The sequence below is a fragment of the Hemiscyllium ocellatum genome, chromosome 30 (assembly GCF_020745735.1).
Source record: "Hemiscyllium ocellatum isolate sHemOce1 chromosome 30, sHemOce1.pat.X.cur, whole genome shotgun sequence".
NCBI lineage: Eukaryota > Metazoa > Chordata > Chondrichthyes > Orectolobiformes > Hemiscylliidae > Hemiscyllium > Hemiscyllium ocellatum.
Window position 1 is genome coordinate 35969575 of NC_083430.1, and position 72089 is coordinate 36041663.

Here is a 72089-nt window from a genome sequence, read left to right on the forward strand (position 1 = left end):
GAACGTTTTCTGTCTCACCATGAATTCCAGTTATTAGCACTTTTTCTGGCAATAGTCCCTCAGAGTAGATATCTCATCTTTCAACATCAGATTAGAGGATCCTGTATCTCTTAATATTGTAACCTCTTTAACTGCTGCTCCTGGCCTATGCGAGTAAACTTTTTTTTCGCAAGTATGTGGTTTAAGGAGGTCTGGTACTTCTTCCATAAGCACCCTCTGCTCAGGTTGTACATTCTGGTGCAGCTTTTTAGCCTCCACTGGGCTTTCTGTTACCATTCCAACAAAGTTTACTGGCTTATCCTTTTTTCCTATATTTGACTTCCCAGTGCATTTTCTAACCTACCAACACTAATTCACATGACCTACGTTATTGCAGTGAAAACACTGGAGCTTTTGAAACTTCTCTTTCCTCTGCAAGGACTTCCTTTTTACCCTGTGGTAAATTATCCTTATGAACTTCACTGAGATCTACCTTTCCCTTAACACAACGAGGATTTCTCTTTTCCCTAAATTCTACTCCTCATGGATTGAAATTGATGTTGGAAGCCAAATTTTGATTTATGTACCAACTCAATCATCAACCATTTCAGCTGCTAATCAGCCCCCGCAGGGGCCCCAGCTATGCCTGCCTCTTCGTAGGATATGTGGAACAGTCCATCTTCCGCAACTACACTGGCACCACCCCCCACCTTTTCCTCCGCTACATCGATGACTGTATCGGCGCTGCCTCGTGCTCCCACGAGGAGGTTGAACACTTCATCAACTTTACTAACACCTTCCGTCCCGACCTGAAATTCACCTGGACTGTCTCAGACTCCTCCCTCCCCTTCCTAGAGACCTTTCCATCTCTATCTCGGGCGACCGACTCAACACAGACATCCACTATAAACCGACTGACTCCCACAGCTACCTGGACTACACCTCCTCCCACCCTGCCCCCTGCAAAAACTCCATCCCATATTCCCAATTCCTTCGTCTCCACCGCATCTGCTCCCAGGAGGACCAGTTCCAACACCGCACAACCCAGATGGCCTCCTTCTTCAAGGACCGCAGATTCCCCCCAGACGTGATCGACGATGCCCTCCACTGCATCTCCTCCACTTCCCGCTCCTCCGCCCTTGAGCCCTGCTCCTCCAACCGCCACCAAGACAGAACCCCACTGGTTCTCACCTACCACCCCACCAACCTCCGCATACAACGTATCATCCGCCGTCATTTCTGCCACCTCCAAACGGACCCCACCACCAAGGATATATTTCCCTCCCCTCCCCTATCAGCGTTCCGCAAGGACCACTCCCTTCGTGACTCCCTTGTCAGATCCACACCCCCCACCAACCCAACCTCCACCCCCGGCACCTTCCCCTGCAACCGCAGGAAATGTAAAACTTGCGCCCACACCTCCACACTCACTTCCCTCCAAGGCCCCAAGGGATCCGTCCATATCCGCCACAAGTTCACCTGTACCTCCACACACATCATCTATTGCATCCGCTGCACCCGATGTGGCCTCCTCTATATTGGGGAGACAGGCCGCTTACTTGCGGAACGCTTCAGAGAACACCTCTGGGCCGCCCGGACCAACCAACCCAACCACCCCGTGGCTCAACACTTTAACTCTCCCTCCCACTCCACCGAGGACATGCAGGTCCTTGGACTCCTCCACCGGCAGAACATAACAACACGACGGCTGGAGGAGGAGCGCCTCATCTTCCGCCTGGGAACCCTCCAACCACAAGGTATGAATTCAGATTTCTCCAGTTTCCTCATTTCCCCTCCCCCCACCTTGTCTCAGTCGGTTCCCTCAACTCAGCGCCGCCCTCCTAACCTGCAATCTCCTTACTGACCTCTCCGCCCCCACCCCACTCCGGCCTATCACCCTCACCTTGACCTCCTTCCACCTATCCCACCTCCATCGCCCCTCCCCCAAGTCCCTCCTCCCTACCTTTCATCTTAGCCTGCTTGGCTACTCTCTCTCATTCCTGATGAAGGGCTTATACTCGAAACGTCGAATTCCCTATTCCTGAGATGCTGCCTGACCTGCTGTGCTTTAACCAGCAACACATTTTCAGCTGCTAATCTTGCCATTTTAATTGTTTGCTCTTCCACCAATTCTCACTACCTCAGGAAGTGAATTTTTAAACTCCTCCAAAATAATCATCTAAGAGTGTCAGAAGTTTGCTCTATTTTTAAACCCCTTATCTACCTATCAAAATTACTTTGTTTGATCCTTCCAAATTCAATATAGGAGGGACCAGGGACCCTCCTTGATTGTCTGTAGGCTTCAGGCACAAGCTCAAATACACTTAAAATGGCTTTCTTCACCTCCTCTGATATTGATGCAAATACCTCACTAGCTCTACCTACAATTTTTGTTTGAATCAACAAAATCCAATTGGTCACTGGCCACTGCACTTGTTTAGCCACCTTTTCAAATGAGATGAAAAGGCTTCTATATCCTCATCAAATTCAGGCAATGCTTGAATATACTTAAACAGATCTCCACCATGCCTTTAGCTACCATGGGTTTGCTCATCCTCACTAAAAACTTACCTTCAAGCCTTCATCCTTTTTGTTTTGAGCTGACTTTCCCGCTTAAGTGCCAATTTCTGAAGTTCAAACTCCCTCTTTTCCTTCCTTTCTTCTCTCCCTCCTTGTTCTGTTTAAGCGATTCAGTTCTTTTCTTTTTGTTCTGTTACAGCCTTCATTCTTTTTCTCCTTCCTTTACTTTTACTCAAAATTCAAACAGTTTCTTTTTTTACTTCTAACTCAAGCTGCTTCATTTTCAATTGAATTTTAGCCATCACAAAAGATTCCGATGGTGTTTCCAGCAAATTTAAAAGCTGAGCTAATTTTGTAATTATCTCTCCTCTTCTTACAAATAAAGGTAACTCCAACTCCAGCTTGACTGCCAATTCCAGCAACTTTGCTTTGTTCACTTTTTGTAAAACCCCCAAAGCCACTTCTTCCACCCCAGAAAACTCAGTGACTAAAAGAGTCATTACCACACCAAGCACTGTTTAAACCAAGCAAATTCAACACCCTGAATAAAAGACGCTCACACCTATCACTCGCTGCCTTTTAGTCCAGCAACCCTGTTCCCAATGTGGAACTGTATAACAAATCCCAAACGAACCCCCAATCTCTTATAGATCAAGCCAGACCCCCTCAAAACATTTCAAGAAGATAGCCCAGATCCTAACTTTTCTAGTGGTTTTAAGCAGGTGTATGGTGGATATTCCAGGAGTGATGCAGCTGGCCCAACCACTCAGTTTTAAATAAAACAGAATTTAATGACAGAATTTAGAATAACAACTTACCTGAAAATCCAATTGACTCTATTGCAATTTAATAATGCATTCCAAATACCTGCAACATTCCCATAAACATCCCCTTGGCAAAAAAAAGGTAAGATTAAATATAGGTTCTTACAGGAAAGATGTCAGAGAGAGGATCATAACACAGTCCCCTTAGTCTTCACACACCATCCCATCAACCTCCGAATCTAATTCATTGTCCTCCGACATTTTCGCCATCTACAATCAGACCCCACCGCCAAAAAGATATTTCCTTCCCCACTTGCCTGCTTTCTGCAGGTACCACTCGCTCCACGACACCCTCAACTCTACACTCCCTATCAACTTCTCCTTTCCTTGCAACCACAACAGTTGCAACACTTAACCCCACACCTTCCCTCTTACCTCCATCCAAGGCCCTAAACAATCCTTCCAGACCCAATAGAGAATCACCTGCACATTATCTAACCTCATTTATTACATCAGTTGTTCCTGATGTGGTCACCTCTATCAGGGAAACCAAATGCAGGCTTGGGAACTGGTTCATGGAGCATCTGCGCTCTGCATACACTAACCAACCTGATCTTCCAGTTGCCATCCACTTTAATGTCCCCTTCCATTCCTTCAGTGACATGTCCACCCTTGGCCTCCTCCACTAACAGAAACTGAAGGAACATCTTGTATTTCAACTGGGAAGCTTGACAGCCCAATGGTCCCAACATCAACTTCATCAGTTTCAAAGTCCCTCTTCTACCAGCCTTATCCCAGACCTAACCATCCCCCCCCCCCCGACCTGTTCTAACCACCCTTCCCACTGACCAATCATAGCCACCCTCTACATGCATCCAACTATCACCATCCCTCCTATCCTTCCCCCAGCCCCACAACCATGCCCAGTCCTGAAGAAGGGTTTTGGCACAAAACATTGACTTTCCTGCTCCTCGGATGCAGTCTGATCTGCTGTGCTTTTCCAGCTTCACATCTATTGACTCTGAAATATGAATTTGCCTTTTCACTCTGTAAATGTTACCTGTACTACAGCGTGTTTCCTGGTTGTCCTGATTTTGTTACAAACAGGATCAGAAGGTAGAGCACAGGAGGAATTAACTTGGTTCATTGAAAATATTATCTGCTCTTTTAAACAGCAGTACAGTTAGTCCCATTCTCCCACATTTTATACATCATGACAGTATTTTCTTGTTCAAATTTCCTCCCAAAAAGCTACTCCTTGAAATCTTTTCCACCATCCCATCAGCAAATTTCAGCGATTTGTTGTGTAAAACCCCTTTCCTCATGTTGCCAATATTGACAGATTTATAAACTCTTACCATGCATTTCAAAATAACCAGACAATGACAAGGAGATTCTGGCTCTTTTGTCAATCACTTCAAATCTGCATCCTCTGACCATTAACCAGTAGGCCAATCAAGGGTTCCATGATTTATTCTAACCACTTCATAATTTTATTATTTTAGTTCTCCATTTAACATTTTTATCTCCAAGAAGAATCCAGCCTCAGTAATCTATCCTCAAAACTGGAATTCCACATTACAAAAGTTATTAATAAAATCATTTCAGCAGTGTCTCTAAAGTCTTCAACCTAATACCTTAAGCATGGTATTAAAAGTGGACACAAAACCTCAGAATTCAAATCAGCATTTTATACAGATGTACTTCTTTGCTTTTGTATTCTATGGTTCTACTCAAAGTCCAGCTTCATTCACTTTTTTAAAAAAAAACTTATCCTGACACCTTCAAAGAATTCAACTCAAGCACATCCAAGATTCTTTCTTGCATCTGCTTTAAAAAAGAGAAAGAAAATACATATTATATTGAGACGTCTTTTCTCCTATCAAAGCCCATCACTTCTCACTCAGTCATAGAGATGTACAGCATGGAAACAGACCCTTCGGTCCAACTCATCCATGTTGACCAGATATCCCAACCCAATCTAGTCCCACCTGCCAGCACCGGGCCCATATCCCTCCAAACCCTGCCTATTCATATACCCATACAAATGCCTCAAATTAAAATAAGTTTATCTGACATGCATCCACCCAATCCACCATTCTAAGCCCCCTTGACATCTATTACTATTTTTATCACTGTTAGTACATTTACAAATTTCATGTCATCGACAAAATTTCAAAATTATGTCTAGCCCAAGGTCAGTGTGTAATCAAAAATGGCGGTCATCCCAGGACTGAACCCTTAAAGAACAAAATATAGTTCCCTCCAGTCCAAAGAAAACTCAATGACAATTTAGTATCTATAATGCTCATGTGCCTTTTATCCACGTACTTCAGTTTTGCTAACAACTATTGCATGTTTTTTTTTATTTAAACACTTGTGAAAGTTCGCAAGGTTTGTAGCTCAGGTTGAGGTTTAGGGTGTAGGTTTGATATCCAGACGTTTCATTACCTGGCTAGGTAACATCATCAGTGGCGACCTCCAAGTGAAGTGAAGTGAAGTTGTTGTCTCCTGCTTTCTATTTATATCTTTCTCCTGGATGGGTTCCTGGAGTTTGTGGTGACGTCATTTCCTGTTCATTTTCTGAGGGGTTGACAGATGGCATCTAGATCTACGTGTTTGTTTATGGCACTGTGGTTGGAGTGCCAGGCCTCTAGGAATTCTCTGGCATGTCTTTGCTTGGCCTGTCCAAGGATAGATGTGTTGTTCCAGTCAAAATGGTGGTTTTTTCATCCGTGTGTCGTGTCTTTTTGTGGCTAGCTGGTGTTCATGTATCCTGGTAGCTAACTTTCTTGCTGTTTGTCCTACGTAGTGTTTGTGACAGTCCTTGCATGGAATTTTATAGAAGACGTTGGTTCAGTCCATGGGTTGGACTGGGTCTTTTAAGTTTGTTAGTTTTTGAGAGTGTTGGTGCGTTTGTGGGTGTCAGTCGTCTGGTTGTCATTTCTGAAACTTTGATATATTGTAAGGTGGTTAGGGTTTCTGGCTGTGTTTTGTCTGCATGTCATGGTTTTGTTCTGGATGAATCTGCGCACTGTGTTTTTTGAGTATCCGTTCTTCTTAAATACGTTGTATAGGTGGTTCTCTGTTTTTCGAAGTTCGTCTGTGCTACAGTGTGTGGTGGCTCGTTGGAATAGCGTTCTGATACAGCTTCGATTGCGTGTGTTGGGATGATTGCTGGTGTAGTTGAGTATTTGGTCAGTGTTTGTCGGTTTTCTGTATACGCAGGTTTGTAATTCTCCTTGTCCTTCCTTTCGACTGGGACAACACATATATCCTGGGACAAGCTAAGCAAAGACATGCCAGAGAATTCCTAGAGGCCTAGCACTCCAACCATCACGCCATAAACAAGACATAGATCTAGATGCCATCTGTCAACCCCTCAGAAAACAAATAGGAAATGACATCACCACAAACCCCAGGAACCGCATCCAGGAGAAAGATATAAATAGAAAGCAGAAGACAACAGCTTCGCTTCACTTCACTTGGAGGTCACCACTGATGATGTTACCTAGCCAGGCAATGAAAGATCTGGATATTAAACCTACACCCTAAACTTATGAAAGTTCCTATATAGATTTCACTATTGCCAGTTTTGGTTTTATCTTTTAATCAGTATTTTATTAATTTCTTGCTCAAAATGTAAACATGGGGACGGAGCACATTAAATGTTTTAGTTTATGCTCATCTAAAGTTAATAAAAACATTCAGCCAGAGGAGGAAATGGATTGTGGGGAAAATGAACTTTTTTTTTAAAAAATGATTTCACAAACTGAGGAGAAGCATCTCCACACACTTCAAGTAACAAGCCACAAGGTTTGTTCTAGAAAATATATCAAATTGTTATCTGTCATTCTGGTAGATGGAGAGATATGTGATAGAGAAGCTCTTAATATTTAAAAGGACATACCTGATTATTGGGGCAAGAGAACAATTAAAGATTGTATTCTGTTTTGAATACAAATGCATTTCAACATTTCACAAATGTGTGTTTAAGCAGCATTTTCGAAAAGCAAATAAGTAGTAATCCAGTAGAATGGTTATTTTGGCTTCATAGAGTCATAGAGATGCATAGCATGGAAACAGACCCTTCGGTCCGACCCATCCGTGCCGACCAGATTCCCAACCCAATCTAGTCCCATCAGCCAGCATCCGGCCCATATTCCTCCAAACCCTTCCTATTCATATACCCACCCATGTATTTTTGGAAAGCAAAATGCTACTTTAAAGAGAAGTTTAAAAAAGGTAAAGTTACACAACTGTTTTCAGATAAAGCAGCACTTTTTGATATTGCATATTAAAACGCTAGCAGATTTATAATAGTTAACTTTCAAATTAAAGCAATTTTCCAACAAATAAATTTCACCAGTATAACTAATTATCTTCAGCACACTTCCTTTCCAAGGGAAATTACTTCAACACAAGCTTATTTACATTTGATTCACGCTTACCAACGAAGAATTATGACCAATATTCAAATGATGACAATGAAAACTGACTAACTTCTAAAAAGAAAACAGGTATTAATTTTACCCCAGACAATACTAATGTTACTTTTAAATTACAAAGAGGTTTGACAAATAGAAAAACCTGTTCAGGAAAGCTTTGGATTCGGCCTGACAAATTATTTACCAACATCCCTGGAAGCCCTGGCAGGTACTAGCCATCCTCACTGCTATTCAACTGGAGGAAGCATCACAACTATGCCTAATCCAAACCAAGCTCTTTATCCAAAAGAAATGGAACTGGGTTGACCGAATGAAGGTGAAAGTGAGGACTGCAGATTAGGAGCATCCTACTCCTCGGATTATGCCTGATCTGCTGTGCTTTTCCATCGCCACACTCTGGGTTAACTGAACGGCAACCAACGCAGGTCACCGAAGTGGATTCACCGAAATGAAGTCTGTGGGAGAGTGAAGGCAGACCTTGGGACAATCACATACACAAAACACCAACAAATTTGCCGACACCAGTTTTTGTTTACCCTTTAAAATACCAAGCCGGTTACTAGTCAAAAGACAGCGGGCATCACATGGGTGGGGAAATCACAAGTCAGTAAGATCATTACATCCACCCGTCCGAACATCAAGCATGAATAAACCTCGCTGCGGGCTAACTGCGATCAGATATAGCCCTGCCAACATGTTCCCCTCACCTCAGCTCAACAGCTACTGCTTCCCCTCCCGGGATCGCGCGCCACGCCACGGGCTCCGCCTCTTTTACATTCAAACCAACCTCGTGGTCAACGGGTAACGGTCAACATCTAACGGCTTAACGGCAAAACCTAAAAAAAAATCATTGTTTCAAAGACGTATTTTTTTTAAAAAATATCAATATATTTGCTCGGCATCTGGTTTAATTCCCACACCTGGTACTTTTGGGTTATTCTCATCGTGTCACGTGCATTTCAGGGAACTGGATCTTAATATAAATTTCGTTATGCTTCTTTATAAAAGTACATTAAAACAAAACGCGAACAAGAGTGAAAATACCCCCTCCAACTATAAAATTAGGTCGAAAGGCAGAAAACGTCGAATCGCTGAACAGGTGTTGGAAGGCATCGCCAGAATCACGCGGGACGCCGTTCGAGTAGGGGTAATAACGCGGTTTTACATTTATGGGTTGCGCGAAGTACTGATTATTACAGTATTTACTATGCTGCAGAACAACACTTGCATTTGGCTGACACGAATTAGCGCAAATAGATACATTAAAGAGCCAGCTAGAGATCAATTACGCAATTGATAGATGATGCTCATAACCTGGTTAACCTGTAGTACTATATTGACATGGCACAAGTAACATGAGATGCCTGGAAATTATGGATCGGGGCAAGGAGAAGGCGTACAAAGAATGTCAAAGCTAATAATTAGCAGTTGATTGCTATGATGAATCAGAATTCAGATGGTCAACATACTGACCAGCAAAACCCATTTCACTGACAAATACCAGAGGTCATAAATCCCTGCAAAAGAAAATCAAAAGAATTTCATAGCAGAATGTACTGAACAAGCTGCTTAGGCAGTTAGTATCAATTTACACATATTAGACTTGCTTCCAAAAAGTAATGACACTTTGAGTATAAAGGTAATGTGACTTGGAATCTACCATTCCAAAAGTTCACCAGAGACCTTTCCTGTGTCTAGAATGATTTGTCAATTTAATATTGCATGCAGCTACACAGAATTATCTGACAAACTTATGGGATTTCCACTGTTCATTCTACAATCTATAAATCCTCTACAGGACCTTTTGCAGGTTAGCTGCTTATAAATGGAGGAAAAACCAAAACTTTAAAAAGATAATCTTGGTATTTGACTCAGGATGTACTCTTACATTGAAGTATTATCTAGAAAGGGTGATGTTACAAAAAAAAATCCACCAGAAATAGACCACATTCAATACTTTGCAATGTTAGTAAGTGTTAAATTGGTATTGTAGAATTTTGAATGGATAGAAATGTGGACGCATTTCTATAGCATTTTTACCTTAGATCACCCCCCTCCCCCATTACTTTTAATTGTCCATGAACATTTGGAAATCTGTCCATCATCAAGGCAAACACTGTACACATCAAGACCTCAAATCCAGAACAAACAGATAATGTGCATCATCTAAAGTACAAATAAACATGCCCACTTTTCAAAAATCTCCACAGGATCTTATACACAATTGCAGATCCTTACTATGTACACAACTCTTGATAGTTCAGATGTAGAGTTGACAATTACACTAATGAGACAAAACCAATATTTGAATGATTGTCATACCACATTTAAATTCACTGAAGCCATATAACTTCACTGAACAACCTTAAACAGGTCTGCTTTGCTCACCAAATTACCTAGATAGGCACATCCTCCAGGTTTCATGCACCTCACCCCACATTGATTCAGGGGGCTTAAAATTGTAGCTGTCAGTTAAATAAAAAGTGGGCTTCCTGTTGGGAAAAAAAAGTTTCCATAGTCCACTCAAGACCGACAGTGTAAAACAATGCCACCTATACCTTTGAAATACAGGCTTGCAGGTCAGGGTTTGCTCTAGGTGTAGTTAATATGCATCACTTCCCAGAGAGGAGAAAGTGAGGTCTGCAGATGCTGGAGATCAGAGCTGAAAATGTGTGGCTGGAAAAGCACAGGTCAGGCAGCATCCAAGGAACAGGAGATTCAACGTTTTGGGCATAAGCCCTTCTTCAGGCATTGTTTTATGCTGTCAGTCTTGAGTGGACTATGGAAACTTTTTCCAACAGGAAGCCCACTTTTTTATTTAACTGAAGAAGGGCTTATGCCCAAAACGCCAAATCTCCTGTTCCTTGCATGCTGCCTGACCTGCTGCGCTTTTCCAGCCACACATTTTCAGCTCACTTCCCGGAGAGCCAAATAGATCCGATACCATTTGGTATCATTCATACCTATTTCTTCCTCAGATACACCTGTGAAAACAATGGTAGAGGGGTTTCCAAAGTTGAGATGCAGGAATGCACTATCCAACAACTGCTTGACCATCTTGCCGATGAGGCCCAGCAATCTCCATCCACATGTAATGTCTCTTACAGAAATATTTTACCAGTTTAACTGCCAACAGTACCCAGAGCTTAAGTTTGCATGAAGTCAGTAGAAATAGCATCAGAGCCCAGTTCCCACTGAGGCAATTTGGGATCAGAATGTTGTGTATTGTTTGATCTAGTGGGACTCTCTTCCAGACTCAAAAGCATTTTATCTAGTATTGTGAACATTCCATGCAGAAGGTGTTCTGGTAGTAAGATGTGGCTTATATGTTAATAGGAATGAAATTACTACACATTTTGTACAAGGCTGCTGTGGTTTGATACAAAGAATTTGCTCTGTTCCCCCATGGAATAAAAAAAGGCATATTAACATCAATGGTGCAGTTTTATTGAAACCAAGGCAGATGTAAAGGTTAGGCAGGTTTACACAGTTACACACAGACTAGACGTGTAACACATCAGTAAAGCATGCTTAAGTTACACATTTCACAAAAGGAAAAACTTGAACCAGCAATTCCATTCAATTCACTACTTGTAGAAAAAAAAACACAGGAGCTCCATTTATCTACATGGGGTTTGGCTGGGGGGTAGAAAGGGGAAAACAAGGGAAGAATAATCCACAAGATTGCTTACAAAAAAAGTGAAAAGCATACAAAATACAAGCTTCCACACTGGTCAGCTTTTGGCTCGCAGTTGCACACTTAACAGCATTATTACAAATTAGGAGTTCCCAATAACACACTGGCCATTTAAAAAAAAACACATCTTTGGATGTTTGAAAATCCTCAAATTCCAAACAAAAAGTATTGACATGGAGCTAATCTTCACTTTCTTCTTTGATCTCTTTACTCTTTCGCACTTCTTCCATCCGCTTTTCCTAATAAAAAAAATTTCAAAGTCACAAAACAAGGTTCAATAAACCACGGATGCCACAACTTTTCCAGAAATACTTGGTCAAATCAAATTGATAATTAGGACACATTCTCAGTATTCATGAGGTTGGTCCTTAAATAGAGGAATAAGAGACAGGGAACATTTTTCAGGGTAACTGTGGATTAAACATTGAAAAACAGCTTGCTAGTCTGAGGGGATACACCTAGGATTTAACTATCCCAACTTTCACAGTACTTGTACTAAGAGAGCCTCTAGAATAGAAATTCATTGGGGAATATAGGGAAAATAATTCTTGCTTCCATTTGATGCCAAACAAATTTTAAGAGCTACTGCTATAAGGGACAGGATAGTACCTAAGAGCATAAAACAAAAAATTTAATTCTTCACTACAAAATAGCTTGGTAGATTGCCAGCACCACAGAAACCAAATCATATTGGTCTTCAGAGAAGAGGTGGGGAATAAGAGAGAAAAACAACAATGGTGATTTTAGCTGATGGTGCCATTCCAAGTAATGTTGAATTCCACTCTGCATGTAGCAACGATTATGACAAGATATCCATTAGTTTAATTGTTACCTTCTCCCTTAGGCGCTCCAGTTTGGCTGCTAGTTGAGCTTCACGATTTTCTTTGTTAGCTTCCATCTTGGTGGTCAGTTTCTCTTCTGCCATTTTCCGGAAATTATTGTTTTCTTCAATAGCTTTCTGGAGCACTTCCTTTTCATGCTCACGTTTTTCAGCCAACTGCTTTAGCACTTCTGCCTCATGTGACTAAACAGCAAAAAAAAATTAAATAAGACTGCATTACTAGAGAAACCTCAGTGCCCAAAAGATTCAAGTTTTGCATTGACACCAAAAAAGAAACACTTGCACATTAACTGCTTCTACTTCTGTAGAACTAACTTACTGTAGCCTTCATGGGTAAATGAACTGAACATATGGTTGTATTGAGGTATCTCCAGTATGTACATCACAGACTTTTAAATAAAAGGTATCACCAAGAAAGAAACCAATCAATCAATACAAGAAAAAACATTGTATATTTTGTAGGGAAAACAGCCAAGTTGTATGGCTTAAGTAAGCTATACATAAATTCAGTAAAGCTGCTGTTTGATCAGTTCTGTAAATAGATTAAATGCTTCCTTTTTAGAACTGATGGAATGAGGAAGGCAGTTGGATAAAAGCCTGGAAACTTGATTTTTTTTTAAAAAAACAACAAATGAGTTAGCTGTTAACTTTTTTTCTTTTCAGCTGTTCTAACTGCAAGAACAGCTCTGTCACATGGAATGAGTTGCCAGAGGAAGTGGTGGAGGCTGGTACAACTGCAAAATTTAAGAGGCATTTGGATGGGTATATGAATAGGAAGGGTTTGGAGGGATATGGGTCAGGTGCTGGCAGGTGAGACTAGATTGGGTTGGGATATCTGGTCAGCATGGACAGGTTGGACCGAAGGGTCTGTTTCCATGCTATACATCTCGATGACATCCCAGCAGTAACATTTTTCATCTATCAATCATTTTTAACTATTCTCAAGCTGGAAAATAGTGAAGACATTTATCAAGCCAGTTAATGCAATGATTAAAAAAAATTAAGTGAAAAGATTATCCATCATCCCTTGCTAAATCCAGAGAGTCTCTGCCAGAGACAAATCAGCTTGTCTCGTTAGATATTGACTGAATAGATAAGCATTGTTTTTGAAATACTTTACTTAGCATTTAGCTAAATGAGCTACATCATGCTGTTAACAGCATAGAATAGATTAACTAACTTTACCTTGTCAAATTTGTTTCGGAGTGCAATACCATAAGCAAGGGTATTTCAAACTGCTACAAGAAAATTACTATCCTTTTGGAAAGTCAAACCAGTTAGCTCAGCATGTAATAGAACAAAAGGTGATGCCCAGTCTAATCCTGTAGTACTTGAAAGTCAGGACACCAGTAATGATTTTTTTAAAAGCACAGACGAGAATTCAATCATGCAAATTTTAGTTTCACTCAGATTTGTGTACCTTTCGCCTGATTTCTGCAGCTTCATGTTTACGCTGGATTTCTTCCAATGAAAGATCCTTTTTCTTAGGAGGAGAGAGGGGAAACTCTGGAATAGCTTCAGCTGCAGGTGGACTCAGGATCAACTCAAAAGCCTGTCCAGAAGATCTCTTGTCCAATTCTTTCACCTTGATATCTAAGAAACACATCTACTCAGTACTGTTCCAACATTCTAGCTTAATAGAAGTCATTGGACCTCAAACTTGGTGACAATTTCAAAGAATGACTGCAGTCAGGAAAAGCTGTCTCATGACAATCCATTATCACAGGAGAATTACATTTTAAATTTGGCATATTGTTTTGATGACAATCAGGCAATAAAGAATGCCCCAAGCTGAATGCAGAAAGTCAATTGAATTTTGAATCTGCCCACTTGTTAGATCCAGTATGTCTCAGAACATTGTTTATTGTGGTTGACAAAGCAACATTGTGCTTCAATGACAGTTGAGTATTGTTTCAGTTGTGCACATTGTAGCATGTGAAGATGTTGATTAAGCAACATTAACCTCACCATCTGACAGATCTAGTTTTGCATTTCGCATTTAGAATTTAAAGATACAGCACATTACAAATTAAAACTGTACACTGTGCTACAACTAGTAGAATCAAATCCAATTCATTCTTCCAGTAAGACAGTCACAAACAAATTGCTGATTAGATTAGATTATTTACAGTGTGGAAACAGGCCCTTCGGCCCAATGAGTCCACACTGACCCTCCGAAGAGCTACCTACCTAACACTACGGACAATTTAGCATGGCCAATTCACCTCACCTGAACGTTTTTGAACTGTGGGAGGAAACCAGAACACCCAGAGGAAACCCATGCAGACACGGGGAGAATGTGCAAACTCCACACAGACTGTTGCCTGAGGTGGGAATTGAACCGAATCTCTGGTGTTGTGAGGCAGCAGTGCCAACCACACTGTTGCCCATGATTCTAGAATAGTTTAGTTGAAATATCTATAAATATCTGATTAGTCTAACTCATGTTGAAAATCTTACTGATCAACTTCCACAGCATGCATTGATCAGTGAAAACCTTGACTTACAAAACATTTCTCCCCTTTATCTACCAGGCTATAAATCATTTCAAGAGATGTGGGTGTTACTAGCTAGGCCAAATTTTATTGTCCAACTCATATGCCTTCGGATGGAGGTGATGAGGTGCCACCTTGACTGCAGTTCTTTTGGAAAAAGTGAGGACTGCAGATGCTGGAGATCAGAGCCGAAAAATGTGTTGCCGAAAAAGCGCAGGTCAGGCAGCATCCAAGGAGCGGGAGAATAGACGTTTCAGGCGTAAACCCTTATTCAGGAAGGGCTTATGCCTGAAACGTCGATTCTCCTGCTCCTTGGATGCTGCCTGACCTGCTGCACTTTTCCAGCAATACATTTTTCAGCTCTGCAGTTCTTTTGGTTTAGATGGGCATAGTGACAGAACTCCAGAACTGACAAACGATACTGAAGGAGTAACAATATTTTCCAAGTCAGCATGGATTGAGAATTGCTTGTCAGATTGGAAACAGGAATAAGTGGGTCTTTTCCATGTGACAGACAGTTGTTAGTGTTATATCACAGGGATCAGTGCTCAGGCCCCTCACAACTTAAAATACAAAGTCTGCTGACGACAACTGAATGGGTTTGAATTGATGAGGATGCAGAGGCTTCAGGTCAATGTAAACAAGTTGAACATGTGGGCACACATTGTGTAGTAATACACAAATGTGAAGTCATCTATTTTTCATACTGAAATGTAAGGACAACACTTAAATGGTGATATGATGGAAAATGTCGACATGCAAATCTGGATACCTTTGTAAAACAGTCAAGTAAAGTGAAGAGCTCCTCTGATGCTGCCTGACCTGCTGTGCTTTTCCAGCACCACACAACTCCACTCTCCAGCATCTGCAGTCCTCACCTTCGCCAAGGGAAGTAAACAGGCAGGGACAACAAGCAATTAGAAAGACAAGTTATATGTCACTCTCAGTGCAAGGGGAGAGTTCAGAAAGAGACGTCTTCCTGCAGTTTATACTGTCTTGGTGAGATTCTGGTTGGAGTATCTCAGTTTTGGCCGCTAAGAGGAGTTGCAATATAGAGAACAGTACATCACTACGCTGATGCCAGGAAAGGCAAGACCTTTGTATAGTGAGAGATTGGGAAAAGATGAGGTGCAACTAGATAGGTGTCCTTGTACACCAGTTATTGAAAGCAAGCATGCAGGTGCAGCAGCTAGTGAAGGCAGCAAGTATGACACTGACCTTCACAACAAGATTCGAGTACAGAGCAGGAATGCCTTATTACAGTTTTACCACACTTCAGTGTAATACATGCAGGTTTGGTTTCCTTCTCTGACAAAGGATGTTGCTACTATCAAGGGAATATTATTAAGGTTTCAGATTTATTCCTAGGATGGCAGGACTGTCTAGTGAAGAGAAACGGAATCTGTTACAATTATAATCTTGGAGTTAAGACCGATGGTCCCAGAAACCTAGAAAATTCCAACAAGACAAGGTAAATGCAGGAATGATTGTTCCAATGACCAGAGAATCTGGAACCAGGTATGTTCTTATGATTAGTGAATACAGGTTCAGTTGAACCAGAGTATATAAAAATTGAATTTCATTGGGAATGGCAGGGTCTGATTGAAGTGCATAAAATTCTAACATAGCTGGACAGATTAGATGCAGAGAGTATGCTTTCCATGGGTGATGAGTCTGGAACTAAGGATCAGAGAGTCTTTGGATACAGGAGAGCCCACTTAAGACAGAAGGAACAGTCAACAGTAGACGCTCCTCCATTGTGGAAGTCAAGTCTGAGTATATTAGAGAGACAGAAATTTCAATAATAAAAAGGACATCAAGAGATGTGAAGAGAAAGCTGGAATATGGCATTAACAGAGGATCAGCCACAATCATATTGAAAGCCAAAACAGGCTCATAGGGTTGAATGGCCTCTTCCTGCTCCCAGTTTCCAGGTGAGTGGCTTGGAGGGGAAATTGCAGGTAGAATTCCCATGGAGCTGCTGCTCTTGTTCTTCCAGATATCAGTGGTCATGTATTTGGAGGGCACAGTCAAGGAAGACCGTATTGAATTCCAGAGTGCATCTTGTAGGTGATAATATTGCTGCTGAGCTTTGGTAGTGAAGGGAGTCAATATTTGGGGGCATAGAGCTAATAATGCATGCTGCTTTCTCCTGGTTGGTGTCAAGCTTCTTAAATGCTGTTGAAATTAAATTCATCTAAGATAGTGAAAAGTATTCATCAGTCCTGCCTTGGGCCTTGTAAGTAGAGGACATACTTTGGACAAACAAATGATGTTGTGGTTCTATTCATCACAGAAGCACTTCAAAAGGAGGTTCCCAAGCAGTAAGATGTCACCCAGACAGGGGACGAAACATCTGCAACACAAATTCCCAGCTCGGTGAACAGAATCACAACAACGACCACCCGAGCTAAAAATCTTCTCAAACTTTAGACAGGTGATGAGTTGCAGGATTTCTGGCTTCTGCCTTCTCACAACCGCAGTAGAGTTTTACACAGCTACAAAAAAAAGTGTTTAAGACAGGCCTGGCAACATCTGTAGAGACAGAAATAGTTGACAGAGTCTGACACAACTCTTGATCTTCACTGCCATACTAACCTTGAAATGTAAACTGTCTTTCTTCAGGTGTCTCCAGACCTGGTGAGTTTCTCCAGCTTCCTTTATTTGTTCAACATTTCTTGCATCTGCATTGTGGAGAGGCAGCGGTGGCTAGTGGTTTTATTGCTGGACTGTTAATCTAGAGAATCAATGTTCTGGGGACCTAGGCTCAAACCTCACCACTGCAGATGGCAGAACAATTCATTAAAAACCTGGAATTAAGAGTCTAATGCCAATTAACAGAAAAACCCATCTGGTTCACTAATGTCCTTCATAGAAGGAAACTGCCATCCTTACCTGGTCTAGCCTACTTGCGACGTGACTAGAGACCTACACCAATGTGGTTGACTCTTAACTGCCCTCTGGGTAATTAGTGATGAGAAATAAATGCTAGCTTATCCAGTGATGCCCTTAACCTACTAATGAATTAAAAATTGCTTTTATTCAAATATTTATAGGGCTAATTCAGTTCATTTTCTGGTTAGTGGTAACCTCAGGATATTGATAGTCAGGGATTCAACAATGGTAACGCAACTGAATGTTAATGGTGGTTAGATTCCCCTGTTTGTAGATGGTCATAACCTGGGACTTATGAATATATTTGTACTTACCAGCTGATGCAGATGCCATAATGGAACAAGACCAGATGGGTTGCTAACTTCCAAGTGTTGAACACTGTCCAACTTGTGCAGCAGATCCTGTGGTCAGAACATTGTTAAAAAGGTTAACATTATCAAAGGGCCATTTACATTCTAAGTGCAAAATGTGATGAAAGCTGAGGAACGAAAAGTTGAAAGAACAGAGCTATATTATAAATGAGAAGGAAAAAAAATACTGCATTCACATCAAAACCATTTGTATCAAATGACAGGTTCGTCGTACATGTCCAAATCTGCACACTGCAGAAACAAGTTGCAAAGACCTCTTGAGCACAGCAACTTTATAGCAATTATTTTTCAATAAAATTAAAATGAATTGGGAGAAACTCAACCTCAAAAAGGTTTGACTTTGCAGTTGCTCACTGGAGCTTCATTTCTCAAAAGTATCAGAGTATGATAAGCCTTAAAATGGGAGCATTGAGATATTAAGATCATGCCACATTTTCAACATCAGTATTATATCCTCAAAATTTATGGCTGCCCTTTTGAGTCACTTTGTGGGCACCGCTGTTTAGCCAGCATTTATTGCCCGAACTTAATTGCTCCTGAAGTGATGATGAGCTACCTTCTTGAATTGCTGTAATCCACATGCCATAGATTGCCCCACAATGCCTTTAAGAGAATTCCAGGATTGTGACCAGCAACAATGAAGGAGTATATTTGCAAGTCAAGATGGAGTGTGGTTTTTCTCCATATCTGATGCCCCTGTCCTTCTAGAGGGAAGCAGTCATGGATTTGGAAGGTGCTGTCTAAGGATCTTTGCCTGGAGTTAAGTCACAAAAAGGACATCTTATTGTAGGATAACACAAGTCATTGTAGCTGCTGATCTTAAGTAATCAAGATATAAAAATCCAATTACAAACTTGACTGTTGGCAGCATGGTGGCTCAGTGGTTAGTACTGTTGCCTCACAGCACCAGGGTCCCAGGTTTGATTCCAGCCTCAGGCAACTGTCTGTGTGGAGTGTGCACATCCTCCCAGTGTCTGCGTAGGTTCCCTCTAGGTGCTCCAGTTTCATCCCACCATTCCAAAGATGTGCAGGTCAGGTGAATTAGCCATTTTAAATGGCCCATAGTGTTATATGCATTAGTCAGAGGGAAATGGGTCTTGGTGGGTTATTCTTCGGAGGGTCAGTGTGGACTTGTTGGGCCGAAGAGCCTGTTTCCATGCTGTAGGGAATCTTATCCACTGGGATGATTTATAACGTGCCCACAACTATTGCATATGAACATAAAAACAGGCGTTCAAACATTTGATGATTTTATAGCTGATCTTGACTGCAACCTCAAATCTACATTCCCCTACCCATGTGCGACAAGTCATCACATGGATGTTTCAGAAACAAGCAACATTTGGCCTATGCTATGCCACAGAGGAGACACCTCAATTTGGGATGAGGTTTTGTTGCATAGGAATACCACGAGATATTACAACTGGATGAAGAACCTCAGGTTTATATTTACAGCTACAAAATTAGGACAATCAAACCCAAAAAAAATCAAAATAATTGGGTCAAAGCTACTGTAGTTCTACCTACAGTAGAAGTGTGGCAATATTTAAAAAAAAAGAGATTTGAGAGCAAACATCTGTAAAAAACAAAGCATTAATGATTCCGTTCAGTGGTCTTTCAAATAACTAAGATGTTTGGGACCTTAAAATATTAGATCTTTCAGACTTAAAGCATTAGTTATGATTGTACCCAGAAATACTTGCTGCCAGTATTTTGTTTTTATTTCAAATATTCAGCATTTTGCAATGTTACTTGTATAAAACAACATCAACTGAAGACTCAACTCAGGTTGATACTTTGAATAAGTACTACATGTTTATCAATAATCAGTGGGGAAACAACTATTTAGACAATAGAATAGAAAAAAAAAGTCATGTACATTTCACAATTTTAAATATCCATGTCATGACAGAAAGAAAACCCAGTGAAACACAAGTAGCCAGAAGTGTGTTAAACAGATCTTAAATTGCAAGAACAAAGCTAGTGAGAAGTATTTCTGTACTCCAGTGGAATGCCTTAGTTTTAAGCTCAAATTTTTTATTCTAGCCTGAATTAGATTAGTTTCAGTCTGTCTAGGAATCAGAAGCATCTACCAAACATGCAAGGTCTATGAAAAAAAGATTGCCAATTATCTTCCATTCAACTTGACTAAACATTTTAGAAACAGAAGATCAATCAATTACAGCAAGGTTGCGACAGCTATGATATACAGTTATATGACTTCATAAGATTAGTAAGCATTACAAAATAGCAATGTTTTCCATCTGATGTTACACCAAGTGTAGAGATAAACACAGACAACTTGTGCTCTTTGCCAAAATTAAGCATCTTAAATCAAAGATGCAATTAGTTTGAATTACACCATTGTTTTTCAGAATCAGCCAGCAAATTGAAGAGGAAGGATTAACAAAAAAGACCAGATGCAGCCTCAAGGAAACCAAACAAGATATTTAATCTTTTGGTGACTATGACTTGAAAGCTGTTTTGTTTTAAGCTCAAAAAAATCTAAAAAGCTCCCTTGACAATTTAATGTTTCAGCAAATGTAGGGTCTGGCACTGTCTAATCACTTGGAAATTCTAGACAACCATTGGCACAGTGACACTGGTAACAGGCAGCACTATTTACCCCAAATGAAATCAAAACCAAATTTATAATACATTAGAGCAGTTAAGTGCTTTGGAAAATGGCAAAGCATTACGCTACCAAAATTCCTTCAAACAAAACCTATTTTGCATTTACACCACCACTGTCACTAAACTGCAAAAAAGGGAGCTGACATGCATTAATATATTCACTACAAAATTACATTTATCCATATAATTCAGGTGAGTAGCCACTTCCCGAATGTGCTCTTTTAAAGAACAATCATTGTAAGGCCAACTGAAGTACAGCTTAGATAATCCGAATTTGACCTAGCATACAGACATTTTAGTAATTCATGTTTTATTGACTAATATTTGAAATAGCCTACTAGATAAAAGTTGGGCACCATTATGCAACTAAATATGAAAGTTTATAAGAATATTGATTTAAACAGAAGTGATCTTCAAGGTAGTATAGCGATGCAAAAGGCTTGGACAATGCATGGGTATGCAAGAATCCATCTAACCTAACAAGTTGACTCAGGACAATGTCACTACATAAAACATCCATGGTATAGAGCCTTAAAAATATTGAGGAAAAAAGAAAAGCACATCTCCAATTACAAATCCCTATGGCTGATAACATGGAATAACACTAATTTTTGAGTCCAATGTGATATGACCAAGTGTGCATGGATGAAAAGATCTGTCAAAGTAGGTCAGAGCTAGGATTTAAATAAGTCAGTCAATGAGATTCCAAACTGGTTCCAACAGAGACAAAGTTTTGTTTTTAAAAAGTGCAGTGGGCTTGAGAAAAAGAAATGAAACATGAAAAGTGCCAGGAATAGGAGCGTGTCAACATCAGGAGTAACCTTCAGTATCTGAAGAGGACTTGACCAGCTGGGAGCTGTTCTCCTTTAGTGAGAAAACAAAACAAAATTGAAAGAACAAGAGTTCCAATAAGAGTAAACAAATGGTTTTCGGTCGCTACCGTTTTAGTTAATGCTAAAAGACTCAGGAGTGATTAAGCGTTTTAATAGTTAGGTTCTGAAAAGGTGCGATGACGAAAAAAAATTCTTATTTAAAAACTATTCGACAGAGCTGGCACAGGCACAATTGGCTGAGTATTTTTGCGCGGTATTATTTAGGGACCGAACTCCAGTCTCAAGTGACTCTGGCAGACGGCCAACTGTGCCCGCCGTCGCTATTTTATTTTCAAATCAACCGCTCATCTAGATCATACGTTGGATACGAAACGTAAATTATTCACTTTCGGTACTGGAGCAAAATATACACTTGCTTTTAAGATATTCAAATGACTTGGCATTAATCTCGTTTGATTAATTTCCCAAGACACTCAAACAAACCTCCAGTTTCCAAAATAAAAGATACACCCCACAAGACTTCAATTCGTTGCTGCATGTCAACAGTCTCAAGACAAAACTGACAAAAAAAAATCTAATTTCTAGACTTTAGATACGTCAACTCAAGCTGGGGCAAAACGTGATGGTTTAACCCACACAAAACAGTCCCGACTCTCTCGAGACGATGATAAATCTGAAATCTATGTAACAGACATTGTAGACAGCAACAAGACTCGAGCGCCACCTGAAGCCGAAGAAAATGGTTGGCAACACAAGAGTAAGGCAGATGTGAAAACATGCTTTTATTCATCTGACTGTGACAAAAATACAGTCTAGTTGCTTTGGTGCCAGTAAGGTGCCCAGTGCATTAATGATCATAAACAGACACTTTATAATATCAGCTAAGTGTATTTTCTAGGTTTAAAAAAACTGATCGGATCAAGTTACTGAGAAACAACAACGGGCAACACCCAACCTAAATATGGCAAACCTAAGTGGATTTGAAAACAGATTTTGTAGAAATTTTAAAAAATTAGGCAATTATCCAGTTTTAGAAGTAAATACGACTAGTAAGATCGAATTCATTCCAAAACGGTACAAAGTCAACTGCTGGTCCATCCCCATCATTAAACTATAGGTATACAAAGCGACTCTTTGGGTACAATGGGTCTGGTAATAAATATCGCTTTGTTAAAAAAAGGCAAATATTCAGCTTTGATAGAAATTCAAAACAAGCATTGGCCTTTGTTTTTGTATGCAGCATGTATGTATCAAACCTTTGTGCTAAGACAGGAAAAACACTCAAACGTTATTTCAGAACAAAGAGTCACTGTATTTCTTGACGGCTAAAAAACAGTGGCATTGAAAATACGGAAAGCAAATAATACAAGCTAGCGGGCGCTTAAAAACGATCAAGCTAAGTAATAATTCAGACAGGTGCAATAGATGTTGCAACATAACGTTAATATAAATAAATTTAATGGAATGTTGTAACTGATACCTAGAAATTTTTGTTGGCTTTAAATTCTCCTCCCCAATTGTCTAGTTAGAAGGTGCCCCTCCCTTATTCTTTTGATGACTATATCCAGACAATAACAAAAAAAAGTGAAGTTAGGTAAAAATAAAACACGGCTCTGAATTTTTCGGATTTTTTTTAATAAAAGGATGCACGACGTTTCATAAGATTGAAGACTCATTAAAATCATTTTATAGAATTTCGAGTAGACATCTTGCTCAAAATAGGCAGCGCCCTCGCCCCCCATCCTTTGTACCTATTACAATATGCACCTCTGGAAAATTAGATCGCCCAAGAAATTTAATGGCATTGAATACATGCATCAATTTCATTCCTTTTCAACAAAAATGAAAACAGTAGCTTTGTTTTACATCTTAACCTAAAACAAGCAGCATCTCAATATGCAACAGATATACATTAACCCCAATTAGCCCGCTCGTTCTCAGACTGATCTGTTGCATCGGCACGAAACTGTAAAATTCCAAAATAACTCCTGAATAAAAAACCCCAAATTACCCAAAAGATGAATTAGTTAATCCCACCTAACCAAGAGCATGCATATGCCTAACACGCTTCCCCTTACCCTTGCTCCTTTCTTGTTCCCTTTGTCTCCCGCGCTCTGCACAAACCCGCTTTCGATTGCCAAAGCACCCCCCGCCACTCCACCGAATAAAGACCGCCAAAAATACACCACATGACAACATTCGCGCTCTCCCATTGGTAATGAACTGCAACACATGAGGGGCACAAACAACGGTACGTCGATTCTATTGGTCCTTTTCAATATACTCCATCCAACCAAGATGAACTACGACGGCCATGTACATTCATTGGTTTGTGACTTGAGAATTCCAACTCCGGTTGGCTAAGACGGTCCCCTTGTTTTCACTGATTGGCTGTTTTGCTCTCTGGTCCTTGCTGCATTCTTATTGGTCAGGGAATCTTACCGCCTGAAGAAACAATCACAATGTCGCCATAATATTTCAATAAGGGTTAACTTCACCAGCCTGTACAGATGGTATTCTGGTCCTTTGGATCTGAGACTGTGTTAGTATAATGTTGCTGAATTAACAGCAAGGCTATCTGAGTTCAGTGTATGCTGACTAGTTTAGAAATGTTTCGCTAGCGACAATTATTATTGGTTCGTGGCAGAGCAATAGCTCCCTCGTCAAGATACATGGGCTTGTTTCCATATTCGATAAGATGTTGGTAGTTCCGAGGAAATGTCGCTGCACCCGAAACGTTAACTCTGATTTCTCTCCTGAGATGCTGCCAGACCTGCTGAACTGTTCTTGTTCTTTCTATTTTAGTTTCCCATCTACAGCATCTGCAGTTCTTTCGGTTATTGTTAAGATCATTTTATCTGAATCATAGAATAGAACCCTTACAGTTGTGGAAACAGGCCCTTCGATTCAACAAGTCCACGCTGACCCTCTAAAGAATATTAGTATCCCATCTAAACCCATTCCCCATTACTCTATATTTACCACTGATTAATGCACTAAATCCCTGAGCGCTACAGCAATTCAGCATGGCCAATTCACCTGCACATCTTTGGATTGTGGGAAACTGGAGCACCCGAAGGAAACTCACGCAGACACGGGGAGAATGTGCAAACTCCACACAGTCACCCCAAGGCTGGAATCAAACCTGGGACCCTCGTGCTGTGAGGCAACAATGCTAACTACTGAGCCACAATGCCACCCCATCTGATTACTATCATTCCCACTTACATCATAAGACATAGAAGCAGAAGTATGTTGTTGAGCACACTGAGTCTGCTTGGCCATTGAATCAGACTGTGGCTGCTGATGATATTCAATTCTACTTTGACCATATCTCTTGGTTAACCTTTGATTCCCTTCCTAATTAAAAATCTGTGTCTATCTCAGCCTTGAATGTACTGAACAACCCACTGGAGAAAGCTCTATGTTGTAAATAATTTTGTAGATTCATCATGATCCCAGAGAAGAATTTTCTATCATAAATGGAAAATGTATTATTAATATCCCTTGGTCCTAGACTCTCAAAGGAAAACAACTTCTCTGAATCAACAGTCAGACAGATCACCTCTCATTCTCCTAAAGTTCACTGAGTACAAGCTCAACATGCTCAACCTCTCCTGAACGAAATCCCTCCATTCCCACAGGCAACCTAGTGATCCTTCTCTGGAATGCCTCCAATGTCAACTTATTTTTCTAAGTGAAATTTTTTTTACTAATACTAAACATGCTCCCCCAAATACTTCACAACTTTGGGAACATGATAAACCTTCAGTTTATCCCTTGAGAATTTGTTTTTAAGGCAAGGTAACAAGTTCGGCCTGATTTTAATTCAGCCTATGAAACCAGGCCAGGAAGGTAGGGGAAGAGAGAGTGGTTCTAGACAGTAGCGTGAATGGGCAGTTAAAAAAATTTGATCTCAGATTACTCTGATCTCTTGGAAGTGACAGGCAGGCTTACTTCAATATTCAGAACAGGGCTCATTGATGTCATGGTGGACAGTTTGCAATTTTAACTTGAAGCTTGAATAAGACATGCTTGGATTCAATCTCACTCCCTATCCACCACAACACATTCTGTCAGGAAGCGGCACAATAGTTAGGGGAGGTGCAGGTAGATTTTTTTTTAAACTGCTTCTTTATAGGCTGGGACAGCATGTTAGTGTTCTTCCTCCATCATTTTTGATTGACCCCAGACCTTACCAAAAATCTGATGGTCAGGGATCAATCCCATGAAATCCTGTCTATTACCACCTGCTGTCTAATAACTATTACATCGTACTTGGAAGACTGTGCCTAATACCATGCTCCATTGTTTCACAAGTTGTCACAAAACATATGAAATCCTAATGAGACACCAAAATGACCAATTTTCTCAACTCACTTCTATTAAAAACAAAAGCAATTCACACCAGGTTAGTTCAGTAACAGTAAAAACTTTTTTTTTAAGATTAGATTACTTACAGTGTGGAAACGGGCCCTTCGGCCCAACAAGTCCACACCGACCCACCGAAGTGCAACCCACCCATACCCCTTACCTAACACTACAGGCAATTTAGCATGGCCAATTCACCTGACCCGCACATCTTTGGACTGTGGGAGGAAACCGGAGCACTCGGAGGCAACCCACACAGACACGGGGAGAATGTGCAAACTCCACACAGTCAGTCGCCTGAGGCGGGAATTGAACCCAGGTCCCTGGCACTGTGAGGCAGCAGTGCTAACCACTAGCCACCATGCCACGTGGCACATTTTAATTTAACAAGAGCAGTAGTAAGAAAAGATTTCTTATAAACATATACACAATCATATTTAAGTTAGACAGAAGACAACAATTTACCACATACACTGAGGTCGGAAAATATATAGACAGGGTAAATCCAATAATCAAAAGTCAAGACCGCAAAGTAGAAGGTTATTTTCTCACAGTCAGAATCATACAGCACAGAAACACAACTTTCCGTCCAACTTGTCTGCCCTAAACAGATATCCTAAACTGATCTAGTCCATTTGCCAGTACTTAGCCCATATCCCTCAAACCCTTCCTATTCATGTACCAATCCAAATGCCCTTTACTGATGTAATTGAACCCACCTCCTCTGGCAGCTTGTTCCATACATGCACCACCTCCGGCATGAAAAAGTTGCCCCTTAGGTTCTTTTACATTTTTCTACTCTCCCCTTAAGCCTATGTTCAAAACTCTTGTTTTACATTCTTCTACTCTGGGAAAAAAGACCTTGGCTATTCACCATATCCATGTCCCTCATTTTATAAACCTCTATAAGGTCAACCCTCAGCCTTGATGCACCAGGGGAAAAAGCTCCAGCTGAATCAGCCTCTGCCTATAGCTCAAATCCTCCAATGCTAGTAACATCCTTGTAAATCTTTTCTGCACCCTTTCAAGTTCATCAACATCTTTCCTAGAGCAACAAGACCAGAATTGTACAGCTGCATCATGATGTCCCAACTCCCATATTCAATGCATTGGCCAATGAAGGCAACTGTGCCAAACACCTTCTTCACCACCCTGTCTACCCACAACTCCAGTTTTGAGGAACTATGTAATGACAACCATAGGTTTCTTTGTTAGACAGCACTCCATACAACTTTATCATGAACTGTATACATCCTTGTCCTTTAGATTTTTGCAATGTTGCCACACTGTTTTCCTTATAGTGACTGTGGTTCTTCAATTCCTTGATCAGTGAAATTTAATCATTTTCTTACAGGAATTCTTTCTTTTAAGCTTTCCTGGGTTTTTTTAAATGCCTTTTCCCCACAGAGACAGTGAGAGAAATGAATACTATTTGTCTGCAGGTTCTGGATTCTTCCACTCCTTATTGTTCTTGACTGAACCAGAGGGCTTTTATCAGGCAGAATGTTTAACTTGGAAGATTCTTTGTGCTGCTCAATCTCAAATCTTCCTTCTTGCTGCTTCACATACTGCCCTGATACTACAATATATGCAGCACTTGATTTTTCAAGTTCCAAAACATTTCTAGTATTCATCTTTCATTTCAGTTTATAGCCCCCAAAATGGAAAACATATGATCCCTTATTCTGCAAAGTCCAGACCTTGCAGTAGTGGCTGGTCCTGAAACTTTGATGTCACTAATTTTGGCACTTGCACCATCCTATGAAATCTTCCTATCGCCTCTCATGTTTTTATGTATTTTACAATATCACTGCAATTAAGACCAGAAAAATTGTTTGCCTGGGGTGTGACACTTGCACAGGCTTTATGATCAGGAGGTCTTCAGCCTTTTAAACTGTTTTGCTGTTATGATAATATTACACCCCTGGCTTATCAGGAATTTGTGCCTTAAGTATATTCAAGGACTCTTCTATATTCACGGCTCATCACCTTTTGCAAAGAGAATACCCAAGTTTCATAATGAGAAAAAAAATCTCCATATCTCTATCTTAAATGTGTGACCCCTTATTTAGAAATAGTGACCCCTAGCTTTAGAATCTTCCACGGGAGGCAACACCCTGTTTATCATACACATGCCAAGGTCCCTCAAGATTGTATATGGTTTAGTTAAGAAGTCTCTTACTTTACTAAACTTCAGTGGATGCAAGTGAGTGTCTCCTCATAATAAAGTCCAGAAAGTTTTGTGGTAAATCTCTGAACTGCCTCCAATGCATTTACATTTTTCCATCTAAAAGGAGACAAATGCTGTACAAAGAACCCTAGATGTAGTCTTATCAATACCCTTACAACTAAAGTACAATCTTTTTCGATCCCCTCACAATAAACCATCACAAACTGTTAGATTATAAATTTTTAAAATTCATTCATGGGACGTGGGTGTCACTGGCTAGGCCAGCATTTGTTGCCCAACCCAAATTGCCCAGAGAGCAGTTAAGAGGCAACCACATTGCTGTCACATGTAGTCCTGATCGGGTAAGAATGGCAGTTTTCTTCCCTAAAGGACATTGGTGAACCAGATGGTTTTTTCTGACAATTAACAATGGATTCATGGTCAGCATTAGTCTCTTAATTCCATATGTTTTAATTGAATTCAAATTCCATTATCTGCAGTAGCAAGATTGGTACCTGGATCCTCATAATATTACTTAGGTCACTGCATTAACAGAGCAGCAATAATACCACTAGGCCATCACCTGTCCCTAATTACATGCTATACCTGCCTACTAAGCTTTTGCAATACAAGCAGTTAGACATTTGATCTGCATCTGAGATGTTCAATCTCTCAAGTAGGTAATACGTTTCTTTTTAATTGTTGAACCAAAATGAACAATTTAACATTTTAATCACATCATACTAAATTTTCTAGATCTTCGTCCACCCTCTTAACCTATTCCTTTGTAACCTCCTCATGTCTCCTTCACCACTTACTTTTAAATCTATTTTGTGTGTCATTAGTAAATGTAGCAAATATACCTTTGATCTCTTCATCCAACTCAACTACATTCATTGTAAGTTGAGACCCAGCCCTGATCTGTGGTATGCTTAATTACATCTTGCCAACCAGAAAATTACTCGTGTCTACTTTCTATTTCCTGTTTTTTAAAAAAATTCATTTTCTGGACTGGGTCAGCATTTTAATGCCCATCCCTATTTGCCCCAGAGAAAGTGAGGGTGAGCTGCCTTCTTGAACCATGATGTGGAGGTACTGGTGTTGGATGGGGTGGTGCTGTGTGATTTTTAACTACTTGAATCACTGCAGTCCGCCTGCTGTTAACTGGCCAATTTTCCATCCACATCAATATCTTATTGTCAACACAAAGATTATATTTTCAACAATAAACTTTGATGTGCCATCTCAAATGCCTTCTGGAAATTGAAGTACAGCATATCCACCAGATCCCCATTATCCAAAGCAGGTTACTTCCTCAAAAACTGCAACAAAGTGGTTAAACATGATTTCTCTTTCTCAAAACCATTGTGTTTGCCTATCTATCTTGAATTTTTCTAAATGCCCTGCAAAAACATTTTTTATACTGGCTTCTAACACATTCCTGATGAAAGATATTTAGCTACCTGGCCTATAGTTTCCAGCTTTGTATCTCTCTTTTTTTTGCAGACAGCAGAAACATTAATTACTTTAAAAAAAAGGAACCTTCCCAAAACAGTGGAATTTTGGGAAACTAAAACCAATGTATCAACTATTTCACTAGCCATTTATTTTAAGTTCCTGGGTGAAGTCTATCAGGACCTGGGGCCTGTTAGCCTATAGTTCAAACAATTTGGTCATTACCACATCCCTTACTTTTCCTATGTTCTTCATTCCATTCCTGATTTAGAGCTGTTTCTGAGATGTTACATATCTACTCTATAATGAATCAACCAGTGCAAATACTTGTTCAATTTATCTATCCATTCCTTGCATTCCCTTATTAATTCCACAGACTTACTTTCCAAAGGATTGATATTCAATTTGCCAACTCTTTCCCTTTTATAAAAACTAGAGAAATTTTTAGTATCTGGTTTTATATATTTCTAGCCAGCCTTTGCTAGCACTCTAATTTTTCTTTTCTTATTCATCTTTTTATCATTATTTGCTGTTTTTTACATTCTGTTCAATTTTCTGATCTGATTTACATATTTGTATGATTCTAAGCATTTAGGTTTGATACTACTTTTAATTTTTTTCTTGAAACCACAGCTGTTGGCTTCTGACTTGAAATTTTTCTTTCTTTTTAGGAAGTATCTGTTCTATGTATTTCAAGTTATTCCTTCACTGTCCAACACTGCGTCTACGTTGACCCATCCCTTAGCCTAATTTGCCAGGGAATTTTCGTTAGCTCTGCTTTCATGTCTTCACTATTGCCTTTATTTAAGTTTAAAATACTGGTCCTACATCCACCCTCCTTTGACTCAAACTCTAAAGATTTAATCATATTATTGTCACTGCTGGCCAAGGGTTAATAGAGATGCTGTGGGGAACTTTTTTACAGGATTTCCAACAGAGCCTTAAGGAAGTTACATGCTGACCGACTGCTTGATGCATTTGTTGTCTAAGGTGTTTCTCTGCATAAACTACTCTAAAAGTTTTGATGACATCTTCCAACTACTTGGTGTGTTGTACAGCAATTTGCTAGACCAACCCTTCACAACACTCAGGCAGGTAGAATCTCAGTGTGTTTGTGTACGGAGTGTGCACAAACAATTTGATGCAACTGTACACAAAGGTAGCCATCATGATGAGGGGAATGTAGGTCATGTCTTTTTCTCCTTCATCTCAAAGTTTGCACATCCCTGTGAACAGAGTCCATTCTTGACCTCCAAATTAAGCAAAAATTGGCTTGAATAGTCACCATGCATAAATGAGAAATCAGCAGGTCAGGCAGCATCCAAGGAGCAGGAAAATCGAATTTTGGGCTGGACAAATCCTGATGAAGGACTCCGGCCTGAAACATCAATTTTCCTGCTCCTCGGATGCTGCTTGACCTGCTGTGCTTTTCAAGCACTGATCTCCAGCATCTGCAGACCTCACTGTCTCCATAAATGAGAAATCAGCCAGGCCTGCGCTATGTACGATAACACTGAGAGCAGGGAAAAGAGGGTAGTCCTGCTTGACTCCAGATTTGATTGAAAAGTTTTCTGATCCCCATTCATTGACTGAGACTGAGCTACTAATGCTTATCTAAGTTGTGTAATGAGCGCATTGTGAATTCTATCCCCAAACTCAATTTTGGACAGCACATCTATTATATACGTAGGTTACAATGTTCTGTAAAAGGCTTTCTCCTGGTCCAGAATGATAAGGCAAGTGTTCACGAGTGCTGCACTACACTGTCAGATTATATATAACACTACGGAGGAGGAAATGCTGGATGTCCTGAAATGCATAAAAGTGGATACCTGATCAGCTGCACCCTAGAACTCTGTGGGAAGCTAGGGAAGTGATTGCTGGACCTCTTGCTGATATATTTGTATCATCAATATTCACAGGTGAGATGCCAGAACACGAGAGGTTGGCTAACGTATTTAAGAAAGATGGTAGGACAAGCCAGGGAAGTACAGACTGGTGAGCCTGACATCAGTGGTTGGCAAATTGTTGGAGGGAATCCTGAAGGAAAGGATGTACATGTATTTGGAAAGGCTAGGACTGATTAGGAATAGTCAACATAGCTTTGTGTTTGGGAAATCATGTCTCACAGACTTAATTGAGTTTTTTGAAGAAGTAACAAAGAGGATTGATGAGGACAGAGGGGTAGGCATGATCTGTACTGACTTCAGTCAGGCGTTTGACAAGGTTCCCCATGGGAGACTGATTAGCAAGGTTAGATCACATGGAATACAGGGAAAACTAGCATTTGAATATAGAACTGGCTCAAAGGTAAAAGACAGAGGATGGTAGTGGAGGGTTGTTTTTGAGACTGGAGGCCTGTGACCAGTGGAGTGCCACAAGGATCGGTGCTGGGTCCACTACTTTTTGTCATTTGTATAAATGATTTAATGTGAACATATGAGGTATAGTTAGTAAGTTGCAGATGATACCAAAATTGGAGGTATAGTAGACAGTGAAGAAGGTTACCTCGGATTACAATGGGATCTTGCTCAGATGGGCCAATGGGCTGAGAAGAGGCAGATGGAATTTAATTCAGATAAATGCGAGGTGCTGCATTTTGGGAAAGCAAATCTTAGCAGGACTTATATACTTAATGGTAAGGTCTTGGGAGTGTTGCCAAACAAAGAGACCTTAGAGTGCAGGTTCATAGCTCCCTGAAAGTGGAGTCACAGGTAGATAGGATAGTGAAGAAGGCATTTGGTATGCTTTCACGTCTACCCCTCTGCCCTCATCAACCCTCTTTGTTACTTCTTCAAAAAACTCAATTAAGTTTGTGAGACATGATTTCCCATACACAAAGCCATGTTGACTATTCCTAATCAGTCCTTGCCTTTCCAAATACATGTACATCCTGTCCCTCAGGATTCCCTCCAACAACTTGCCAACCACCGACGTCAGACTCAACATTGTGTAGTTCCCTGATTTTTCCACCACCTTTCTTAAATAATGGTACTACGTTAGCCAACCTCTCGTGTTCTGGCATCTCACCTGTGAATATTGATGATACAAATATCTCAACAAGACGCCCCACAATCACTTCCCTAGCTTCCCACACAGTTCTAGGGTATAGCTGATCAGGTCCTGGGGCTTTATCCACGTTTATGCATTTCAAAACATCCAGCATTTCCTCCTCCGTAGTGTTATATATAATCTGACAATGTAGTGCAGCACCAGTGAACACATTCTGGACCAGGAGAAAGCCTTTTACAGAACATTGTAACCTACGTATATAATAGATGTGCTGTCCAAAATTGAGATATAAAAGGGACCTGCGTGCAACGCTTTCACGCAGAGGGTGGTGCGTGTATGGAATGAGTTGCCAGAGTAAGTGGTGGAGACTGGTACAATTGCAACATTTGATTAGATTAGATTAGTTACAGCGTGGAAACAGGCCCTTCAGACCAACATGTCCACACCGACCCGCCGAAGCGAACCCACCCAGACCCATTCCCCTACATTTACCCCTTCACCTAACATTACGGGCAATTTAGCATGGCCAATTCAGCTAACCTGCACATTTTTGGACTGTGAAAGGAAGCCAGAGCACTGGGAGGAAACCCACGCAGACATGGAGAGAATGTGCAAACTTCACACAATCGCCTGAGGTGGGAATTGAACCCGGGTCTCTGGTGCTGTGAGGCAGCAGTGCTAACCACTGTGCCACCCATTTAAAAGGCATCTGGATGGGTATATGAATAGGAAGGGTTTAGAGGGATATGGGCCAAGTGCTGGCAAATGGAACTAGATCAGATTAGGTTATCTGGTCAACGTGGACGAATTGGACCGAATGGTCTGTTTCTGCGCTGTGCATTTCTATGACTCTAAGTTAAGATCAATGTAAACTATCTCTTTTAGTTTGTTATTTGCAGTGAACAATTGGTCAGAGTATTGAGTACAGGAATTGGGAGGTCATGTTGCGGCTGTAGAGGACAATGGTTAAGCCACTTTTGCAATATTGCGTGCAATTCTGGTCTCCCTGCTATAGGAAAGATGTTGTGAAACTTGAAAGGGTTCAGAAAAGATTTACAAGGATGTTGCCAGGTTTAGGAGATTTAAGCTATAAGGAGAGGCTGAAAAGGCTGGAGCTGTTTTCCCTGGAGCGTTGGAGGTTGAGAGGTGACCTCATAGAGGTTCATAAAATCATGAGGGGCATGGATAGGATAAATAGGCAAAGAATTTTCCCTGGGGTGGGGGAGTCCAGAACTAGAGGGTGTAGGTTTAGATGAGAGAGGAAAAATATAAAAGGGACCTGCAACTTTTTCAAGCAGAGGGTGGTGCGTGTATGGAATGAGCTGCCAGAGGAAGTGGTGGAGGCTGGTACAATTACAACATTTAAAAGGCATCTGGATGGGTATATGAATGGGAAATGTTTAGAGGGATATGGGCCAAGTGCTGGCAAATGGGACTAGATTAGATTGGGATATCTGGTGAGCATGGATGAATTGGGCCGAACGGTCTGTTTCTCTGCTGTACATCTCTATGACTCTAAGTTAGGATCAATGTAAACTATCCCTTTTAGTTTGTTATTTGCAGTGAACAATATATTCAGCGTCTAAACGTCCTCCAATGCCCTCCTCATCCAACCATTATCGATGTTGTTTTTCCCTCTATTGGACTATTCTACATCTCCCTAGAAATACTGTAATAATGTGGCAAATAGCCGCTTCTGAGCATCAAATAAAATACATGCTATTATCTCTTTCTTTAAAAATATAGGTTTAAATTTTCCAGCTGAATGTTCGAACATCAGTGGTGATTTTTATGACTTAACATGCAAACATGCGGATTAGTTTAACGCGGATCAGCGAGTATATTAGCATGTGATTAGCCTTGACGTTTAAATGATTGTTAATCCACTCCCCTTTCTTCTCATGAGATTTCAGAAATGTAGTTGTCAGATTGACTTGACAATAAGATCTTTGTCACAATGCAAGATCATAGGCAGACTCTGCTCAACATATTAATGTGTTCTCATCTCTCAAGTCTTCTCTTTCAGAAATAGCTGAATGCTTATTGGGGATTAGCGTTCCATGGGGCCCTGTCAAATCTGCAGAGTCATTTTTGACAGAGAGTGGATTTATTCAAACTAAACTCAAATATCCATTGCTGTAAACTTTCTAGAATAGGATCCTGGATATTCATCATAAGTGGGAATGATGGCCAAATTCCACTTCCTCGTCTAATCCTCTTGTTTTAAGACTATGCTCCGTTTCATCCTTATATGAGAACAGAAGGAAAGCACCAGAGAGATCAATACTATCACTCATTTTCCTGTCACAACCATGACCAGGTAAGAATGCTCATGCAAAAAACTGAGACCATTATCAAACAGATCATTGACGTTCTCAAGGAAAGCTTCCACATGTCTGAATCAGGCAACCTTTTATCATATACTTCTCACTCCATGCATCTTTCCAAATTTCCTGTCCTTACTTTATGCTTCATATTTCCTCAATGAGTGTACCTTTTCATTTCTTCTCTCTAACCTATGACACAAAGAGACCCAGCACAATGTAAAATTCAAATATAGTGCATTTTTATTCTAATCATTGTTGATCTTCACTGTTGGGCAATTTACCAGCATGACGCGGGGATGCACTAATCATCAGACAAGTCTGGTAACAAAGAGACTCTTCTCAGATTTATGGCTCAGTACCTAAAAGGGTGGTGGAGGGAAGGCCTTGATTCAACATAGTGAGAATAAGAGGAGAAAGAGTTCTCAGGATGATAAATTTGAATGAAAGAAAAGGTGTTAAAGAAAACAATGATATTGAGAAAAGGATAAAACCTCTACTGTTTTTAGAACATCACAAGATGTTACACAAAGAAGTTCATCCTTTCGATGTGACACAAAGCACTGTACGCCAGTTTGAGCTCACAAATGAGGTTGGCTGGAATCTCCAATTTATTTCCAAGAAGTACATGAAAGGAAATTAAAATGACTGACATTAATTACATTCATCTCCCAGGAAAAAGAGCAATGCCTAAACAGAGACACTGTGACAAATGGTTGAAGGGTGTGTATTTGTCTACATTAAATAGAGGGGCTGGTTTAGCAGTGTAGCCTCTAAAACAAATGGCTCAATATTTGCCCGTCCAGCTATAACAGTCTGTATAGTCTAACACTTGCATAAATCAATTTTAACAGTTTAGTGGCAGATGTAACCAGTCTCCAGAAACTTGCTCATCATGATTTAGCAAATGGAGTGTGAGGAAATATAATTACAGATTTTTGTAAAAACGTGACTACATGAGCAAAGCAGCCTGCATTCACTTAATTCTTTTATAAAATATAGATTTTAATTTCTAACATTATCTGAAGTTAAGGTTTAGCATTAAAAATAATTGAAAGGTCTTTTTGTTGTTTAACGTTAAAATACAGCAAAGAACTTCCATATACTGTATTGTGGACTTCAAGTTTCTTTTGCAGCTCAATTATAGTTTTGTCCTTGCCTCAACCATTATGATAATATAACATCCTGTCAGGCAGGGCACAGCATCCTGGTTGTAAGGCTCAGCATTGGCAAAAGTAAATGAATATTGTCAACAACACTTGCTCTTCAGACTGTAAAATAGCGTATGCAGACATCCATTCTTAAAGGATTTGGATAAATTTTGTGATCATAATTTTTATTTTCCTTTTAATTATAAGTGGCTTGTAGATTTATAATGTAGTTTGAAATAATGAAATGGTTGAGCTTTTTTATTCCCAAAATACTTTAGAGTTTAATGCAGGGGTGGGAAACCCATGGCCTTCTAGGCCATTGTGTGTGGCCTTTTAAATGAATCCAAATTTTGCAGAACAAATCTTTTATTTTTTTATTAATTTTTTTGTCCTTTATTATTTTTTATTTTAATCTTAAAATGAATTTATTTAAAATACCAGAGAACAAAAGAATTCTCCTACTTAACCAAAATCAAGATGCCCTTAAGGTCACAAATGACGGATACCCATCTAGAGGATCAGCTAAAACTGCAGACCTCCACACTGCAACCAAATATTCAAATGCTTTCCTAGAAAAAGCAGTCACAACAAAGTCATTAAAAGGTTAGTTAACTTTAGAATTAACATTTTTTTTCATTTTTTTAGTTAGTTAGTACATAGTAGTTAGATTTTTACAAAATAATGTGAATTTTGAAGAATATATAATTGAAGTTTGTTGGATGCAGCCTTATTAGATTACAACTAACATAATGCGGCCTTCCAACATGAAAAGGTTCCCCACCTCTAGTTTAATGGATCAGGATCCAATTTAGCTGCCTGTGTTGTTTAGCTTTTGCTGAAACTGCAGACTGTGAGATTAGTACTAGTGATTTATATTTGTGGCCACACAGTGAAACAAGATAGCCAAGACAGTCTTGAGATAACAAGTGGGATGATAAGCCAAGTTGACAAATACGTTGGCATCTGGTGATTTTAAGGAAATCTCTCATTCCTGAGGGCCGTTTTCACAGTATCACATAATAATCATAAATAAATCATCAATGGCACCATTCATGGAAAGTGGCCTCTCAAGAACTTAAGCTTTCTTTAACAGTTTGTAGACCATATAGGGATGGAATGATTACTTTTCTACCCTGAGGAACTGATCAGAAAGTTGTATTTATTTCTCTGCATGTCAGTTGCTTAAAGAAGCTGCACAGCTTGTCTAATTAACTCGAGTTATTGTCTCCACTATCTGGTATATTGAACAATTTGTGTCCAGTAAAATTTCAAAAGCTTCAAAATAATTTAAAGTATAGTCCAGATTTACATATTCCATTACTTGTCGAGAAGGATTTCTTTCACTTTAAAAACCTTAAATTTGTCACGTTTTCCCCGTAACTCATGCCTCAAAGACTCAATAGCAGCTTTGTGCCTCTTTTCTACTCTGCTTCCAATAACACATGACCAAAATTGAACATAGTATCCAAGATACAATCTAAAAGCACTGCATAAAGTTGGATACATATTCTGTTTGTTTGTCTAGGTTGTTCAACACTATTTTGTTTGAATGTCACTTCACATTGATTGCATTGGATGAGTTGTCACCTGGCCTTTTTTTTAGATTAGATTCATTACAGTATAGAAACAGGTCATTTGGCCCAAAAAGTCCACACCGACCCTCCAAACAGTAACCCACCCAGACCCATTCCCCTACCCTATATTTACCAATGATTAATGCACCTAGCACTATGGGCAATTTAGCATGGCCAATTCACCTAAACTGCACAACTTTGGATTGTGGGAGGAAACTGGAACACCCGAAGGAAACCCACGTAGACATGGGGAGAATGTGCAAACACCACACCGTCACTCAAGGCAGGAATCGAACCCTGGTCCCTGGCACTGTGAGGCAGCAGTGTTAATCAATGAGCCACCGTGCCATCCAGAGCTGCTCTCATCCAGTCAAATGGAAAATATTCCATTACGTTCTCAGCTATGTCTTGTAGATGGTAGACATGAATGAGGAGACAAGTTATTCTCAAAAGAACTCCTGAGTTCTGACATGCTTAAGGTCTACTAATCAATTTTTTCTTAGTACATGATCTCTTCAGTTTATGGCACCTTTAAACTTATTTTTGTACATTATCTGGCAGGGGACAACTTATGAGTAACCTCCCCCACACTTTCTTCCAAACACATCCCCACTGCTATCCTTGTCTTCTAGTTTGGTGACAATGGGACAGACTGTTATCTGCTTATCCCCTTCTCAGCAGTGGTATTGTTTTATCATAAAAAAGCTATACAAAGCCATTGTCTCCCCTCTCCCAATCCATAGTCTCAACTAGATCGTTCAAGTTGCTGAGCTTCTTTGTTACTTTATATGGTCCACTGAACTGGGCCTTTAAGTGTTCACGTGGTGCTGAAAGTACTAAGATGTTGTCCCCTGGCTGAAGGGTATAAGCCCTGGCACATTTTTTTTCTTTTTGTTTCACAGCTGTTTAGGAGATTTTTTGTTAGTTTAAACTGTTCTTGGACTACTTCAAAAGCTCATGGGAGTCATTCTCTGGTGTTTGCCAGCTCTAGAAAACTGATGAATTAATCATTGCCGGGTTAATTACTATCAGAGAGAATGTTTCCCATTCAGATAATAACAGTGGATGGGCTCCTCAGGTTAGCCCATTAAGAAGCCCTCCAAAAATGACATGCAGCTACTGATGTATGGAGGAGAGGGGCAGCACATCTGTCGAGAGGAGCTCACCAATGAAAATAGAACGAGGTCACCCTCCTGGAAGGAGAAGCCTTTGCACAGAATGGCCTGCAGTCACAGCACAGTAGCTTCCACAAAGAGGCTGCCTCCTCTGATTTTGTGTTTCAACCACCTTTGGCCGTTTGTCTAAAAGAAAATTCTAATTGATACAGAAAAGCAGCCTAACAATATAACTGGTTAACCGTCACTGTGGACAGTATCCTGGGCTCAGGTTGTAATTTTGTTCGCTGAGCTGGTAGGTTTGTTCTCAGATGTTTTGTCACTGTGCTAGGTAACATCATCAGCGAGCCTCCATTGAAACGGGTGTTCTGTCCCGTTTGCTATTTATCTGTCTTGGTCTATTGTGGTGGGCAGTATCACTACCGGTTCTTTTTCTAAGAGGTTGGTAAGTGTGGTCCAAATCAATATGTTTGTTAATGGAGTTCTGGTTTGACTGCCAGGCCTCTAGGAATTCCTCTGCCTGTCCCAGGATGGATGCATTGGCCCAGTCGAACTAGTGTCCCTCTTCGTCTGTGTGAATGGATACTAATGATAGTTGGTCATGTATTTTGGTGGCTAGTTGGTGCTCATGTATCCTGTTGGCTAGTTTCCTGCCCATCTGTCCAATGTAATGTTTGTTGCAGTTCTTGCAGGGTTTTTTGTATATGATGTTCATTCTGCTGGTTGTTGGTACAGGATCCTTTAAATTCATCAGGAGCTGTTTCAGTGTGGTGGTAGGGTTGTGGGCTACCATGATGCCAAGGAGCCAGAGTAGTCCGGTCATCACCTCCAAAATGTCTTTAATGTATGGCAGGGTGGCAAGAATCTCTGGGCATATTGTGTCTTCTCGTTTAGGTCTGTTGTGTAGGAATCGGCGGACTGCACTTATCAGGTACTCATTGTACCTGAGTACATTGTATTGGTGTTTTTCCTAGGCTTCTCGTAGTTCCTGGGTGCTACAGTATGTTTAAATAATGTCCTGATGCACTCGGATTGTGGGTATTGGGACAGTCGCTCCTGTAGTTCAGTATCTGCTCAGTACATGTGGCTTTCCTGTAAATACCAGTTTGCAGCAATCCATTGGCTTTTTGTTCTACTGTGACATCTAGGAAGGGGAGTCTGTTGTTGCTCTCTTCCTCTTTGGGGAACTTTTATCGGTAAGGTTGTTGTTTGTGGGTTTCTTCTAGTTTGTTGCGTTTTGTGATGACAAAGGTGTCATCCACATAGTGCACCCAAAACTTGAGCTGGATCGTGGGAAGGGCTGTTTGTTCTAACCTCTGCATAACAGCTTCTGCTAGGACTTGGTGATCCCATTTGTTCATAGATCCTATAATTGAAGGTGAAGTGGGTTGTGAGGCACAGGTCTACTAGTTTGAGTTCGACTAGGACAATACATCCATCCTGGGACAGGCTAAACAAAGACACTCACGGGAAGACCTAGAGGCCTGGCATTCAAACCAGAACTCCATTAACAAACATATCGATTTGGACACCATTTACCAACCTCTCAGAAAGAGAATCGGAAGTGATATCACCCACCACAACAGACCAAGATACGTAAATATAGCATGCAGGACAGAACACCAGCGCATCACCAGAGGCTCACTGATGATGTCACCTAGCATTGTGACAAACGTACAATCTGATCCACAACCTGAGCTACAAATCTTCTGCAAAATTGCAAATTATCCTTTCAAAAATACAAGTAATGCAGATAAGTGCAGACAAATCAGTATACTGGCCAGCGTACCTCTGGAGGCCTCTGTTAACCTTTGAAAATTTAGCCACAGGTGTATTGTTACCCTTGCAACACTGATTAACTTGAATTCCTACAGTTTTGAGCACAAAGGAGTTTTGAGGGGATAGTCCAAATACTGGCTTATCTCAGGAGAAGCTGAGTTTCAGCAAGATCCAGCCCTGTCACTCTTATCTTTTCACCCAAGAACACCTGACAATGCATTTTTCATTTAGCATTGATGGGTTACTAATCACACTAATATCCTGAGGTGATCTTGGGATAAATTTCTTCTCTCTTAGCTGGATCAATTCTCCTAAGGTTTCCACTATTATATGGATTAAACTATCCAGCATGGAAAAAAATAAATTCTTTTCACTTTTGAATGAATGATGTGTACAGCAAATCCCCTCCTCCTTGCTTTTGCCAATTATAAACAGTGGGGAGGAGGGGTTTTAATAAGGCAGCTTTTGTCAGAAGATCTCAGTCCCTTATTGGGGTGTTTTAAAGAATTGCTCTGGGACCACTTTGGAAAGTATACATATTTAAGACCTTAAGCAATCATTTAGATTGCTTGTCTCCAATTTGAAACGTTTTATTTCCTAATACAAAATTACATGAAAAATATACCCTAAATTTAACCATTTACTATCTTTTTAACAAACCACGCAGGTCCAAAGCAATCTTTCATTCTGTATATAAAGTATTGAATGCCCTCGATTAGGTTCCAACCCACACCTCATTGCTTTCATTTTATGCACAAACAACCTGAGACCCTTGATTAGCCTCCTGCCTATACCTCCTGTAGGGCATCTATTTTACCATTTATGAATAAATTGAGCTTCATCTAAATTAGATTCAAGATGTCCTCCAGGCATCAGTTTTTGTACATGAATCTGATACATAAAGAAAATTAAATGCAATAATTAAGAATATTGTTACTTCACACCTAGATAAATATCCTCTCTCAGAACATAACTTTTGTTCTTGATAATTTGTCCTCATTTCTTGACACAACCTTTCAATTTATTAATTTCTGACTTCAGGCAACAGCAATAACAGAAGATTAGCTGACTCTCATAGGAATATGTGGATTGCATGGAGTGCATCATGCCTGGGCTGCATATCACCTTGTAAGGGGTTCCTTCAAAAGGAGCAGTGAGTCAAGACCATGGCTAATCAATTCAAACCTAAGTAAAGTCATCTGAAAATTACATAGTGGTCTCACCACTATGAAATTCAGACTGTAACTCAGTCACCTGTTTTTTTTTGTAAACCACACCATTCTTATATGGTGTAATTATTCAGGAGCACTGCAAACGGTTTATGATATCATCATAATTATATGGGATTAAACACACATCCCTTCCTAATTTTATCCTCCCTCACTTGAGGAGTTTGCATTATTATTGTCTCTCAAGATACTGGCACAGGGTAGAGAACAATATTAGGCAGTAGAACTCCAGGTAATTACTCAATATGGAGTGATCACATTGAAATATATAGGGTGGAACCTTACGGAACCATGAGGGGTGTCTCCCAACTCACTAGAGAGCTGAAAAAACCTCTACATTGCCTGTTTAAGTGAAATATTCCATTCAGGAACTTAACAGGCCATTGATAGACATCATGAACCCTGGAGACAGTTGCTGGCAACAATTCAATGATCAGCATCATCAGTGGGAAGGAGTTGACACCCACTCATAGACTCAGAACAAAGAAGGACCTGGGCAGTGGGGAGTGATAACAGGAAGAGTCACATAGTGGGGTTGTGGGGGAGAGAGGTCAGCACAAAGGTTAGGGGCTTTGTTCGCAGGAGCCTGCTCCTTTCCTGATGCCAAGTTGCTCAATCAAGATCCTGCAAGTAAACACAGCAAGGCTTCAATAACCCTCTGTGCCATACTATTCCATATTTCAACCACCTGTTACTTGAAAATCTCCTTACAAAATATGATATGCAACTTTTCTAATCTGTGCATTAGGAACAGTTCCCAAGCTATTTTCCCATCACATGTGGCAGCTCCAACTTTTGCCTGCATTGCTAACAATGAATGGATTATAGTTGTGATTAGCACTGCTGCCTCACAGTGCCGGGGACCTTGATTCAATTCCACTCTTGGGTGACTGTCTTTGTAGAGTTTGCACATTCTGCATGTGTGCATGGATTTCCTCCAGGCACCCTGGTTTCCTCCCACAGTCCAAAGGTATACAAGTTAGGTGGATTGGCTATACTAAATTGTCCATAGTGTCTAGGGATGTGCATACTAGGTGAATTAGCCATGAAAAATGCAGGGTTATAAGGATAGGGTAGGGAGAGTGGGTCTGGGTGGGATGCTCTTCGGTGGTTCAGTGTGGACCTGATGGGCAAAATGACCTGCTTTCAAACTGTAAGGATTCTACGATTCTTTAAATTGAAAAACTTTGGCCTGACTGTTTAAATTCTACTTCAAGTTATTGTAGTGACTCATTGTCTGGTATTGTACTAAGCTCTATGAATTGGGTTTGCCTTAGCCTGTGTTCAGTTAACCAATCTTGACCAGGAGTACTAATGAGGTGGAGCAAGTGGCTTCACCTTTCCTTGGGCAAAGCCTAAGATTGTTCAAATGTTCTATACCTGATCAGTATCTGCTTACTTCTTCTGCAAAGTGGACATGTTTGGCAGATACATGCAATTTTTGTGAATGTATCACAGTGAAAGCTGGACTTTATGGTACAGCAACTTTGGTTGCCCTAATAAGTTGCTTGTGAGCCTTTATCTTGTAAGTTGCAGTATATATAGTGAAGACACACTCACTGTGCAGTTATGAATGGAAATCCAGGACTTTGACCAGACAGTAATGACTGGTATATATTTAGTAACCAGCAATAAAGTATGCCATGGAGGGAAATCTGGAGGTGCTGGTGATCTCACGCAGCTGTAACACTTCCCCTCGTTTTCCCTTAAAGCTTTATCTTCCTTTTTTTTCTTACTCTTGAAACTATTCAAAATAGCATCAGATTATGGCAAAGGCGGAAAAGCTTTTCACTATATTTTATTGTTTTTCTCATTGTAAAAGACATAACAATAAAAAAATTCATTCATTCTAGGGTTTTGGGGAATCTGTCAATCAGGCTGCATGCCAATGTCCTCTGTTAGAAGAGCCTGCGTACTGATTAGTTTCATACGTGAACAATAACCAATTGAGCAAGGCAATTTGGTGTGCTTGATTTGCATGGAAATGCAACCTGGGTATCTGCAGAAAGCACAGCATTGGACACCATTACTCACTCCAAGCGTTCTGAAACCATCTCATATAATACCCACAATAAAAAGTCATGTTCGATTTCTTAGAGCATAATAACAGCGCAAGGCCATTGAAATTCTTGAGCTTGTACTACCATTCATTTAGATTATGGCCAAACCACATATTAATGAATTGATGTGCCATGGTTCCATAATCCTTAATCCCCTTACCTAAAAAAAAAATCAGTTTTAGGACATTCTCAAATTGACTCATGCACACGACTTTCTTTTTGGAAAATGTCAAGTTCCTTGTTGCCATTACCATTTCAGAAATGTTTTTCCTGACAATAGCCATAAATGACCTAGCTCTAATTTGGAAGTAATGTCCTAATGCTGAAATAATATTACTGGGAACTCAGCTCTGAGTGGACAGTGAGGAGCCTAATTTTAATTAAATCAATCTTCTCCCCCAGAGTGAATTGCTTTCCTGTATTTACCCAATCAACTCCTTCATTCATCTTAAATACTTTGATTAGATAACCTCTTAATGTCAAATCTTTTCAACCTGTCCTGACTTTAATCCTTTGTGTCCTGATATCTTTGTGGTCTCTCTGCCACATCCCCTCCAATGTTTTGGAGGTATGGTACCTAGATCCAAATATTACTTCAAAATGGAGTCAAAACTAGAACTTTTCACTGTTTTTTTTATTCTCTTTTAATTTAAGAGAACTGCTAACACCTTATCTTTAGAAAAGCTAAAATCTTCAGTAAAGTAAGAAAGAAATTTTATGTTGAAATCTTAATATATTTAATACAAACATCGCAACCAATAATTTATAGTTTGATGACTTATGCTTTCACCCTAATTTTTGGTTTCACTTACTATTGAAGAGAGACATGATAACAAAGTTTTCATCTTGCAATCATCAGGACAAATGCAAGAATGCCAAATTTCGTACAACCATAAGAATTTAAACTGCAGAGGAAAAGGGATTTAGATTACTTGACAAGTCAGCTATGATTGGCAATGTTGCGATGGAAAAAGTAACAGGGAAGAGAAGGCTTCATGCTTCGAGCTAATTCAAAGAGCTAGACTTGAATATATTCCTTTTGTTTTCAGAGAATGGGTTATTGTGTAAGAATACTTGTAAGATGCATAAAGGGTTCATGTAAAGAGCATAACTGTTAAAATGTTTCTTATACTGGGTGTTAGCACACACACAGGATGTTCTGCCAATGCAGCCAAGTCAAAGAATCACTTTTTAAAATGGTCTATAAAAGATTGGTAGATATTTGTTTGCCATGGGTATGTGGCCCTGACCTCAGCTTCTAGTCACAAATCCTTTCCGTCACATAGACTGCTTATTTCCACCTCCATAAATTCATCCATCTCCAATTCTGCTTCAGTTAATCTTCTTTTAAAATTGTCACTTGTGACTTTACTTAGTTCCAGACTTGACTATTCCTTAATCCAGCTGGCCAGTCTTCCACCTGTACCATCTGTGAACTGAGCCTCATCCAAAACTGTTGATTCCCAACTCTGATTTGCAAAAAGTCCAATCCATCTGTGTACTGGCTGACATATATTGGCTCCTGCTCCAGCAATGCTTTAAATGTTTAAATTCTCATCCTGGTTTTCATATTCCTCCAAGGATTCATCTCTCCTTACCTCTGCAAACTCTGTCAACCTTACATGAAGATCTCTTCCTTCAATTAGTTCTAGCATCTTGTACATTCCAGTTTGCATCTCCTCACCACTGACTACCTGAATTCCCTTCCAAAACCATTTTTCTAATTCTCTTTAAATCTATTCTTTTGACCAAATAGTATTTGATGATGCTCTTTTGAAGTGCCTTTGGAGATAGTTCTATATAAAGGCACTACTTAAATACAAGTTATTGTTGCATCTTCTGCAGATGCCCTTTTATTCAGCATTAAGACTTTAAACAGCATCTGCTTTATGAGAGAGAATTGAAAAAGGTAAAAAACAAACTGATCTAAAAAAAGATTCTTGGCTGAGTCTTATGGGATTCATAAAATCCAAACCTTATCTTCAGGCTGTAGTATCCAGGAAAAAAAGTTAACTTGCTTCAGGCCAGATCAAAACTTGAGCAAGAATATCACATTTTAACTGGTGATGGATAAAATGGCCCTTATCCTCTGGATCATGTTAAAACTTCCGCAATGCTGTGGACTGTCAATAATAGCCCAGAAACACAGGCAGCACTGCTGAATGAAACATGTCTGGGAGGCTTTATTAGTTCTAGCCTGTAAATTGCACAAGGTCTGACCTACCTTGAAAGGATAACTGCTCATAAACTGTCACCATTATTATCTGGAATCTGCCATTGCTATGTCCACCCACCATCCCCATCCACTGCCTTCCCGGCCTCTGCCACTTTCATCTCAGCATCTCTAAGAGACAATGAAGCCTAGTATAATATAGTCAGAGCAACTCATCTTTTAAGACTTCGGGGTACAAAAACCAAGTGAGAAGACTGAACATCCTGTCTGAGTAATGTCAGCTTATTTAAAAACTGAGTGGCTGTTATATTGCACTAATATCTGTGATAATGCACTAGCCTTTGATATGTAACTATGGGTTTGTACAGACCTCACTGTTGGAAAATAAAATAAGTATAAAATTCACTAATGCCACTTGCAATTCTCCCGCATGGTCACTTGTAGGACACTAGAAAGTTCAAAGGAAAAGAGGAATCTTGGTGTGCTTATCCACAGATCCCTGAAGGTGACAGGACACGTTAATAGGTTAGTTAAGAAGACACATAGGACACTTGCGTTTATCAGTCAAGGCATAGATTATAACCTCCTTGTTCTTATATTGAAGCTGCATAGAACTTTGGTTAGGACGCTGCTGGAAAATTTTGTGCAGTCTGGCCACCACGTTATAAGGATATGATTGCACTGGACGAAGTGCAGAGAAGATTTAGTAGGATGTTGCCAGGGATGGAGCATTTTTGCTATGATGAGAGGCTGGATAAGCATGGATATATAAGATTATTAACAAAGTCTGGGCATGGATTGAAAGCAGCCATGTTGAAGGGTTAAGAGAAAGATGGCACATTTCTGAAGCAAAAGGCAGGAGCTTTAGAGGGGAATTGTGGAAAAACTTTATCACCCCAGGATGGTGGGTGTCTGGAATCCACTGCCTGGGAGGGTGGTTGAGGCAGGAAACCTCACAACATTTAAAACATACTTGAAGTGTCCTGGCATAATAGGGAGGCAAGTGGGATGAGTGTATGTAGTAGTGTATTTTTGCTATTACAGACTTGGTTGGCCAAAGGGCCCCTTCTGTACTGACTGATTCTGTGGTAAAAATAACTTGAGTTAAGAGATAAATATAGATATATTATTAAAAAGACATGGATCAAGAATAAAGATGAATTGGGCAATCTGCAAGGATGTTCTTTCCTTGCCTTATCCAAGGGTTGCCTCTCCCTCGCCTCTGAAGATAAGTCAGAAGTGGATAGGGAAACAGGGTGGAAGGACCTGATGATACCAGGGTTGGACAGCTAGTGTAGAGTGCAGGCCATCAATCCTAGATCTGGCAACAATGAACAATTAAAGGATGAGGGCAGGATAGGAATCTTGCTCTCCTTTCATTAGGTCAATTGAGAGAATAAGAGAAAGCTCATTTCATACTTTCAGGCGGTAAATGGCATATTGTTGCACTTGTCATCAGACCCTGCTTGTGGTCCCCAAAATCAGTGACTTTGAATTTCTTCACTTCTGTTTCCTTCCAAAAATCAGCATCAGTCTTAAATGACATTTCAAAACCTGTTTTCATCACTACCTCTGACTGATTGTTGATACCCCCTTTGCCTGATGTTTACAACACATTCACTTAACAAAGATATGGCCAGAGTTGGAGGATTTGAGCTATAGGGAGAGGTTGAATAGGCTGGGGCTATTTTCTCTGGAGCCTCAGAGGCTGAGGGGTGACCTTATGGAGGTTTATAAAATCATGAGGGCCAAGGATAGGATAAATAGACAAGGTCTTTTCCCTGGGATGGGGGAGTCCAGCACTAGAGGGCATAGGTATAGGGTGAGAGGGGACAGATATAAAAGAGACCTAAGGGGCAACTTTTTCACACAGAGGGTAGTACATGTATGGAATGAACTGCCAGAGGAAGTGGTGGAGGCTAGTACTATTGCAACATTTAAGAGGTATTTAGATGGGTATATGAATAGGAAGGGTTTGGAGAGAAATGGGCTGGGTGCTGGCATGTGGGACTAGACTGAGTTGGGATATCTGGTCGGCATGGATGAGTTGGACCGAAGGGTCTGTTTCCGTGCTGTACATCTCTATGACTTTAATTGACATATTCTCACAGGTACAATGGACAGCATGTGTCTTCTCCATCACTGGATTACCTTAAATGTAGAGCGAGAACTACATGCATGTGACCATCAAGGCATCCATTGACCTGTGAGAAAGGGCTTTCACCTCTTCATTGTCCACCGCGTCGGTGACAAGAGTTTCCTCCATGCTTTCTGGCAGCTGCCATGTCTCCTTCATTCTCCAAAAGTCAAGTTGCCTCAGATCATCAGTCCAATGTACAAAGTATGTGGATGGATCATAGGGAACAAGGGAAATCCATTGAAGAGATAGCCATTGATCCCTCTACAAAGCACAACACAAACAGCTGATACAACCAATGCCATCTGGTCAGTAGAACAACCAATAAATAGACTCCTGGGCTTCGAAAGGTTCATTTCCAATGCCTGGACTGGTTAGGTAGTATCTTCTAAAGTCCTCCTTCAAGGGTCCTGCTCATTGTCATGGCTTGTTTGATATGTAACAAGACCTTCCAGAGCCCTGAGAACAGTAAGGAACTAGCGAAGGACATAGGCACAGTAGAATGTAAAAGGGGAGGAGAAACAGGAGGCTGAGGGAGATGATTCTGAGGTGCCTCTATTGCATGTCAAGATGGACTCCACCTGCCACCCTTCAGGAAGAAAAACTCTCTCCTCTCCCTCACATCATTCAAGATTACATCCAGGGCAGCTTCAATTAAAGTGAGGGACTGATGTACTGAGATAACAGGAATCCAGCCTGTGACATCTCATTCTGTCTGCTGCAGTGGGAGGTTTTGGCACAAATTGCAGATCTTTAATTTGGGACACTCAGCAGCTGCTGTCATTGCTGCCATGAGATATCAAATTGGATCCCACATTTGATCTGATCTTGAACCTCTCTAATTAATATATTCCACATGCAAATACAAAGAAACAGAAAATAACTGTGGAAAAGGATATGGAAGATATAGACTGTAGGAAAATAGATGGTGACATCTTGCAAAATGTCCAGATTACAGAGGAGAAAGTGCTGGATGTCTTGAAAAGGGTAAAGGTGGATAAATCCACAGGACCTGATCAGGTGTACCCGAGAACTCTGTGCAAAGCCAGCGAAATGATTGCTGGGCCTCTTGCTGAGATATTTGTATCGTTGATAGTCACAGGTGAGGTGCCGGAAGACTGGAGGTTGGCAAACATGGTACAACTGTTTAAGAAGGGAGGTAAAGACAAGCCAGGAAATTATAGACCAGTGAGCCTGACCTCGGTGGTGGGCAAGTTGTTGGAGGGAATCCTGAGGGACAGGATGTACATGCATTTGGAAAAGCAAGGACTGATTAGGGATAGACAACATGGCTTTGTGCATGGGAAATCATGTCTCACAAACTTGATTGAGTTTTTTGAAGAAGTAACAAAAAGGATTGATGAGGGCAGTAGATGTGATCTATATGGACTTCAGTAAGTTCCCCATGGGAGACTGATTAGCAAGGTTAGATCTCACGGAATACAGGGAGACCTATCCATTTGGATACAGACCTGGCTCAAAGGTAGAAGACAGAGAGAGGTGGTGGAGCATTGTTTTTCAGATTGGAGGCCTGTGACCAGTGGAGTGCCACAAGGATCGGTGCTGAGTCCTCTACTTTTAGCCATTTACATAAATGATTTGGATGCGAGCATAAGAGGTACAGTTAGTAAGTTTGCAGATGACACCAAAATTGGAGGTGTAGTGGACAGCGAAGAGGGCTACCTCAGATTACAACAGGATCTTGACCAGATGGGCCAATGGGCTGAGAAGTGGCAGATAGAGTTTAATTCAGATAAATACGAGGAGCTGCATTTTGGGAAAGCAAATCTTCGCAGGACTTATACACTTAATGGTAAGGTCCTAGGGAATTGCTGAACAAAGAGATCTTGGAGTGCAGGTTCATAGCTCCTTGAAAGTGGAGTTGCAGGTAGATAGGATACTGAAGAAGGCATTTTGTATGCTTTCCTTTATTGGTCAGAGTATTGAGTACAGGAGTTGGGAGGTCATGTTGCAGCTGTACAGGACATTGGTGAGGCCACTGTTGGAATATTGCATGCAATTCTGGTCTCCTTCCTGTTGGAAAGATGTGAAACTTGAAAGGGTTCAGAAAAGATTTACAAGGATGTTGCCAGGGTTGGAGGAATTGAGTTACAGGGAGAGGCTTAACAGGCTGGGGCTGTTTTCCCTGGAGCGTCGGAGGCTGTGGGGTGACCTTACAGAAATTTTCAAAATTATGAGGAGCATGGATAGGATAAATAGACAAAGTCTTTTCCCTGGCGTCGGGGAGTCCAGAACTAGAGGGCATAGGTTTCGGTGAGAGGGGAAAGATATAAAAAAGACCTAAGGGGCAACTTTTTCACACAGAGGGTGGTACGTGTATGGAATGAGCTGCCAGAGGAAGTGGTGGAGACTGGTACAATTGCAATATTTAAGAGGCATTTGGATGGGTATATGAATAGGAAGAGTTTGGAGGGATCTGGGCTGGGTGCTGGCAGGTGGGACTAGATTGGATTGCGATATCTGGTCGGCATGGACGGGTTGGACCAAAGGGTCTGTTTCCATGCTGTACATCTCTATGACTCAAAGCAATGAGAAACAGTAAAGTAAATTCTATTGGAATTCAGCATAAACAGCATCTGCCCATTATTAGACATACCGCTGTATGTTTAGGATTTTAAAATTAAGATGGAAATGTAGTGAAGGAATCAGCCCAACTGGAAAGTGAGTGAATACAACAAACAACTGAATATCTCTGTAACTAACCACATTTCACTGTTAGTTTCAGAATCTATCAATGTGTGAGAAGGAATTTTTAAATTAGTGGCTAAATTCAATTTTAAATCCAACTATAGAGAGAGAAAAGTAAAGAGGGGGTAAAGAAAGGAAAATGAGGCAGTAAAGAATTGGAAAGACAAAGTGAAAATATTCATTTAAAACTTGATATTTTGAAAATATCCAAGAATTAAAACATGGCAATGATATCCATACTTATAATAATTAAGTTTCTCAGTGTCAATGGCTATAATCAGCATATGTACTGTCAAGGCTACATGGAATGGAATTAAAGATTCAACTTTTGCTCTGGGTTGAGTTCCAAAATGCTATTCAAATACAGTAACAGCACACCATCCAATGCAATTCAATAACGCAGAGCTAATGGCAAAATAATAGGACATAGACACCAACTTTAGACATTTGACCATGCATCTGCCTTGTGTCAGGAGTTACTGTACCATTTATTACCACCCACAATTGTGAGTGCTATCAGCCTTACTGCTATTTTGAGTGAAAAATTTGTGTTTCTCAGTACAGGCTGTTCTGTTATGACGCGCATTTCTTCAACGCAAATTGGCTGTAACGCAACTGAATAATTTAGACCATTATTTGTAGATCGTGAACTTTCTTACTTGTATTGGTTATAATGCAATTCTAGCCCCATTAGTTTAAATGGTGCTGCTATTACTCAATTTTCTTGTAATGAAGGATCACAGGGGAATAGAACTATGGTGTCATGTCAGAACCAAATGTACTGAAATCACCGAATAATGACTGATACTTCTGAACCTGGGTTAGGTATCTTGGAACAAACTTGAATTTCTATACCAATAATTTGAAATTAAGTTGCAATAATGTTCCAGTGCTATTGCTTAAGAAATCTGTGATTTTTGACATAAATGGGAAATGCAGCATAAAGCTATTGAATATAGATTTTTTTGGAAGTAATAAGCAGATATTCCTAGTACAGCCCAAATGGTGCGACCTCAGTTTCAGCACAGTAAACACCTGCATGCCTCTTACATGATTCACTGTCAGCAATGCTTCTGACAAATTTGGATCTGCTGTTGCAATTTCCAGCTCAAGTAGGCGCCCCATATGTTAAATGATTTGCACCCAGCTGCTCTGCTATTCCTCAGGAATCAGAGGATTATTGAGTACCATTCAGCCAATCCTTCTGGGCGCTGACTATTGAAAGAACTACCCAATTAGGCTTCCACTACTCTTCCAAGCAATATGTTCCAGAAATTGCTACATAAAAATATTCGCCTCAACTCACCTGTGGTTCTTTTGTCAATCACTTTGAATCCATGTCCTATAGGTGCTTGTGGTGCAGTAGTAGTGTCTCTAAGTCTGAACTAGGAGGCCCAAGTTCAAGTTACACTGCTCCAGGGCTGTGTAATAACTTGTCTGAATAGGTTGATTAGAAAAATAGGTTAAACTAAAAAAAGTCCTCTGATTTTTTTTAGCCTCCTTTTGGAGGCGAATTAGTAAGAATTCATGTTATTCTGAAGATCTGGACATAATGTGAGCTCTGTAAATAATATTAATTGAAGTGCAGCATTTCCTCTTTGGGCAATGGCTCCAATGAATGTTGTCCATTTCAATTATAAGATAATCGGGACAGTACATAACAAAAGTTTCTGATTAACATTATTGGAAAAGCAAGTTTCCCTGTGGGATTCCCCTATTGACCCTTAATGATAATCAAACTTAGGAAGCATGATTACCAATTTGCACATCACTAGATCCTGCAAACAGCAATGTGACAATGATTAGGAACTTTGACTTTTTTTTAACAATTTTGCTTGAGTGTTAAGTGCTGGACCACAAAACCAGAGAGGACTCCACTACTTGTTTCCCAATAAACCATAGGATTGTTCATCTGCACCTGTGAGGGCAGCTGAATGTTCTGCTTAATGTCCGATCTGAAAGATGATACCTCTAAAAGTGAAGTGCTTCCTCAGTACTGGGCTGGGAGCATCAGCCAAGATTGTGAGTTCATGTCTATTTTAAGTAGTGTTTAAAAAAAAAGCAAAGTGAGTCTTTCTCAGGATGGTGCCACTAGGTCAGATATGACGAAAGAAGGATTTGTTGCCTCATTACTCTGAGCCAGTGAATTTAGCAGGAACCCAGCGCTAATAATAACTTTAATACATCTTCTAACACACTGTTTACTTTAACAGTGTAGTGCCTTTACAGACTGAATGTTTCTTGCTGGGCAATGATGAAGTAATTAGATGTCAGCTTGCTCAATAAACCATGGTCAATACTTCCAACTTTTCACAGGGTGAGATTATTGTTTCTTGGACCTGTTCAGTTAGAAGGCTATTACAAATAGCCTACAAGGAATTCTATTTAACATCATGAAGCAGGGATGCAGATTGTACATCCAAGTAACTAATGTCCCTTGTCCCAACTACCTAACTCCCAAAAAGTAAACTTGGGAGAATAATTTTCTCTGTGATTTCAATTGGTACAATAAATGTGCAAGAAGGATTTCCCCTATTTGTTATTTTGAACCAAAATCAAAAATTATGCCCTTTTAAACTGAGCAAACTTTCATAACCGACATGGCTTCCCTAGAATTGCACAAGGGCTGTGTTGTCCAGATATTATTTACTTGGAGTATGCAATATATGATTGTCTGCATCCTCCTGGAATGCTATCTCTTTCTTCTTGCCTCAGCCCTCTCTTGACCCTTCCCTTCCTCCATTATAATGCCAAGCTGATGATTATTATTAGGAAATAGCATGTTGGCCTTGAGAAGCTTTCACCGCATTTTGAGGGATCAAGATTTCCTGACAGTTTCACATCCTTCAAAAAAACAACTTGAAGATACCAAGTATGAGTGCCCACAATACAAAACTCCAAAAAATTGTTGCCATGTGGACAAACAAATTTAGAGAAGGATTATGCCATTCTGCCCTTGAGGCTCCTCCATCATGTAAGAAAATCATGGCTAATCTGTTGTGGCTTCAACTCCACTTGCCTGCCTATCCCGATACCCTGTAGCTCCCTTGATCGTCAAGAATCTTATGCAATAAAGAGTATTAAATGACCCTGCCTCTACCAGTCTCTGTGAAAGGGTGTTTCACAGACTCAAAACACGCGAGAGAAAGAATTTCTCCTAATCTCCATTTAAATGGGACACCTCTTATTTTTAAACAATGTCCCCTACTTCTTGCCTCTCTTACAAGGGGAAAGGTCTCTTCCACATCCACTCTGTCAAACCCCCACATGATCTAATGTGCACCTATCAGATAATTTCTCATTTTTCTGACCCATGCTTCCCTCATTAAGGTAACCCTCTCATCCCAAGAATCAATCACATGGACTTTCTCTGAACTTCTTCTTCTTATACAATTATGTCATTTCTTAAATTAGGAAACCAAAACTTTACACAGTATTCGAGATGTTCAGCATGGACCAGTTGGACCAAAGGGTCTGTTTCCATGTTGTGTTTTACATTGAATTGTAGAATCACAGAATCCCTACAATGTAGAAACATGTCCACACTGACCCTCCAAAAAGTAACCCACCCAGACCCATTCCCCTACCCTATTATCCTATATTTACCCCTGACCAATGCACCTAACCTACATATCCCTGAACACTATGGGCAATTTAACATAGCTAATTCACCTAACCTGCACAACTTTGGATCGTGGGAGGAAACTGGAGCACCCGGAGGAAACGCACACAAACACGGGGAGAATGTGCAAACTCCACACAGATAGTTGTCCGAGTCTGGATAGTGTGAGTCTATGTGATCTCACTAATACTTTATATAGCTATAGGAAAATACCCCTACTTTTATTTTCCTTTCCCCGTGAAATAAATGACACTTTATTTGTCTTCCTACTTGCTTGCTATAACTGCATACTAACTGTATGCGATTCATATAGCAGGATACTCAGATCACCCCTGTACAGCAGAGCTCTGCAATCTTCCTCATTTAAATAGGATGCTGCCTTTTTTTTTCATTCCTGCTAAAATGGACAAGTTTTGCATTTTCTCAAATAATTCTCCTTCTGCCAATAGTTATCTGCTCACTTAATCAAGTTACATTATTCAAATTTTCAGCAGACTTCCCTGTGCATCCTCATCCTCCAACTCTGCTTACATCAGTTGATCAGCCAGATATTGGGGTTAGTGTTTAGCATGAATTGAGGATTGTGTAACTCACAGAAGACTCAGGATCACCTATGATTCATGGATTAATGGATCTTTTTCAGGTTGGAAAGATGTAGCTAGTGAAGTGCCACAAAATTCAGTCCAACCGCCTCCAATACTTACCATCCATATAAGACCATGAGACATAGGAGCAGAAATTAGGCCATTCAGCCTATTGTGTCTGCTCCGCCATTGAATCAACCCTATTCTTCCACTTTCTCCCTGAAACCCTTGATAATCAAGAAACTGTTATCTCAGTCTTAAATACACTCAATGACCTGACCTCCACAGTGCTCTGTGGCAATAAATTCCATAGATTCACCACTCTCTGGCCGAAGAAGTTTCTCCTTATCTCCACTGTAAAGGCTCTTCTTTCCCTTTACTCTAAAGCTGTGCCCTCAGGTCCAAGTCTCTCCTACAAATTGAAAGATCTTCCTAACATCCACGCTGTCCAGGACATTCAGTATTCTGTAGGTTCCAATTAGATCCCCCTTCATCCTTCTAAACTCCATTGAGTACAGACCAAGAATCCTCAAATATTCTTCATATGTTAAGCTTTTCATTCCAGGGACCATTGTTGTGAACCTCCTCTGAACATGCTCCGGGGCCAATACATCCTTCTTGAGGTATGGGGCCCAAAACTGCACACAATACTTCAAATATGGTCTGGCCAGAGCCTTATAGAGCCTTATCAATGGCTTGGAGGAGGGACCATAGTCTAATTTATCCAAATTTGCTATCAATGGCAAAAAACTGGAAGGGCATATTGTGATGAGGACATGGAATTTTAAAGTTATATAGATAAGTCGAATGAGTGGGCAAAAACCTGGCAGACAGAAATTAATGTAGAAAAGTGTAAGATCATGCATTTTAGTGGGAAGAATCAAAAGACAGTCTATTATTTAAATGGAGAGATTCCAACAATGTGCAGCACAGAGGGATTTGTGTGTTCTCACCAATGAAACACAAAGTTAGCATGTGGGTACAGCCATTAATTAATAAGGTAAATGGACTTTTGGCCTTTGTTGCCAATTGGAGGGGTTGGAGTTTAACTATAGAGTTTTTGTTATAATCATACAGGCTGTTGGTGAAATGGCACCGATAGTACTGAGTACAATTTTGATCCCTATATTTAAGAAAGAATATATTGGCATTAGAGGTAGTTCAAAAGAGATTCATTAGGCTAATTCCTTGATTTCAAAAATCAGACATATCAAGACAGCTAAATAGATTAGGCCTTTATTCATTAGAGTTTAGTTGAATGAGTGGTGATCTGATTGAAACATATAAGACTTTGCAAAGGTTTGACTGGGTGGATGTTCAGAAGATGTTTCCACTAATGAGGAAATTTCAAACTAGACGATATAGTTACAGAATAAGGGGATATTTAAAACTGAGATGCAAAGAAATTTCTGCTTTAAAGATATATAGTGGATATCTGGAATTATCTACTGCATAGAATTGTGGAGATGGATCATAGAAAGTCAATCGTTTTGAACTTTTGAGGTCGATTGTTTTGAAGTGCGAAGGTGTTAGGTATTGGTATGACACAGATGTTGAGAATTGAGGCAGGTCAGCCACGATCTAGTAGAATGACAGGCTTGAAGAGCTAAATGTCCTACTATTGCCCCTGTTTCTTATGTTTTAAATATTAAAAAAAACTAAATTTGTCAAATACAATTTTCCTTTCACAAAGTCATGTTGACTCTGTCTGAAAGTCTTAGGATGTTCTAAATGTTTGTGAGTAACTTCTTAGAATATTTTACAACCTTCAGGAATCACTATTAAGTTCAACAACTTCAGAGCATGAACACTGTCATCCATTTTGACTATATCCCCTCTCTCATCAGTATCTTGTTTGCACGGATTTGCTCTCAGTAAAGCTAGTCTACGTTTGACTATTCACTATTTAGAGTCATAGAATCATAGAGATGTACAGCATGGAAACAGACCCTTCAGTCCAACTCATTCACGCTGACCAGATATTCTAAGTTAATCCAGCACTTGGCCCATATCCCTCAAAACCTTTCCTATTCATGTAGCCAGCTTGATGCCATTTTAAATGTTGTAATTGTATCAGCCTCCACCACATCTTCTGGCAGCCCATTCCATACATGCATCACCTTTTGTGTGAAAACGTTGCCCCTTAGGTCCCTTTTAAATCTTTCCCCTCTCACCCAAAACCTATGCCCTCTAGTTCTGGATTCCCCCACCCCAGGGAAAAGCCCTTGTCTATTTAACCTATCTATGCCCCTCATGATTTTCTAAACATCCAAAAGGATACCTCAGCCTCTGACACTCCAGGGAAAACAGCCCCAGACTAACTGGCCTCTCCCTATAGCTCAAAATCTCCAATCCTGGCAACATCTTTGTAAATCTTTTCTGAACCCTTTCAAGGTTCACAACATCCTTCCTGTAGGAGGGAGACCAGAATGGCACACAATATTCCAAAAGTGGCCTAACTTCTGTTGTACCTGTTTTGCATCTTGCACCCCTTTTTTTTTTGCTCTGGGCATCCTCACCATTTGTTCTATTCACTCATCTTCTTTCTTTGTCAACTCCATAAAAGCCATCCTTTCCAACTCTTTTCCTTTCTGAACAACAGTCAATAGTGGTCAAAGCGTTAACTCTACTTCTTTCTCTCCACAGATGCTGTCAGAACTGGGTTTTTTTCTCCAAAACTAAAAGTTTACTTTTATTCCTTGATGATGTATTCTGGAACTTGCCTATATCAAATGTCAGACTAATTGGTGTATAGTTTTGTGTTTTCTGTCTCTCTCCTTACTTGAATATTAATGCTACAAATATGGTTTTCCAACCCGCTACAACCTTTGGAAAATCTGTGGAATTTTTGAATACCATAACTAATGCAGACCCGAGCATACAGGCTGTCTGGGACTTGTTAACCTTTAGTCCCATTAGTTTTCTGAGTACGTTTTGTCCAGTAATTGTCATTGTTGTTACAATTATATAAAATGATGTATATGAGAGTACGAAAGATTCTGATCTATTAATTCAGAATTGCAGTTCCTCAAATGGCAGACACTTTTTGCAGATGCAGTTGCTATGAGTATCCACAAGTTCCACATGTTACAGATGAAGCACATCACCTATCCTACATCTTTATTGTGTTTAAGTTCAACAATTAGGTCTCACATTTAGAAATATCACTCAATTGTTGTCTGTAATTCCCCATGTAGTGTAACCGAACTGTTAATTTAACACAATACTTGTATCCCCCAGAACTGGTTTAAATTACTGCCCAGGTTTAACAGGGACAAAAGGTTAAAAACTCACAATTATCTCCCTGCTTACCTAGTTAAAGCCTTGAACACCGATCAGCCTTTAGAAGTTGAATGAAAAGACAAAGAGCTGTAACTACTTCTCCTCTGCGCTGAATTCCTATCTGCACCAAATTCCCAAGCTAGCACTCATAACGTTTGGCAAGGCTCATTTCATACTGTGTCCCCATATTCTATTTCCACATATTCTAATCTCTGTTTTGTGTAAATTTAATAAATTGAACAATTTCAGAATATAGAACACTGCAAAATTCTGTTCATTGTATTATATGCTCAAACATGAGGGTGTTGGAGAAGATGCAAAAATCATTTACAAGGATGATACCAGAATTGAGAGGATCTATTTAACAGGAATAGCTGAACAGACTAAATTTTCTGTCAGTGAGAAAACTGAGAAAAGACCAAAAAGACACTTATCATTATCCGGGGTTTGTTCGGGTCAATATTAGAATCACAGAATTGTTATGCCACAAAAGTGAGCCATTTGGCTCATTATGTATGCACCAGCTCACCAGCAGGCATTTTGATTTAGTTCCATTCTCCTTTCTGCTCCTCATACCCTTGCACAATGATTTTTATTCAAATAATCATCCAATACCTTATTGAATTGATTCTGTTTCACCACACTGCCTGGCAGTGCATTTCATGCCCAAACCACTCATAGATTCAAACCATTTATTCAGATAGAGTCATAGAGTCAGACAACAGAAACAGACCATCCGGTCCAACCAGTCCATGCCGACCATATTCCCTAAGTAAACTAGTTGCACCTTACTGAGTTTGGCCTATATCTCTTAAAATGTTTCCTATTCATGAATTTATCCAAATGTCTTTTAAACGTTGTAACTGTACCTGTTCGCTCATGTCAAAAAGGTTTTTCTCACTTTACATTTTTCACCTTTGCAAATAACTTTAGATTTATGCCATCTCATGCTTGATCCTTTAACAAGCGGGAACAGTTTGTCCCTATCAATCCAAACCTCCCAGGATTTTGAAAACCTCTATCAAGTCACCTCTTAGCCTACTTATCTCTGCAAGGAGAACAGTTCCAACCTTCCTCCAATCTATCCTCAACCTCATTTGTTTCTCATCCCTGGAATTAATTTTGTAATTGCAATTCTGCATTCTCCCTGATGTATTCACATCCATCCTTTAGTGTGGCTCCCAAAATTATACAGAATACTCCAGCTGAGGTCAAACAGATACAATGTACAAGTTCAGTATAACCTCTTTGCTCTGTATTCCATTGATAAAGCCATCTGAAGCAACTTAAAGGCAATCCTAATGGCAGTTCCTCACCAATCAATAACTTTACAGATTTTCTGTGTGGTCACCATTGCTTTCTTCACATTATTTTCAAACTCATCACAGGCCTGTTCTAGGAAGTTAAGTTGGACAACTCTCCACCTCCCAGATAAGTGATGTAAGCTTCTAGATTCACCCAAGATTTCTAGCTTTGTGGTCAAAGCTGCTCCCTTGCAGTCTGATGCAAGATGATGTTCACTCTCTCTGAGTGCTCCTTTCATCCACTGTTCTAGATATTGCTGACTGTCTATAGGTTTTTTTTGCTATCTCTTCCAGATAATATTGAAATATTCCTTTTGCCCGATCACGCAAAAAACCAAAACTACAAGCTATAAATACAAAATAGATATCAATGCGTCCAGTAAGGGTAACATTGACCTTCAAGTTCTTTGAATCAAGTAGTTATATTTTTTGAATTACTGGAATCTGATTTCATAAGTATTTGAATTTGCAATTATGAAATATTATTAATTCATAGCTTACCTTTGCCATTATTACTTTTGGCAGGTTCCTCAAGGCTTGGAGCAATGTTTTAAGTTCTGCTTGCTAATGCACAATGTGGAACTGAGTTATACTTAGCAGGTAGATTTGAATGTAAAGTGTTATTTAATCCAAGCTTGTTCATTTCAGACAGGTTGCAATGCTATTTCTGCAGTCAGTTTCTCTAGATTGCCAGTGGGCAGGGGGAGAAATAAACTACGACCTCCAGCCAGATTTCCATTAAGTAGGTTAAAAGATGATCAGATTTGGTTGTGTTGTTGCTTTCTTGCCAGTGTCCAATAGCCTTTGAATGCATTTTTTAAAATCATGCGCCAAACAACAGATTGGATAAGACATGAAAGGAGCACATCAAGAAACACAATATGAGTATTTCCTAGGAGATATATGAAAAGTTTTTTCTATAGAAAATCATTTTTTTAATAAGCTGTGAGTATAGTGTAACTCCAATTCAGAATTTATTACTTGCCAAGTCTTCTTAAATGGCTTCTTCCAAACTTGTGACTTCCATCAAGTAGAAGGTGAGAGCAGCAAGTGCATTGGAAAACCACAGTCGTAAAGTTCCACTCCAAGTTGTACATTATTCTGAATTGGACACATAATATTCTATGATTTCATTGTTGCTGGACCAAAATCCTGATGTCTGTTTTTTTGTCAGTATGGTCAGTACAGTTCAAGAAAGCAGTACGAGGACAGTAAATCCTTTCAGGGTAGTGAATCAATGCCTTTCAGTGATGCCCATTTCATAAGAATTAACATAAACATAATTAATTCAATGTCTCTACTGCAGCAATGTTTATAATGAAAAGGCGGCTTTGGAAAAGAAAGTTAAACAGAGTGTAAATGCATTATATGTTAAAATGAAGGCAAATTCTACCCAATGAGAAGCAACATTTAGTTCAAAATAGTGCAAAGTTTCCCAATGTTTCATTGAGTACATTCTGCATTCTAATTCCATACAATCTAGGATGGTCTTACACTCTATCCTTAATCCAAGTTGATTTAGTGTTTCTCGTCCAGGCTTGCACAGGGCAAGGGTTCTCTCTTCTTTGGCTCTGAGGTCCCTTCTTGCATTAAAACAACTGTAAGATCCCATCTAACACTGTGTGTTGGTCGTCTGTCACTCTGAGGGTTGGTAATCTGTTACTGGAGCTGATACAGTGCTGCTGAGACCATATCCTTTTTCAATATACTACTGGAGTATTGAGCATGAGACCTGGGTTAAGCAATGATTGCCCAGTTCCTTAGGCCCTGTGCCATCAGCTGGGTCAGGCTCTGCGGTGATATTGTACTGATGTTGTTGGTGATTTGGGGTGGAAATCTATGAGTGGATACGATAACCTGAAAACTGTAACCTTAAAGAATTAATGTTGAACTTAATTTAAAATGTCTGCACACTGAACTGGGAAGACACTGATGGAGCCTTGAAATCTTTGCGCAGAAATCTAATAGGCATTGGAGCTCCAATGAAGAATCTATGCAATTCTTCATAGGGAATGCTACAATTATAATCAGCTCTAGCATGGGAGGAAGAGAAATCAACCTGACTGCCGTACCTTGATCCCTGCTGAAAAGTGTCCATGGTTAGCTTTTTATTAACATGGAATCACTAAAGAAATTTATGGAATATAATACAGTTGGTTAATTACATCATCTCTGCTTTGGTTTAAGCTCTTACAGTCCTCAGGTCCAAATTCAAATCATGATATCATTTTTCTATTTGGGAATAATGCTAATTAACACTATGACATGATTCTGGGGAATTGAATGGTTTTTTTTCTGAGCGTTAATCACCAACCTAGCAGATTACTCACCAAGCTGGTACATCTGTTTATTTCTTAAAATTTTATTTATTTGTGAGATTTATTTTTATCCTATTGGTTCTTGAAATCCAATTTAATGTATTTCAAAAACTGTTGTGTAACAGTTGAATTCAGAGGATTTAAATATTTTCTATTGGAGATATTCAAACCTAGACCATCTTTGTTCCTTCAGTCCTGGCTACAGATGGCATCAGACCCAGAGATGAAAGGTCAGTTTCTAACCTACAACAAGGCAAAGGCTTGTTATACAAGCTAGAAGCCGAGACAGAATGAATAAGAATAATTCAAGCTCTCCTCTGGGACAAGTGCACATCAGTTTAGTGCTAAGTGTAAATCTGGTACAGTGTGAGATTGTAGAATGACTGCTGTGAGCAATGGAAACATGGGGCGGAATTTTCCAGAGTTAGAAGAAGCTCTGCCACTGGAACTGAAAATGAAGATGGGGTAGGGTCTCTGCTTATGCAGATGGTGAGCGTCAGAGCCATACAGTACAAGTAGCAACTAATTACGTGTCTGCCACGGAGCCTGCTATCTGATAAAGGACAGCAATTCACACTTAGAAGCTGCGGATCCTAGCGAAGGGCCTAGTAGTACCACTGGCAGATGTGCGTCAATGCTTGGAAATATGGAGCAGTCTGGACTTCTGGACCTACAGCATTGTTCTGAACGTGAAGGTTCCCTTCCTTGTCCCCAATTTCCTCTTTGTTTCATAAAGCGTTTCCCTAGCCAACATTGGGATGTTGCCTCCAATCATTTGGCAATCTCCTCACGCAGTGGGGTTTCGATGTACTGTTGACAAGATGCTGATTGCATTGTTATATGGTCCTGAGCTAGGCTTTTAATTGCAGGGGGCCCTTGCATAACATAGTTAATTGGTTCCAGGAAAATGCAACATGATGTGAAACAACATTATGAGTATTATATAATTTACTACAGATGCAATGGTATGAATTGGGGTTACATTCTTGGGAGAAGGCTTTTGAAATATATGTTTCCATTTAAATGCCTGTACAGTAACAATATAAAGGTGACAAAAACTGGAAATACTGGCAATGAATTTATCCTAGTATGAGAATATCAAGAAAACATAAAGGCAAAACACTGTGAATGCTGGAAATCTGCAAAAACCACAGAGTGCTGGAAAAGCTCAGCAAGTCTGGCAGACAGAAACAGAGATATGGTTTTGAGTCTGAAATGATTCTTCTTCAGTTCTGACTGAGGTTGTTGAAAATATCCAAAGATCTGTTAGACAGGTTTTTACTTGACAAAGGAATGAAGCAGTATGAGCCAAGCAGATAGGTGCACTGAATAACACCACAAAAGATCAGCATGCTCTTATTGAAAGGTACAGCAGGATTGAGGGGTTGAATGGTCTATATCTGTTCCTATTTCGGATATCATGCTGTCAGCGTAAAGAGTTGGTCATTCAAAAATGATTGGAGGATAAATTTCTACAATTCTTCAAGAGTTGTTTGGATTTGGAATGCATTGCCTGTGGAATGGGAGATTTCAAAAGAGTGCTGGATATACATTTGAAAAAGTGATTAATTTAGAGGGCTATGGAGACAGGGCCAGAGAATGGGACTAGCTGGGTAGCTCATTTGGAAGCTGGTACAGAGACGATGGGTCAAATGGCCTCCTTCTGTCCTGTAAAATTCAATCTTTTTTCCCCTTTAGGCTGTGGATTTTTAGTTGCTGACTGCATTTAAGAATTGATGCATTTTTAGACACTAAGAAAATCAATGGATATCAGGATAGGGTGAGAAAGTAGAATTAATGTAGAGGATTAATCATGATGTTGTTGGATGGTGAAGTGGCTTCAAGGGACTGTAAGACCAATTCCTGCTTCTATTTCAAATGTTCTGTGCCAAAAATATTCAGTTGGATAGGATTTAGAAAGTTCTACATTATATGTATTAGGAAATGTTTGAGCGGACAGTTTTGGAGAAGTTTAACCATGAATCAAACCTTTGATGCAGGTTGCTGTGGCCCTACTGATGCATTAGCTGACACCAGGAAACTCAGCAGATAGAGGACCAAACCTTAGTTCTCTTGTGCCTGTACAGTTAAGAGATAGAGGTTTGGTTTTGGAGTAGTTTGGAGATTGAATATCTCTCATCGCCGTGAGCGGGAAAATCACCAAAATGCTACAAAATGTAGTTGTCACACAACTTCCACTAACTTTGAATTGTTTATTTCAAATTGTCATTGTCAAATGTTGTCAAATGTTTTATGTTAAGTTTTGTTTAAATTATTTTATATAATTTTATTGGATAACATGAATCTTTACAGTGCACAAACTTAATTTGAATTTCAAGGGCAGGCTGATGAGTAGAAGTCTCTATCTTAGGTTGCGGCTTTAAATTTAAATAAAAATTTTAAAATGTTTTTCTGAAAAATGACCCACAATCAACATTCCATCAACTGACTTTATCTTTCTTTTCTTTCAGTCACTCCTTAAAAATCTATAATTTTGCCTAAGCTTTCAGTCATGGTTTAGTGTCAAATTTTGTTTGATGATGCTCCTGTAAAGTACTTGGGATACTTTTTACTAGTTCAAAGTTGCTACATAAATGCAAATTGTTACTGAATGGGAGAAATACAACTATGGACGAAAACACCAATAGATTGATTCATAAATAAGCATTAAAATATAGAGATTTGTATGTGGAATTTTGATTATTAAAGTCACGTATAATTGATTGATATTTATTCATTAAACCTTTTAGAGTCATAGAATCATAGAGATGTACAGCACAGAAATAGACCCTTCAGTCCAAATCGTCCATGCTGACCAGATATCCCAACCTAATCTAATCCCACCTGCCAGCACCCTTCCTATTCATATGCCCATCCAGATGCCTTTTAAGTGTTGCAACTGTATCAGCCACCACTACTTCCTTTGGCAATTCCTTCCATACATGCACCACCCTCTGCATGAAAAGGTTGCCCTATAGGTTTCTTTTATATCTTTCCCCTCTCACCCTAAACCTATGCCATCTAGTTCTGGACTCCCCCAGCCCAGGGAAAAGATCTTGTCTATTTATCCTATCCATGCCCCTCATGATTTTATAAATCTCTATAAGGTCACCCTTCAGCTTCTGACGGTCCAGGGAAAACAGCCCCGGCCTATTCAACCTCTACCTATAGCTCAAATCCTCCAAACCTGGCAACATCCTTAAATCTTGTCTGAACCCTTTCAAGTTTCACAACATCTTTCCGATAGGAAGAAGACCAGAAATGCATGCATTATTCCAAAAGTGGCCTAACCAATGTCCTGTACAGTTGAATCATGACCTCCCAACTTCTATACTCAATACTCTGATCAATAAAGGAAAGCATACCAAATACTCTCTTCACTATCCTATCGACCTGTGACTCTACTTTCAAGGAGCTATGTTCCTGCACTCTAAGGTCTCTTTGTTCAGCAACACACCCCAGGACCTTACCATTAAGTGTATAAGTCCTGCTCAGATTAGTTTTCCCAAAATGCATTTATCTGAATTAAACTCATCTACCGCTCCTCAGCCCATTGGCCAATTTGATCATCTCTTTCTTCTTTCACACAATGCTTTCCATTGACCTCTGTCAGTCAGTTCAGTGAGTGATTTGAAATGACCTAGACCAACAAAGATTCCAGTCCTGTTCTTGGTCTATTGAAGAGGGGCAATGCCAATTTTTCAATATTTGCTCCCACATCCTCCCATCTAACCTCTCTGTTCATGACATCCTTTCCCATGGAGTATACGGTTTGCTTGTTGAGACCCAACTAGAAATTCTTTAAGAATAGGAAAAGTAGTGTTGTCAACCGTTGTGTATATATACCTAAAAGTTTCATTACATGAGCTCCTGTTTTTAACTGACTTGCCTGATAAAACAGTCTGTATCCCACCTCCATCTACAATTGCATTTTCAATGTGGTCATGAAAGCATTCCAAGAAAGTGAAACAAACACACTATTGTTACAATGTCCTTTTTCTCACTTGGGTTGTTCACAGCTGTGCCTAGCATATTAATTTTAAGTTCTGGATACCGCAGGATGATCCTTGAGAATATGTAACCCTGGAACTCAGAAAGCTTTAAAACCTTAACACACAGCCATCAGGTTGGATTCAGACATTTATGTGAATTCATCTTTAATGAGTGGTAATGCCATGTGCTCATTTCAGTAATTCAGCACAGTTAACTCAAATACTTCTCTACTGCTTTAATCAGCCTAAGCAGGAAGCTGTTGATCGCTAGTACGTATTTTATTTGTATGCCTTGCACATATTCCTTCAGGTTACTTCAATTTATAGCAAAATCAGAATCTTCTATCAGCAGATTGTATCCCAACTTCTACCAAGTTCCATACACCATCCTTGTGCTCAGTGATTTACAATGGGTCCTGACAACTCAAAAATTTCTTTTTGTTCACACATTCTGCCTGATCACTGTATCCTCCTTCAGCCCTGGTATCCTCTAAGATCTTTGTGCTTCTTCAGGTCTGGCCTCCCACACATCCCTGACTTTTGTCATTCCTCCAATGATGCTCTTACCTTCAGCTGTCAAGACCAGAATCTCTTGCATCACTTCCTTCCTAAACCTCCCTGCCTCTCTACTTACCTTTCCTCCCTCAAGATTTCTGAAAATCTGTCACCATGAACCATCTCTTGATGAGGCTCAGTGTCAGATTTTGAGAGATTTTCACTCCTGCGAAACATTTTTGGGATGTTTTGCTATAAAGGTACTATATAAATACAAGTTGTTGTTTGTTGTTGTTGCTGCTTCTGTTGTCACTGGCGTCTGGTCACAGTGGTTAGTCATGACAGGATTTATAGATGTGACTGAAAGAGCCAGTCCTACTGAGCTCAATGACTGTGTCTTGTACCCATCTTGGTTAAATAGTTTGTTAACATAAATTTTACAAGCTCATACAGGAAAGAAAGACCATCTCAGCAAGAAGAAAGCTTTCCAGCATGAAAAAACAATGTTATGGGGCATCAATGAGGGAAAATACTGTACAGACAAATACATTAAATAACAACTATCTTTCTAACAGCCTGTTGAGGTTAGTAAAGGGACCTACAGTTACCAAAGTGACGAGACAGCAGTAACATGCACAGCAAATAGCAAGTAACAGGAAACGTAGTATTGTTTGAAAGCTCAACAGATGGTAGAGTAACTGTCCCTCAGGGAAGGAAACCAGCTGCTCTTACCCACTCTGGGGCTAAGTGTGACCGCAACCCCACAGCAACGTGCCTGACTCTTCGCTGCCCTCAAAGGGCTGAAGAAGTCATTCAGATGCCTCAGCTGGTCAAGGAGTTCCAATATCAAGGTAATCAGTTCTGTGCAGTAAATGCTGTCCTGTCTGGCAACATCCACATCTTACAAATATATACACTTTTTAAAAAATTAGTTAAGCAAACATTGCTTTGGACCATTTACTTACTTTTTGAAGAAGGGTTTGAGTGCAGAGCACCTCCAGGAATAATTTAATTGCTATTTCTGTAGGATTTTGACTTTTCTTGCCTAAAGGTACTGACTCTTTCTGAATGATGTTTCTACATGTCGCTGCTCATTCAAGTGGACAATCTCCAAAATCAAGTCTGGATCATATGTGTTAATATGACATTCCTCTAAATGAACATCAAAGTTGATCTCAATCGTTTTCTTCATGAGAAAAGGGATTTTTGACCATGTTAAATTAGCCTTGATTAGTCCCAGCATAGGGAGTTACTGCCAACTGTTTCTGTCAGATACAGAATATTGTACATTACAGTCTAGGAAACACACTTTTCTGTCTTTAGGCTTAGATGTCATTCAATTCAGGATGGTCAGTTTGACAGTTCAGTCATGTATGAATAGATTCAGAGGTTCTTCGCACTTTACTGTAAGTGGGAGCTGTACTTTCAGGGATAAACATCCTAAGTAATTGATGGACTATGGTGGCTGACCATTCCATCTCCATAATATAATTATAAAGAATTTGTTTCTGTGACCTCTTCCTATGTGTTGTTGAATGATTGTAAAATACATACTTTTTGCAAATTATGTAATCAGGGGTGTGCAGGTGATTGTGGTTAGTCTTCAGTGAAGCATTCATGCAAGAAAGACATCTTCATGGTATTGTTCATAGCTTTGTTTTTAGGATAGTAAAACGGAGTTGTTTCCATTCATTCCTGGTCACGTATTTATTTTCTGGAATAAGGTGTCAAATATGGCTCAAGGAGTAGTAGCTTCAATCACATGTTTGTGGGTTCAAAGCCCACTCTTGAGTATAAAAGCAAGGCTTATAGTCCAAATGTATAACTGAGTGTATCTTTCTGCTTGATGAAATATTGTGGAACACAACACTCTTGGTGTAGCAGTACAGTGACCCACTGTCGTACCCAGCTCGGAGATCAGGAAGCTCACATGTCTCTGACTGATAATTAAACTGGGACCTTTCAATCTGTCTGATTCAGTTCTTATTAGCTGTGGCATAACCTACTAAGGAGAAAGTGAGGAGCGCAGATGCTGGAGATAATCAAAAAGTGTGGTGCTGGAAAAGCACAGCTGGTCAGGCAGCATCCAAGGAGCAGGAGAGTCAACATTTCGAGCATAAGCTCTTCATCAGGAACGTGGCAGGAGTGGTGGGGAAGTGGTGGTGGGGGGTACTATGTGGCTGAGAGATAAATGGAAGGGGGTGTGGCTGGGGGACGTTAGCTGAGAACGTGATAGGTAGATGGACGTGGGGGTTGATGGTGATAGGTCGGAGTGGAGGGTGGACCTGATAGGTGGGAAGGAAGATGGACAGATAGGACAGTTCAAGAGGACAGTGCTGAGTTGGAAGGTTGGATCTGGGATAAGGTGGGTGGGAGGGGAGATCAGGAAATTGGTGAAATCGACATTGGTCCCATGTAGTTGGAGGGTCAGAAGATGAGGTGTTCTTCCTCTAGGCATCGGGTGGCTAGAATTTGGCAGTGGAGGAGGCCCAGTACTTGCATATCCTTGGCAGAGTGGGAAGGGGAGTTGAAGTATTCAGTCACAGGGCGGTGGAGTTGATTAGTGCGTATGTCCCAGAGATATTCTCTGAAACATTCCTGCGAGGGCCTCCAGAGGAAAAAGCTTCAATTTCTGACAAATTGAGGAAACAGCAGAAAGCTCACAAATAGCTGACAAGACTGTAATTGAGTGTCTGCAGTGTTGCCATGGGCACAGCTGTTGGATCAGCCTCCCTTCGTCCCATCCATGTCAGACTTTATCCTTTTCCTGGTTCCTTGCTGAGCAACTTTAATCCTGAGCACATTCAATCACGCTTGAAATATTTTCTTTTGTTAGTCACAATTCTAAAGCAGCTTACACCAATGCCAATCATAAGCTCTTGTCTGTGGCATGGACAATTTGTCTAAAAGAACTCCATCTGCCGGCAGTCCCTAGCTTGGCACTAAAAGCCTTCTGTTGAAAGATGGCAGGTGTTTCTTTTTTTCTTCACAATGACCTTCAGGTCTGTCTCTTTCCTGTATTAATATCCCGCCAACCGCTAACACCTGGGAAAGGGGATGGGGTGGGGAGTAATGAATAAAATTTGAAAGTTATTTTGTCTTATTACATTGTGGCAGGGAGAATTCTATACCCAATTCAGCTGGCCCAGTGTTGCAGATGTCTGTGTTTTGACACAGATTAAATGATCAGATACTTCTCTTTCATTTTGGTGTCCTTTCCCAGTTCGGCCTGATGTCTGAACTGTTGTGTTTTTATGAGACACATTAGCATTCTTTTAAATAGGTTATTCAAGCCCAGCATTTATTGCCCATACCTTGTTGCCCAGAAGATATTCTTTGTCACAGTTTGGTGTAATTAAGATTATTGCAAAGGAAATTCAGAGGAAAATAAGGAGTCAGTGTGGGGACTGGAGCTACATGTACACCAGACCAGGCAAGGAAGGGAAGGATTCCTTCTCCAGAAAAGTTGGAACAAGTTAAATTCAAAACCTGAATATAACAAATTCATGGCAACTTGTCTTTCATAACTGAGAGAAAAATGAGAAGAAACTTTAAATTGCAATTGCAACCATAAACCACCTTTCCTGATGCAGACTTTATTTCCAGAGTTTTTCTGAAAATGGAGTTTCAATTCTCAAAATGCCTTGATGAGAGTTGAACTGACATTCTCTAAATTATTAGTCCAATAACATAACTCAAGACCTTGTTCTTTCAAACAGTTTTGCAACTTTCATTATGCTAGGCACTCTATGACATGAATTGAAATTGCAGCAGGCTTCAGTGCACATTGGGTTTACAACATCCAGTTCCCTTCATGGGGCTCATGATTGAGCCAGTAGACTCAAGGGGCTAGAGATGGGTACTGCAGATGCTGGAGATTACAGCCAAGATTAGAATGGTGCTGGAAAAGTTTCCTGATGAAGAGCTTTTGCCCAAAACTTCGATTTTCCTGCTCCTTGGATGTTGCCTGACCTGCTGTGCTTTTCCAGCACCACCCTAATCTCAAGGGGCTAGATTTTAACTTTAGACAAAAGTACAAAATCCGTAATAGTGAATTGGCAGCCCCATTTTACATTCCCTCATGTATTTCTTCCTTTGCAATCAATGGAAATTAAAATGAGGAGAGATGTATAATGGGCCGCCAATTCACTGTCACATTTCACACTTTTGTCAAGGGTCACCTCACTGTGAGCTTCTACAAACTCACAATCAAATGATGGAGGGGAAATGAAGAGAATTTGTTCTTACCTGAAAAGTTGTTATGTTTTGAAATGTACGTTTGGAACATGAAAGGGTCGAGATATAGAGTCAATAGTAACATTCAAAAGAGAATTGGATAAATGCCTGAAAGGGGAAAATGGTAGGGCTATGAACATAGGTGAATGGGGATAATGTAATATATCTTTCAAAGAGGTGGCACATATGTGCTGTATCATTCCAGAATGTTATGATTTTTATACTTATAGAAAATAGCTGACTCCCTACATCTGCAGTATATTGTTTTCACCCAGAAAATAGCTGTGTCAGATTCTAAAGAAAGAAAATTGCAATATACTCCAGGCTCCTATATTGCCAATCCCAGTCCCATTTATTCATATTAATTATTTAGACAAGTATGTTATGTTTCTATTTAAAGGTGCATTCCAACTAACACATATCGGTCGGACTGCACTGTGTGTCTACTGACGATTTAATAATAGATTTGACAACACAGTCAGACAGCAAACATTGATTGTGTATAAGGAATCTATCTGGTTTGAATCATCCCAAAGCAATCTGATATCTTCAAATGGACAGACCTCAGATTTTAGCTTTCAAAATGATTCTGTCTCCAGCTAAAAATTGAATTGACTTGATCTGAGGAGGGATCATGTTTAAATTGTTGTAATTCCCAGGACTTTAAAACCCCTGAGTTTTCTCAATAATTCTTTGTATCTTTCAAAACGATAGTAACTAAACTTAAAAAAAAGGTACCTTGTTGGCATCAGAGCACTTTGACATGCCACTAGGATGTGAAATATATTGTGTAATGCATATTCTTGTTTCTTTTGCCTATCATTAATTGGTTTTCATGGCTTTTTGTCAATCACTATATTGTCATAATTCATGTCAATGTCCGTTACAGTGTTTCTGTGAACTCCTCCCAGTCAAAGGTACCAGATGGCTACCAGACCTTCTACTATATTGATCCAACGCAGGCTACACTTCAGGGGAATCTTTAATTCTTCATCCCCTTCAACCTGTATCCAACAAATAACACCATCTGTTCTGTAGTTTTATAGTTCATGGGGCTTGTAATTAAAAAGCTTTCACCAATTTGCAATTGAACAATGGCCTGCATTTTTATAGCCCCTTTAATTAAGTATAACACAACATACTTCATAGGAGGACAATCAGACATAATTTGACATTCAGCCATATAATAACATATTAGTGCAGGTAATCAAAAGCTTGGCAAATGAGTGAGGTTTTAGAAGCATTTTAAAGGTGGGGAGAGGCACAGAGGCTTGGAAAGAAATCCTAGAACTTGGGGCCCAGATAGCTAAGGCATTATCATCATTAATGGAACAAAGGAAATCATGAATATTGAAGTCGCCAGAATAGGAGTCCATAAAGCTCAAATCGTTATAGGGTCAGAGGTAGTTACAGAGATCGGAAGGGCAGTTTGAGGGAAAGGATGGGAGCATAAGACCCAGGATAGAATTTAAGAGAATGATGAGAAATTTAAAATTGATGTTTAACTGGACCAGGAATCA

General features: G+C 39.9%; 1 protein-coding gene across 1 annotated transcript; it reads right to left on the reverse strand.

The window, feature by feature from the left end:
• Positions 1-11136: 11136 nt before the first annotated feature.
• On the reverse strand, positions 11137-23640 carry LOC132830147 (stathmin-like). Its single transcript, XM_060847663.1, has 5 exons — positions 23556-23640; positions 17954-18040; positions 13670-13842; positions 12241-12432; positions 11137-11647 (listed from the first exon to the last, which is right to left on the reverse strand). The coding sequence occupies exons 2-5, from the start codon at positions 17970-17972 to the stop codon at positions 11588-11590; spliced, it is 444 nt and encodes a 147-aa protein (XP_060703646.1). The 5' UTR covers positions 17973-18040; positions 23556-23640; the 3' UTR covers positions 11137-11587.
• Positions 23641-72089: the final 48449 nt, after the last annotated feature.

What these genes read in the sequence shown, in the direction of transcription:
- LOC132830147 (XM_060847663.1), bottom strand. An exon ending in CTGCAGAAATCAGGCGAAAG is followed by an intron (nt 12,433 to 13,669) that starts GTACACAAATCT and finishes TTTGCTGTTTAG; the next exon opens with TCACATGAGGCAGAAGTGCT. An exon ending in TGGAGCGCCTAAGGGAGAAG is followed by an intron (nt 11,648 to 12,240) that starts GTAACAATTAAA and finishes TTTTTTTATTAG; the next exon opens with GAAAAGCGGATGGAAGAAGT.